The sequence below is a fragment of the Xenopus tropicalis genome, chromosome 6, assembly GCF_000004195.4.
Source record: "Xenopus tropicalis strain Nigerian chromosome 6, UCB_Xtro_10.0, whole genome shotgun sequence".
NCBI lineage: Eukaryota > Metazoa > Chordata > Amphibia > Anura > Pipidae > Xenopus > Xenopus tropicalis.
In genome coordinates, this window is record NC_030682.2 from 129,238,249 (window position 1) to 129,302,435 (window position 64,187).

General features: G+C 41.4%; 1 protein-coding gene across 2 annotated transcripts; it reads left to right on the plus strand.

Moving 5' to 3' along the window:
- Positions 1-18,526: 18,526 nt before the first annotated feature.
- Positions 18,527-58,463, plus strand: nipal2 (NIPA-like domain containing 2). 2 transcript variants are annotated; one of them, XM_012964541.3, is made up of 11 exons: positions 18,527-18,850; positions 30,529-30,597; positions 31,624-31,795; positions 34,792-34,851; positions 42,591-42,712; positions 50,068-50,164; positions 50,660-50,795; positions 51,386-51,474; positions 53,088-53,151; positions 54,364-54,458; positions 55,861-58,463. In XM_012964541.3, the coding sequence occupies exons 1-11, from the start codon at positions 18,758-18,760 to the stop codon at positions 55,926-55,928; spliced, it is 1,065 nt and encodes a 354-aa protein (XP_012819995.1). In that variant the 5' UTR covers positions 18,527-18,757; the 3' UTR covers positions 55,929-58,463.
- Positions 58,464-64,187: the final 5,724 nt, after the last annotated feature.

Genomic DNA, 64,187 nt, shown 5'->3' on the forward strand with positions numbered 1-64,187 from the left:
ATAGCGCCACACCTTGTACCCCTCACCCCAGAGCTCCATCACCAGATTTCTGCAGGGTCTCTCTGGGGGAGGCTTGGGGTATTTTGTTTTAAAGAAAAACTCCTGCCCTAGATACAGGCTCTTGGGTGCCTATATATAAAAAATACAGCCCTTCCTGCCCCCCCCCCCCCCATGACTATGGGGTCTGCTTCCTCTATATACACACGCTGCTGCATGTACCTATATCTGTCTACCAATAGTCCGAACCCTCGAGTCCTGTGCAAGATCTGTCTGCTGAGCAACCCACCACTGGCCAGTCATTACTTTGCCCTCCCACCCAGCATCATTGGCAGAGGGGGGCAAGGTGTCTGGCTGCATTGCTCAGGGCATCTGTCTGGCTTGGCCCAGGCTGGCACCCACAATGGGGTTATGCTGAAAATAAGGACCTTGCTAGTCTTGACCCTGTCATTGTGGCCCCGTACTGGTAGTGGCCCGTAGTGGTAGAGTGCCCAAATTGCTCAGGTAGCTGGCCTGACAATTTTGTTCAAATTTTGTTTCACATATAAAAATACATACGTAGTAATAAATCTGTTTCATTAAGGAGTAGTTACTGAGAGCTTTAGTGCCTTTATGTGCACAGTTACTATGTACTTGGTGTGAGCTAAACACAAGGTATAGGGACTATAGTAGATCATTTCCCATTCCTTGTACTTTCATGGTTTTGATAGTAGAGGGGCATGGAGTGTCCCGGGGGAAGGAGGCCAGTATAATATTAGCCCTGTGTTCCTAGTGTAATTACTCAGCAGGCTGCTTTATCTAAACCCACTGGAAGAATTTTACTTTAAACCTCTATGAAACATCCTCCTCTTCTGACTTGACTATTGCTTGCTATTTAACATTTGCAGATTCAGCGAATTCAGTGGAATTTACATTTCACTATAAAATTATGCTGAATGCATAGAAAATAGCATGACCTGCTTCTGATGGAACCACATTGCTCTGGATAAAAAGCAGAGCAGCCAATTGTCACAAAGGAGAGATAGTTATGTAGCTGGTACACACTGTACATTTCCCCATCATCGGTTTAACCCTGGATAAACTTAAGGAAATATAAACCCTCCAAACAAATTAATGTAAAATTGTTCAGCATGCTCTTTTAAACCCTTTTGCAATTTACGTTAAGTTTTTTTCTAGTTTTTACACTGTTAATGCAATGAAACTGATACAACAGCGCTACCTGCTGGTCAGTTCTGAAAATAGTCATTTTATTTTTGCGCCAATTCCGATAGTCATAGAGTCTATTGTACCCTTCTATCATGGTGGTAGAGACACCCAATCCTGCCGAAAAGGCAGAAGGAATTTTTTCATTTCGTTTGTTAGCATTTCAGCTGCTATGCCATATAATACAAAAGGGATGCACTGAGTTGGGCACCCTGTATCCCTCCCAATTTCCATTTCAACATCCAGAGTCAGTCTCTGCTTTGCAATTTACATTTTCTTTACTCAAATTTATTATAAATTTCTCTGAGAAATGAAAAAAACTGAATGAAAAAATCTGCTTAGAACCAATCGGATGAACACCAGATGACTGTTCATCTGCTCACTAACTTCATTTTCTAAGCAAATCTCAAGTACTTTGAATGATGGAGCTACTGCCTGTTTCAAAGGTGGCGGTAGCTCCGGGCATCCTCCGTGTCAATAGTCACAGAAATGCTCAATTTGGAATAAAAGGCAGGAGGAATGAGTGGCGCCGAGCACAACTATACGGAGGTGCAAGGATGCAGATGTACATGAGCCCTATAGAGAAGCCAATCATTTTGGCCAAATTCATGAGGCCACATTGTCCCCAAAAAGTCACTGGCTAATATGTGTCTAACATCTTGTACTAAATGAGATTTGAGTTACTTATATGGGGAACAAGAAAGACAGTTGCTCCTAGCTGCCCCTGTGTGTTCTTTGGCGCTTAGGGGGGCAGGGGCACTTGCTTCAGCATCAGTATCAGACTGACCCCCCAGGATACCAGGAAAACTCCCGGGGGGCCCAGGTGTCAGTGGGGCCTCTTGATTCTAACTATTTAGCCTATTTCATGGTCATTCCCTATTTCTGTATGGGAATAAGGAGGCTTGAATGATGGAAGAATATAGTATGTAGAGAAAAGAGACTAGGAGAATAAAGTTTGAAGGAGGAGAGGAGGAATTAGTTTTGATAGTGGGCCCATTGTCCAGGGATTTCTGCTGCCATCTCAGTCCGACACTGCTGAGCATCCTCAACCGAAAACCCACAATACAAAAAAGAATATTTTTGAGGTAACTCAACACTCGTTTAAAACTTCTCTTTATTCAATCCATTTAAAAATGATCAACTTCAGGATATACGTGTTTCAGGCACAGTTATGTGAGGCCCCTATAGAAAATCACTTAACCTGCCCGACCTCCCTGCCTATAGCTTACTGGGAAACAAACGTTCTTCCTGCGCGGTAGTATTTCTACGTGTTGAGAGGAAACGTCTGACCCTTCTGTACTGCTGTTATTTTTTTAAATATTTTTCTCAAATCAGAGGGAAATGGCTTTTATCCGATTGGCATTGCCATGGCCGCATTCTCAGTTCCAGCAGGTTTGCATTTTTCCACTTCCTTTAATTTGATCGTGGTTTAGATTTTCATTTTCGAACCGATGGATTTTCTATTGGATTTTTCTCTTGTGTTACTGATTTCTGAAACGTAGACTGTATTGTTTACTTGATCCCCTGACCTGTGTTTACTGCGATACAAATCTGAGAGCGAGCCAGCAGCATAAACAATGAGGCCTGCTTACTTTACATGTCAAACGAGGAACAGCAATGCGCGTCATGCGAACAATGGGGTCACGCTGGAAAGTAAATACTGGAAAGTCAATTGGATTTTGCTCTGTGGTTTCTGTGGGTGTGTGTATGTGGTTCTTTACATTTAAAGCACCAACACTTACACATCCTGCAGATTTATGCTTCATTACTTATAGAGGAACAAAGCTCGGCATCTAAGGCAAGTGAACTGGCCAACACTCCCCCATATTTGTCAGGAGTCTTTTGAATTTAAGCAGGACTGGGCTATGTGAGGCCCACCATGGCTGCAACCCCAGGGGACCCTGTAGACCCCCCTGACCCCAGCGTTAGCCCCTCTCCCTGCGCGCACCTTATACTTACTTTGGCTGTGATCAGGTAAGGAGCAGTCAGCAGGGGTGCAATGGAGGAGGGCAGGTTGGGATCGGGTCTGCGGGGCCGACGAGTTCTGGGGCCCACCAGGTTTTTTCCCAGTGTCCCACCAGTCCAGTCCAACCCTGGATTTAAGCCCCCTCCCCATCTTCCACAGCAACAGGTCTGTCACGTGCTTTCAGTAATCTTCCCCTAAACATAACTTACCTGCTCCATTGAGCATAGAGTTCTCACCTGAAGTACTCCACTACTGTCCAAAGAAGTGAAGCAGGGAGCATGGCAGGGGAGCAAAAGGGGTGGGGCAGGGGTGGGGCCAGAAGTGTGACAGAAGTGTTAAAGATACCCTCAAATCCAGGTTAGCATCTCTGGGCAGTAGTAGCTATTAGTGATGTGAGGGTTGAGTAAAACTTGGGCCTCACCGACCCTAACCTGCCCTCTCCCAGTCCGAACCCAACCCAGCTAGTACCCTCTATATATCGACCTGCACGGGAATACGCCTATAAATCCAGAAGCCAGAAACTGGCAGTGTAAGGTGGCGGGCAGGGAGAGTAGGCGGGAGAGCCAAGTTTGGCCTAAACCCACGGGCCCCGTGCACATCACTAGTAGCTATCTGTGTAATGGTGGCATATACCACAATTTTGTCAAGAAGGGTTAATGGTGAGCATACACAGACCAGGTAATATAGAAAGGCTGGCAGGGGCCAAGGTGATGAGCAGCTTAGTAGTGTGCTGCTGTGTATACCAGAAACAACTATATTGTGCCACTTTTTTTAAAAAAAGTGTCTCTGGACTTTTCACAAGACATTTTCATAAACACAGGAATTCTTGTTTTCCCTTAAATCCACCCCAAATCCTAGAGCAAAAAAACAGAAGTTTGATTTATTTTTAAAGTAAGGCAAAAGTCCAAACCCAGAGCATGTACGTCTTCTGAGGGGAGCTAATTGCAGGATGCAGACTGGCACCGGCGCTAGAAATGATTAAAAACAGCGGCACATGAAGTTAATTACACTGACGGCTATTTGAAAACCAGGTTGCTTGCTAATTTAACATGACAATACTTGTGCAATGGAAGTATATGGGGCTGAACGCTCCAAATCCAATTTCTCCATCGAAATACCAGTGGAACGTGCCACACAGTCTTTTTATTGCACAGCTGCACACTCCATTATTTATAGGGACATTTGCACAAAAACATATAGGGCTGGTACAAGGCTAAGGCAGAAAATGAATTTGTTACCAGATTCACAACGGCACTTGGAAAGAATTAGCTGAAAGAGTTCAGATTTCTGAACTATTTGAACTTCCAGATATAAATATAAATGTATTGTCCTTACACAGACATACCTGATTCCACAGTTTGAAAGGAAGCCATATTACTCTGACAAACCCAAAGCACAGGCATGGGCGTCCACAGAAGGGGGCAAGAGGGGGCACTTGCACCCCCCTGGAAAAGTAGCAAAAAAAACCTTACTTTCTGCACTGTCTCCTCAAGCCCGTTTTTGCTGTGCTCCGATTGGATCTTTCTTCTTGTGGATTCTCCAATCAGAGCACAGCTTCCTTGACAGACAGTAAAATTGACCAATCAGAGCACAGATGCACACAGGGATCGGGAGATTTTGCAAACTGGAAACAAATGAAGACTGAAAAGAAGAATCTGCAGCTGTAACTTTACCTGAGAACCAACTCTCAACTTTTGCTGCAGATTTCATCCCACAGGCACTATACACAGGTACTATACACAGGTACTATACACAGGCACTATACACAGGTACTATACACAGGTACTATACACAGGCACTATACCCAGGTACTATACACAGGCACTATACCCAGGCACTATACCCAGGCACTATACCCAGGCACTATACCCAGGTACTATACACAGGCACTATACCCAGGTACTATACCCAGGTACTATACCCAGGTACTATACCCAGGCACTATACCCAGGTACTATACCCAGGTACTATACACAGGCACTATACCCAGGCACTATACCCAGGTACTATACCCAGGCACTATACCCAGGCACTATACCCAGGTACTATACCCAGGTACTATACACAGGCACTATACCCAGGTACTATACCCAGGCACTATACCCAGGTACTATACACAGGTACTATACCCAGGCACTATACACAGGCACTATACCCAGGTACTATACCCAGGCACTATACCCAGGCACTATACACAGGTACTATACCCAGGCACTATACACAGGCACTATACCCAGGTACTATACCCAGGCACTATACCCAGGTACTATACCCAGGCACTATACCCAGGCACTATACCCAGGTACTATACCCAGGCACTATACCCAGGTACTATACCCAGGCACTATACCCAGGCACTATACCCAGGCACTATACCCAGGCACTATACCCAGGTACTATACCCAGGTACTATACACAGGCACTATACCCAGGCACTATACCCAGGCACTATACCCAGGTACTATACCCAGGTACTATACCCAGGCACTATACCCAGGCACTATACCCAGGTACTATACCCAGGTACTATACACAGGCACTATACCCAGGTACTATACCCAGGCACTATACCCAGGTACTATACACAGGTACTATACCCAGGCACTATACACAGGCACTATACCCAGGTACTATACCCAGGCACTATACCCAGGCACTATACACAGGTACTATACCCAGGCACTATACCCAGGCACTATACACAGGCACTATACCCAGGTACTATACCCAGGCACTATACCCAGGCACTATACCCAGGCACTATACCCAGGTACTATACCCAGGTACTATACCCAGGCACTATACGCAGGCACTATACGCAGGCACTATACCCAGGCACTATACCCAGGCACTATACCCAGGCACTATACGCAGGCACTATACGCAGGTACTATACCCAGGCACTATACACAGGCACTATACACAGGTACTATACCCAGGTACTATACCCAGGCACTATACGCAGGCACTATAAACAGGTATTATACCCAGGTACTATACACAGGCACTATACCCAGGTACTATACCCAGGTACTATACACAGGCACTATAAACAGGTACTATACCCAGGTACTATACACAGGCACTATACACAGGTACTATACCCAGGTACTATACACAGGCACTATACACAGGTACTATACCCAGGTACTATACACAGGCCTCTGTTCTGCCTCTATACAGATTTCAAATGGGGGCCAAAAATATTGCTCTGTGAGGCTACAATTTTATTATTATTATAATTTTGTATTACTTATTTTTCCAAGTAGGCCCCTTAACTATTCATATTCCCATCTCTTGTTTAAACCACTACCTGGTTGCTAGGGTAAATAAGACCCTAGCAACCAGATAGCTGCTGAAATACCAAATGGAGAGCTGCTGAACAAAAAGCTAAATAACTGAAAAACCATTAAAAATAAAAGTGAATTTGAATGCGAACTAGCCCTGATCACAAACACAAATGTTTGCAGATCCCCTCACAGAAATGCGCGTATAAATACTTTAACATACTAAACATTTTAGGGTAAAAACAAAAAAGCCCCCCCCGCACTTTTGTACAGTATCCCTGGGAGTCAGTGGGAACGGCAAGAGGTAGTTGGGAGGTTAACTTTTTACGCCAGCAGCGAATCCACTAAGTGTCACATTAGCTGTAGGTCAGTCTGTGTATGGGCCATCTTTAGCCTCCCCTAGTATCATCCTGCAAAAAATATATATATATTTATATATATATATATATATATATATATATATATATATATATTTGTCTGTTGCAGGATGATACTAGCTTACTTGCCCCCCCTTGGAAAATTTTCTGCGGACGCCCATGAGCACAGGGTCTTCAAGTCCCAGAATCCATCACTTTACAATGAAGCAAAGTGAGGAAGGCGTTGCCTTTATGAAAAGACTGAAATACTGGGAGCCTTACTCTTTGCTTTGACTCTTTGGGGCACATTTACTAATCCACAAACGGACCAAAAGCGTCCGAACACGTTTTTTCGTAATGATCAGTATTTTTGTGACTTTTTTGTCGCCGTCGCGACTTTTTCGTATGTCCCGCAATTTTTTCGTAACGTTACGACTTTATCGTATATTTTCGGTGACTTTTTCGTCGCCGTTGCGAAAAAATCAGATTGGTTTTTCCGCCGTTTACAATTGCTCAATACAAAAAAATTGCGACAGCGATGAAAAAGTCGCGCAAAATACGATAAAGACGTGGCGGCAACGAAAAAAATCGAGCAAAATACGAAAAAAAAACCCAGTGACGGTGCCGAAAAAAATGCAAAATTTTCGTTTCCAATCCGATTTTTTCCCATTCGGGATTCGGATTCGTGGATTAGTAAATGTGCCCCTTTGTCTATCCTGAGGAATTTTAGTTGTTGGAATAGTAATGTGTGCAATATATCTTGATATGTTTCACTTCCATTATCTCTGAAACCAGATTACCAAATCTAATCATTTATAATGCAATAGAATAGAGTTCCTCAGAATGTATAGGAGATGTTATATTTCTTGCATTGTTTGGAATGTAAAAAACAATTTTCTTTTGTTTATCTGCTATGTAACCTGTGCCTTTTCCCCACATTGAATGGCTGCCCCCATGGCTACACAGCAGCCCCATGTGTCCTGCAACAATGCTGGAATTCTGGGGAAAACACTGTATTGTGGGTAAAAAAAACATGGTGATTGAGCTCAAAATTGCACTTAGCTGACATTGTGGATCTAATGGGGCATGAAAATCATACAGCCCTTGGGCTTCTAGCTGGACTGCCGGTGAGGCCAATGAGGATTGGCTTTTGGAATCTAAAACTTGCCCCCTTTGTTTCTGCTCTTACAAGTAACACCAACAAAAATAAAGAAAAAGGCAAGCTGGATTTAAAGAAAAATCTTTCTCAGAGAAGAAATAAAATCATAACATTATTATATCCATGCCATACTACATCCAACCCATCATACCAAGTGAGCAGATTGTTCTTCCTATGGGAATACCCTCCTGACACGGCAGTGTTTCCTCCCTGCAGAGCAGAACCCAGGAAATTCAGATTTATGCTGATACACAACGATGCGCGATTTGTTTGCATGCAATCAGCATAAATGGGATGGCTTGATTGGAAATGGAATATCCCACTGTGTTTGTGGAAATGAGATGATGACATCTGCTGTTGTTTATAAGACTTTTCAATAGTGGAACTTTTTTTTGCAGAACAGTTCACACCTGACATTTATCTTTCAATGCATCCCCTCTATATGGGGGATCTATATATGTTCCTCCACAGAAACCTAGGAAGCTCTGTACATTATTCGGCTATGGTCCGCTTGCAGTGCATTTATATATGTGCCAACATGTAATTCTTTGTGCTTTTGTTTGGCAACATGGCACCCTCTCTGACTTGCATACACCTGAAAAAGAAAAACACATCATTAATCTCTCACCAATCTGTGTACTTGCTTTGTCTTGGGTTTTAATTGTACTCGGTGAGCACTGTTCCAGCGTTTTGCTCGTCAGTTTGTACTTATTGGGCCTTTGGGGTCTGACAAGTAGATTAGAGATTTTGTACGATTGAGGGCTCTTTCACACTGAAGGTTTTATTGGAGTGATTGATGGCTCTGAATGAAGGCAAGATTTTTCTGCCACCAGAGCTGTGATTTTATGTAAGGAAATACAGAAACTCACTTATTTGTTCTGTTATAGACCAAAGTGCTAGCTATTTGTTTTTGTTACATTACAAAGGTCTCCAACTGCACAGAGAGACCCCACCATGTTACCAGCCGAGGTTCAAGGTGCTCAGACGCTGACAGAAGCCACCTTTTCTTTCATAAAGCAGTTGCTCCCATGTAGCAGGCCGGTGCAAAAAACCTATCCTCACATGGGGGCCACCATTTAGGGCTCCAATAACTACTTAGTGCTAATAAGTCAGTCTTTAAATTGGGGGGGGGGGGCAGTGGAGTTCATACATCCAAATGTTAATAAATGTGCTAATAAGTCATTTCATTCATTTTGTGACATGGCTGGATCTTCTAAAGCAGAATTCACTGGGCCAGCACAACAGTACCCACTCCCTCCCCCCCCCGATGGCAGCCCTGCTGACTGGCACACTGCAGGTCCTCTGCACTCACCCATTATCAATATATATAGGAAATGAAGATATTCCGTGCATTAAGGTACCGAGAAATGCCCTCCTCTTTAAGCAAAACAGGGCTTGTTTGTCCATATATTGCAATATATTTAAGCTGACCAACTACATCAAAGTCATCCCCAGTCTGGCCTGTCCTACACTCATAATGTATAATCAGCAGAATTTTTGTTTGTTTTTCTTTCTCCCCAGATTTCATGTGACAAATAGTTGGTGGGGTTGATGCCAGTTGCATTTGCAAGGGTAGATGTAGAGTGAAGGAGTTTGGTTTGAAGGTGCCCTATTTTCTGCAGGGTGATTCTGGGAAATGATACAGATAATCATAACTTAGAAAGTGAATATCTCATAAGACAAAACAAAAATCATTGATTTTATTTCAAATGTCTATTGTGGTCATAAATAGTCAACATGTTGGATATCAGAGATTTCCAACTTGTGATTGTTTGACTAAGCTGCCATTGCTGACTTCCTGTGGTGCAATTTCCCCTTTCATCATTCCTACTTCTCAGTGTAATCTGCCTATTAGGGAAGACCAAATCTTTTCAGTTTATATGGATTTGCAGCAAAATTTATGTTTCCATGAGAGGCAAAAATGTTGGCATTGGGTGCAAGAAAAAAATGCCCCTTGACATGACTGGAATTGGTGCAAGAAAAAAAACCACAAAAAATGCCCATTGACTCCAATGCATCTGGCACAAAAAAAATGCCCACTGACTCCAATGCATTTTGTCCAAGAAAAAAAACCCCATTGACTCCAATGCATTTGGTGCGAGAAAATAGTATCCATTGACTCCAATGCATTTGGCGCAAGAAAAAACATGAGAAACATGTCCATTGACTCAAGTGTATTTGGGGCAAAAAGGCCCCATGACTCAGATGCATTTGGTACAAGAAAACCCATCCATGACATCAGTGCATTTTACGCAGTGCCGGATTTCTTATCCGGGCGCTCCCAAGCTGCCCCCATTCATCGCCCTCGCCACAAATCCGGGCCTGATTTTACGCAAGAAAAAGAACACAAGAAAAAAATCTCATAGACGCCAATGCATTTTGCCAATTTGATTATTATTCCAGACAGCAAAATGGGGGTGTTTTGCTCATCTCAACTGCCTATTTACCACCTTTCCCCTTGGTGTAGTTTTCTAGATTTTATCCAGCTCCCTTGTTTGTCAACTCCCCTCATTGTGAACTGCCCTCAATCACCCCTCGCCATGCAATTATTTTCCTATTCATGGAAAAATACCCCCCCAATGTAATTATCTTATTCCAGGCCGGACTGACAATCTGTAGATTCTGGCAAATGCCAGAGGGGCTGCTGTAAGATTCCAAAGACAGTCACTATTTATTGGGCTGGTGGGGGGCTATTTGGTTCTCCACGTACTTATTCACCCCATCACCCCGTTTCTTCCATTCCGTTCTCCCTGCCTTAACATAGTCTTCCCTTTCCCTTTTCACTGTAAGTAGCACGTTCTCCTTCATCTTTTCCTTCCTACCCTCACTTCCCCTGGTAGATTTTGCAGCTATGCCCCTGATAGACCTTTCGTATCTTAACACATTTCCGCTATGACTGTAATGTTAACATGCTCTCACTGACATTATTTTTCTTAGTAATTTTCCAAAGTAGTTAATTTTCTGCCATTCACAGTGAAAACGCTCTGCGATCCCCATCTGATCATTACAGGCGGCTTTGATGCTTTACACAAACACCTTTATGCACTTTCATCTGGAATATCCTCTTTGTACGCTCATTTCCTGCAGGTCTCTGAGACAAGAGGTTATATCAGGCTCAGGGTATTAACTTCAATATCTGAGATAGTTTGCAGAAACTTGCAACGAGATCATAAATCATTCTGACTGGTTTGATATTGCCAGAACCAAAACGAAATCATTTTATAGGAATAAAGAATCTATTGCTGATAAATTGCTTGAAAAAAAATCCTCCTTTCTCTGTTTGCACTAATGAGATAATCACAGGGAAAATGTGAAACATATAACAAAGCCTGTTTTTGCAAGACATTAGTTAAAGCCAAAATGTTATACAACCAATGAAGCCAATGTTACTGAACATGCATTGTACACAATGTTATTTGTTTGCCTATTGTCACTACTGTTTGATTGGTCCCTACCATCAAGGCATCCATGAGACATTGTCCAATAAGAATCTGGGACTGCACGGACTGTGAGTCTGTACGACTGTCATGTGAATCTGGATGTCCACTGAATGCACTTTGATGTGAGTAACCAGTTCAAAATTGAAATAAATGTGTTGTTACAGCATCTGGGTGTGAAGTCCTGCATGGAAATGTAATGTGAGTTACAAAGGAACTATTTGTCTAAAGTGAGTCCCTTAAGGTGCCCATACACCCTAAAATCCGCTCGCTTTGCGATGTCGCCAAGCGAGTGGATCTTCTCCCGATATCCCCCACCTACGGGTAGGCGATATCGGGAGAATCCAGGCTAATTCGATTGTTTGGCCCTGGGGTCAAATGATCGAATTATTACGGTGAGTATAGGCAAAGTCGGTCCGAGGACCGCATCAATGAGCTGATGCGGTCCCCGATCCGACTAGATTTTTTAACCTGCCTGATCGATATCTGGCCAAATTCATGCCAGATATCAGTCGGGCAGGCCCGTCGGTAGTGCCCATACACGGCCGATTAGCTGCCGAATCAGTCTAAGGGACCGATATCGGCAGCTAGAATCGCGTGTGTATGGGGACCTTAAGGGTGATGGCACACTGGGAGATTAAATCCGGGCTGCTGCGGGCAACAAATCTCCTCTGAATGATTTCCCACCGGCAATACAGTGAATCGCAAGTGGGAAAAAAACGTGTATTTTCGTGATTCACTTTAATTTGTTTCGCCCTTTATTCAAGAACTTTTCTAATCATATTTATATACTTAACTCTGACTAATGTGGACTGTTTGGAATGCTGATGGTTTGTAGAAAGCAAGCGGGGGCTGCTAACACCCACTTTTCACAAAGACACTGCTGCGCACAATGGCATTCTTGACAAGGATTTGCTTCCTACATTGTGGCGATAGTTTTGGAAGACTCATTCCTCGTTTAACGTGATAATGCCCCATCAAAGGGAGATCCCTACAGAATTTTGCTGAGATGAGACCAGAAGAAAGTGTCTGACTGGCAAAGAGCCCTGACCTCAACCCAGCGGCACTGCTGCCATGGGGCGAGTTGAGAAACCGCAGAGCCCGGCAAGTTACAAGGGGCGGCAAAAAGCTGCTCCTCGTAACTTAAAGAGCCGAAATTCTTATTTTAAAGTAGGAATTTCAGCTCTTCTAGTGCAGAGAGCACTATTGCGCATTCTGCACCAGCTATGCGGCCCTCGCCCACCTGATGCTAAAAAAGCTAAACGCAGGGGGAGCGAGGGGGGCGGCAACAACTTGGCTGCCTCAGGCATCTAGGACCCCTAGATTCTTTCCCACTAGAGCTTATCCCAGGCTGCTGATCTCTATCTCCCCAACAAGCCGAAGGCAAGCATTAAGGTCCCCATACACGGGCTGATGCTAGCTGCCGATATCGGTCCCAGCTAATCGGCCCGTGTATGGGGACTACCGACGGGCCTGCCTAACTGATATCTGGCCTGAAATTGGCCAGATCTCGATCGGGCAGGTTAGAAAATCTAGTCGGATCGGGAACCGCATCGGCTCGTTGATGCGGTCCCCGGACCAACTTTGCCTATACCCGTCGTTATAATTCACTCGTTTGGCCCCAGGGTGGGGATATCGGGAGAAGATCCACTCGCTTGGTGATGTCGCGGATCTTAAGGTGTATGGGCACCTTTATATATGTGCGTTCAGGGGGTGTGGGGGCCGCTGGGATGGATTTTTCTTCCCCCCCCCGAAACACTGAATGCAGTTCACAAGTCAAACTGTGGTTTGAAATAAAGGGCAAGGAGCCTAAAAGACATAAGTGAGTGCTGTTGCAATTCCTTCATGTTCATGCTATAAGGTGACATAAAATCAAAACTTCAGGAAAGACCGTGGAGACTTAAAGAAGGAGGATGCCGGTGTTTGCTGGTGAGAATCCCTTTTATACATCCCACTGAGGGGCAACATTTGGTCAGGTTCCATCTTAGCTCAAAACAAGGTTACAAATAAAAACAGAATAAGAGTCAAACAAAAGAAGCGAATGGTTGTAAATGATTATAGGCCACATAACTACCCCTAGCCACAGAAATGAGGGCTGATCTTTATGTTAACTGGAGCCGAGTGCCATCTACCTTCAGGTTAACTTTTAGTATGTTATAGAATGGCCTATTCTTAGCAACTTTACAATTGGTCTTCATTTTTTATTTTTTATAGCGTTTGAATTACTTGCCTAGTTCTTCTGACTCCTTTCAGCTTTCAAATGGGGCTCACTGACCCCAGAAGCCACAAAACTATTGCTTTGTGAAGCTACAATTTGAGGCTTTCTATTTAGGCCCTCCTCTATTCATATTCCTGTCTTTCTTTCAAACCACTGCCTGGTTGCTAGGTTAAATTGGGCCATAGCAACCAGATAGCAACTGAAATTCCGAACTGGAAAGCTTTTGAACAAACAGCTAAATAATGCAAGAACTGCAAATAATAAAAAATGAAGACCAATTGCAAATTTTCTCAGAATAGTGCTCTGTACATCATACAAAAAGTTTATTTAAAGGTGAACAACCCCTTTAATCCTACCTATCCACAAGGTCTGAACCCTGCAGCTAGGCCTAATAATGCCACCTAAATGATATGGTACAGCCCCAGTCACTCATATATAGCTCTCATTGCAAAGAAATTGTTCCCAAACTCACAGTATGCCACCCGACAATCAGTGTTTCCAATTACCGTATAGTTGGCTGCAAGAGACTCACTACAGGGAAAGGTGTATTGATTGCCACATTTCTCATATAGTAGACCTGAGCCTTTAAGCTACTGTATGTGCAGTGACCTAGGAAATACCAGCCTGGGGCAATATGTTTGTGCTGGAATAGAAAACAGGCTGGAGAATTAAGTGCAGGGGAAGAGGGTAAATGTGGGTATTATTGGGATTACTGTTTCTTTAATGAATCCCCCGACCCCAACGTTACCTGGATACTCCAACATGCTACAAGTTGCACTGAATCTGGTCACACTGGGCCGGGGCAGCACAATACTAGTACAGGCTGAGTTACTGTTTACATCTATTCTGCATTCTACAGAAGAAAATTCTCTGCTCTCAGCCGTGAATGACTGACATATCCAGTGCTCAAGGAATACACATCGGGGCTCATTGATGAAGAATTATTCACACAGTGAACATTTTTGCCCTGGCCGTGTTTAAATTTATAAAGCTGGCCAAGATTGGTGCATTTAATGTGCAAACATAAATGCAATTTTTTTATTCGCAGTGTGATTGTCCGTAAGAGTTTTTAATTATTGCAAACTGCAAAAATGTATGCGCACACTCTGCATAGGCTGCATTGATGCGGTCCTCACTCCGATGGCTCCTGTACCCGTTATTGTAATTTGAACTGGCCCTAGGGCCAAACAATCAAAGTAGTCCAATATTGCTCAATTTAGACCGGCATATTGGGTAAAAAATCTGCTTGTTGTCATTGCCCATAGAGTCGGCTGTACAGGGAGAGACACCAGGGCCCCCCTCTCCAACCATTTCCCTGATAAAACTGGGTGCAATATATTTTAAGAATGAGTTTACATAGATTCATTTCAGTCCCACCCAATGCAATGAATGAGAATAACAAACTAGTGCCTGTGTATTTAGGTGTAAGACTGTTTAAATAAATGACGGCACAATGGGAAGCTTCTAAACACTGTCTGATACAGTGAGATTTGCTCTGCTTTCTGCCAATCTCTAAGGTGCCATTGTGCAGTAATAAGATTGGAGGGGGGGTCTTATTATCATATCAAAGTTTTGCTGATTCTGGTTCACTAAAAGGAAATGTTATTTCTGCTCTAATTCTCCATTTGACTCCAGGCAGTTTGCAGAGCCTTTATGTTTGATTCAATTGCCTCAGCCAGCAAGCAGCTTCTGAGATCTGTTAGCAGTTCAATAGAGAGAAAGCGCGAGGAAAGGGCTGCTATTATCTGAAAGGGTTTCCTTGTTTAAGCCACAGTTTGACCTTTCTAGTGAATATTCGCACTCCCCCCCCCACAGGCAACCTACATTCATAGATATTTTAACACTTACTTCACTTACGCTCTATCTAGAGCAGACTGAATTCTTTATGAGAATATCCCTGTACTGGATTTCATAGTTCAATAAATACCATTGGGTTCCATTTGGCCCCACCAGGGTACATTTCATACTTTCAGACATGCCCTCATGTGGGAAGAGCAGAAAAGAAACTCGATTTCCAGGTCTTGGACCCTGCCTGTCAGACTGACTGGGCAAGTAATTGATTATCGAGTCAGTTGGTCAATCTAGTGTCTGGAACTGATCAGACTCCTAGTACTTACTGCTGAAACTCTGCCTCCTCAGCTGGACCCTACGGAACATTATATATGGTGATAATCACATTATTTTTAGTCCAGGGAGCAGGTTAATGATGCACAGACCAACTGCAGTTCCTCAGTGCATAGCCCTACTTACAGATCTGTCTTTTAAAAAGTTAGCACTGTATGTGTCATTGGTCCTTCCTTTTCACCTTATTCCTGTATTCGATACTATGGTGATACCATACGGCCATGTATGTTGGTTACACAAAACCTATATGTGGTGCTTGTTATTTATTTGCGCTTGCTTTGTTGCTCATTTTTGTACCGGCTTTTAATGCCTTTTACTTTGCTACAGGGCTTATTTGGCAGCCTGCAGTTGTGTTCCAGCCATAATGCACTTTGTTTGCCTATGGGCGTGTGGGTGCGGAACAATCCAAGTTGTGTGAGCCAGGAGCTGGCACCTGCGAGGACTTTCTCTCATGTTAGTGAAAGGTGTGAGCTGCTTACTTTGCTGAGCAGAATATATTATAAAATGTATATGACACAGAGGCTGAGGTCTATTCTAAAGTAGAGTTTTACTATGGCACAATGTGTTCTCCCTTCTCTGTCCCCTCCTCATTCCTTCACTTGCATGTTACTCAGTTGCCCAAGTTAGAAAGGGTCAGCAGGTGCAAGATCCAAAAGAGCCTTGGGTGGTGCTAGGTGCTAGTCAAAATCTCCTGCCCGGTTTTCCAAGTTAGAAAAACCGGGCAGGACTCCCTGAGATTGCCGGCCACCCCCTGCCCGGAGACTAAAGCCCACAGAGGTGGCAACCCTAGGTGGTGCAGGCAGTCAGTACTGGGCTCCCTGGCACCCATTGGCCTTGGTTGGATCTTACACCAGCAGCAAGTGCAGCGCAGTAACATCCCAGTCAGATAAATGAGCCATTTTGTGGGCCTTAGTGGTCTTGCACTTGTATTTGGTGTAGTTATAAAGTACCCCTCTGGTATTGGCATTACAGCGCACAGAGCAACAAACCTTTATCCCACCCACTGCCTGTGTTCTGCCCACCTATGTCGCCCCCCCCCTTCTGCAAAGTGTGGCTGGGAAGGAGGAATTTTTTAAATTATATTTTTAATTTGCTTGCAAACTATAGAAGAAGCAGACCTCACAGTCTCCCCCCCCCCCCCCTTGCTTCCTCTACAATTATGCCGTTATGCTAGTGTGTGTTTTTAAACTTAGGGGTGCACACCTAATTGGGGGAAAGGGAGCCCCATACAGTTCCAGCAGATGTGGGTAGGGGAATGCATTCATACAAGCTTAGTGCTACATTTTCCCATGAGATTCACTTGTTTGGGGAGATCTGTGCTGTTTGCACTGCCAGCTCTGTTTGCCTTTTGCTCTTTATGGAAAACTGAAAGCTTCACTCAGTGGATACCGTGCACATCTGACTTGTCCACTTCTGTTTGGCTCTATGCATTATGTATTTATGTAATATAGTGTGGCTGTCATGTGCCTGGAGCTGCCCTACCAGCATGAGAATGGGAAAATCTTTTTTTCACCAGTGAACTGGAAACACCAAGCCTTATCTACCAATGCATATCAGCTGGCCGGGACACCGCCTCAGTCTTCTCCCATTCACTTTGTTGCAGTGATCTCAGTGGTGTTACTATAGAGGAAGCAGACCCCACAGTCATGGGGGGGGCTTGACCTGGGGTCTGCTTCCTCTATATCTATAGAGAGACCCTTCCTTCCCACCACTCTCCTACTTGAGAGCAATTGTGCAGGTAAGGGGGGCACGCTAGTGGGCAGGGGAGGAACAGGAGGAGCAAATGGATAGTGCTTGTATTATACGCCGGGCCCCTCTGAAGATTTATTTGTGGGGGAAGCATGGCCTAGGTACACCACTGAGTGATCCTTTCTCCAGCCAAACTTCCAGTTCCCTCAATACCTCACACAGTTCTGTAATTCTAAATCTTTACAGAATTGTTAAGCTAGCTATACACACACCGATATAATTGTAAGAAACCTCAATACGTACGGTATTCGGTGCATGTATGGTGGATCGATGAGACAACTGATATCGCAAAAACTTCAGATATCAGTCGTCTTGACGATCAGGCAGGACAAAAGACTTTGATCTGGCACCGTTGAAGCCACCGAAGCAAACTCTGTGTTTAGGGCTAAATTGTCAGGTAGAATCCCTATCTTTTCTACCTCCATATCTGACGATTGAGCCCTGAACATCAATGGAGGGAACAAACAACCTTTTCGACCAATGGTCACAGGAAAGATCGTATTTGGTACATGTATGGCCACCTTTAATCACAGAACATACAACCTGTGTCCAATTATATCTGCATTCAGTGTTTAAATCTGCATTGGTGGGAACAGACCCCTTGGGAAGCAACTCTGATCTGCTGTTTATGCTGCGCAGGGTCAGTAAGTCAAAGTGACTTTTACCGCAATCTAATTTTGTCCTCATTTTGATATATATGTAAAATACAAATACTGGGCTGGCTAAACACCAGGCATTGCTGCATTCATTCCAGAACATTTATAAAGTTTTATAAATAGGCTCCATTGTTAAATTCTGTTGCTGCATGGACGCTATAACATCTCCCGTCTCCTTTATTATAATTGTAATTGTAGCCAATATTACTCTAAACAAAACAAATAGGTAAGGCAAGGAGTGGTAGTGCTCCAGCTGTTGCTTAACTACAACTCCCAGAATCCCCTCTGTATATTATGATAGAAAACTGAGTTTGCCCCTAGTGTTGCTAAAAGCCAGGGCCGGTTGTGACCATTAGGAGGGGTCAGATGACAAGTGTGCTAGAAAGGGTGTGTTGCACTGGGGATTAGGCATTACACACCCTCTGGGAGTAGGAAGTGATTGCACAGTGGGAGGGTTCCGTCTGCCACAGAAGCACTAACAGCTGCTCCTCATCTCCCCCAGCCAAGCTCTGCGCTCTGCCCTATGGAAACTCCTGCCAACTTTTCTATGAGATCTATACAAGACCACCCGTCCTCCCCTTGGTGAAGGGGCAAGCCAGCTCCCCATGGCTTTTATGTCTGACAACAGCACATTGGGACAGTTTGGTGAATATGGCAATAGCACAAGCATAGGCAACCTGTGGAAAAATGCTCAGCCGGTAAGTGACCAGCACTTTCTGTAGGTGCCATCCTAAAGAGGCAGTTTGGGTGCCTAATCCTGTAGCAGATTTTTTAATGTATACAGGTATGGGATCCATTATCCGGAAACCTGATATTCAGAAAGCTCCAAATTGAATGGATTGGTGCTTGGTATTGGTGCTTGGTATTTGATCCCAACTAAGATATAATTAATCCTTACTGGATGTAAAATCATATTGTGTTTAATGTTTTATTGATTTCTTAGTAAACTTAAGGTATGAAGATCCAAACTACGGAAAGACCCCTTATCCAGAATACCCTTGGTCCCGAGCATTCTGGATAACTATACCTGTATTTATAAATCGCCAACATGTTTTGCAGCGCTGTCCCAGGGAGGTTTGGGTTTTGCCCTGTATTTTGCTCATAGAAATGTTTGAATCCAATCATTCTGGGAAGAGATACTACAGGGGGTGCAGTGCACTGATCTGGCCAATCAGGGAAAGATGTGAGATTTAACAACTTCCCCACTTTTATTTATCAATAATATTGTGGTTTTAGGGGGTGTTCATTTTGATGTGCCAAATGCCCCTTTGGTAAGGAATTGCTCATAGGATTGATATTCTGATGCAACAACTACCGCTAAATAGCAATTATATCTCAGATTATTTAGGCAGGTTTTTCCTGTTGTGTTTGTTTTTACTTATTTGTGGCTCATTTGGAAACTTGTTTCAGAAATGTAGTTGTCTGAAAAAAAACTTTTCACAATGTATTTTATTTTTCTGCCTTCATACAATTGTGCTGGGGCTACAGAAATCCATTGGATGAGGACCGCATCCATGTGTCGATGCCCTTCTCATCGGGATTTTCAAAGCTGGTTGATTGATATAGGGCCAATACTGGTCGGACAGGCCCATCAGCTTTCCCCATTCATGGACATATAAGCTGGCAATTTAGTCTGCAGGGGTCACCTTAACACATTGACCACATAGGTTTAAGTGTAGAGGAAGCAGACCCGGGGGCACAGTGCGTCACTGACTAACAAGACGTTTCAGTATGTATCAATGAAAAATGTCTTGTTCATAAAATGTAGGTGTTTTGTTTTGGGGTCCAATTCTAGTTGCTTCTTGGCCACCTTTTGTAACCCCTTATCTTTTCCCACACCCAGGGGCAGACTAGCTTGCTAGGGTGCCAGAGATTCGCCAGGTGGGTCCCGGCCCTAGTGGGAACCACGGCAGGAACATTCCCGAAATAGGCTTATACTACATCTGTTTCATTTAGCACTTATGATGCTGAACGTGCCCATAACATCACAAAGTTACCAGGTCACACCCCATCGGTCTCTGTGTCGCTGCATAATATGCCCTATGGTTATGTGTGAGTTTCTTTCTCCTTTAGATCACAAGCATATATACATATGCTTTTGTTTCTGCCACAATGCAGTTTATTATTACTCTTGTCCCTGGGTGTACAAGGCATAACTGACCTTTGGCAGTGAATGAGTTAAGAAAGCACAAAATGTCTTTTGTCACCCAGGACTTGTGCTTATGGCTAAACTAAATTCTGTTATCTCTGGAAGCACAAAGACCTATTGTTGGTAAGACATGGCCAAGGCTTTGGTTGGCTTTATTGTTAACTTGCTCTCTATTTTACTCAGGGAATAAATGAAGCTCTTAATATCACCAGAAGGGAAAAAGCTGAAAGTGGAAGTTTGGTTTGTTCTTGGAAGAGGAATAGAATATTTTATTGGTTTAACAAACACACCTAGCAACTTAGCTCTGCAAGTGGCACATATCATGTAGTTTCCAAAGTTGTCTCCCTTCCAGTGGCGTGCTTGGGTTTCTATGGGCCCTTTTTAACTATATATGGGGTAATACAATATGCAATGGTTGCTACAGAGGAAGCAGGCCCTGCGGTCAAATGGAACCCAGGAGTGTGGTGAGCCCAGTAGGACTCTAATAAGTGAGCAATTTTAATATATCTTAATAGAGTCGATCAACATACCAATGTCTGGCGGCCCTATATGGAATTTGCTGTGGGGCCCAGTAACATCTAGCAACAGATATGGTAACCTATAGGAACCAGTCAGCATGTAGCATTCACTAGTTAATGGTTTCATGGCAAAATCAGGGCCATTTATTACATTACCCCATGATGCTTTGATGTTGGGCATCTCACACCTATAGCTCTATAGCTGTGGTACACAACTAATCCCAAAGGGAATGCTAACAGCTGACCCTGCAACTGGTGAGGGGCCCAAAGGACCCTAACTGTGTAGTGTTGCTATAGGTTTATTAAATATAAATGATATCTTCCTGCATTTTTTAAGGCCCAAGCTCTAGTGTTCATTATCTGATGGCCATGATTTAGGGGAAGAGACACAGAGCTACTAGTAGCAGCTACTTGTCACAGCTACAAAATTAGATAATGCTGATAATTTGCTGCTAATTGTCTCTGTGTGTTTTAGCAGAGGCAATTCTCAGTATTGTTCATGGTATTTTCTGGCGTTTAGTAGCTGCTACTGCCACATGGAGCTGTTTCGCCACCCACCTGCCTATTATTGGCCAAAGTATATTTATACATATGTTATTGTGCAGTGGGAGTTAGGCTACCCACAGAGTGTTTGAGTCGCCCACAACAGATCTCTGCTATCGCAGGCGACTAACTGCTCTGAAATGGCTTTCCACTGGCAACAATAATCTCTGGTGGAAAACCCTTAGCATCTCTTTTCATCATCAGTTTTCCGAAGTCGCGCGAATTTGCCTGCAGACTGAACTACTTTGTGGGTTGTGGGATATGTCACTATACAAGGTTATATCTAATGCACAAACCAGCACTGTAATTGACTCATAAAGTGTCTGTTTTGGCTTTAAACAGTATTGCGCCCGTGTCTGTTCCAGCACAGATTTAATTAGGATCTTGTTTCATGCTAATCTATTTATTTGGTAATTATTCATTCCCTGGGGGTGGGGGAGGTTTAAAGCATTAGGGAAATTGGTTAATAATGCAATCCTTTGGGACAGCATGGTGCAATATAGAGACACAGGATGTTATCCCAAATACTGGGTTAGAAACTACTCAAGGGGCCTTTAGTAAAGAGCGGGGGCTTCACACAAAACAAGGATCTCCTTGTGTGTATTGTTTCATTTTCTTCCAGTTCAGCCCTGAAAGCCAAACAGACCTATTGTTCTCACTGAGGTGGTTTATTTTACATGTGTTTCCCTCAGTCATTTACTTGACAAAAGGTCTGAGCTGGGGTTTAAACAGCTCTTTTATCTTTTCATTTTGCATGACATGCCATGTCCATATTTATATGTATATATATATATATGCATGCAGTGCTGTTTTGTTATAGGCAGACCCTCATTAGTCCCATAGAAACATTTGCATCAGTTTTTTTTAAATACTGTAGTTTCAAAACGTTGTAGCCTGATATTATTTAAAAAGACATTTTTGCCTTCATACATTCATTTTACTTTTTTTAGTGTATATTATATTATGTACAGGTATTGTTACTGTGTTATTATTACAGATAATAAGGAAATCAGTTTTAAATATCTGAATTAATTGATTAAAATGGAGTCTATAGGAGATGACTTTTCCGTAATTTGGAGCTTTCTGGATAACGGGTAATGAATAACGAATTCCATACCTGCATTGTATTCTACTATATTCAGTGGCAAGTTAAAGGTTATCCTTTGAAAGTTATGTGAATGTGAAGTTGCATTCTACATTTTTCATGTAAACTGCAAAGTCATTTAACTTAGAGGTGTTATCAGTGATGTCTTTAGGGGGTTGAGTGACATACTGGGGTGTCACAGAGGGACAGTTGTAGACCAGAAATGAGAAGGAATGGTGACTCTAGAGAATGATGAATTTGGAAAGTAGTAGTCAGCACCAAGCCTTGTGATTAGTTAGAAGTAGTGCGGGTTCTCCAATGGCCACTTTCCATCGGCATATCCTGGTACAGAGGAACAGCACCTCTAGTAGCCCAATGACCCGTAGTAAAATGTAGGGAAGCAGGGGCATGACAGGCGCGTTGGACAGACTTAGCCACTCCCAGTTGCAGGTGATTGGTTAGTTCGTAAGGGGTATAAAATGCTGGTAACTGTTCCCGCTTCTCACTCCATTTTAGTCAGCAGAGTGAAACGCCCACCCTCCCTCCCTATAGAGGTGGAGGTAGCGGAGTGTCGTTGGCGGGGTGATTAAGTTGGGGGAAAGCAATGGTTGGGTTAGGAGGGGAGTTTTATAGTTAAGTGGGGCTGGCATGCTTGGAACCTCAGGGGTAAGAAAGTGGATTAGGAGGTGATTTTTGTTGGGTAGTTGGTTCCGGGCCAGAAGGGCAGCTGGCAGCGCCAGTTGCGCTGCGCAGTTATTGGATTGTTACAGTGTTTGGCTATTTAAAAGTTGATTTGTTTGTTATACAAACATTTGTGTTATGTTTGAGATGTTGTTTCACATTTGTTATTTATGTTATGTTTTAAATTAAAACTTCACTTGTTGTTAATAAATTTTCTGCGGCCATTTTTATCCCAAGAATTGGTGTCTGTGTGTTTATTGGGGATGGTAAGTAAAGAGGTAAAAGGGGGTTGTTGGTTGGGAGAAGGGCGGGTCAAGTTCCAACGTTACTCATGTCATGTCTTTGTAGATTAAAATGCCTTTATTGCAAAGTTTTTTGGGGCAAACAAAAACAGTAGCAACGTTTCAGGTCACATAAGACCTTTTATAAAAGGTGAGGTGTTGATTGTATTAGCATTGTTGGAGCTTTGAGGTGTTATTAAACCTTCCGTGTGGCTGATACCAGTTAAGCTGGCCATACATGCACCGATAATATCGTACAAAACCTCGTTTCGCACAATATTCGGTGCGTGTATGGCAAGTCGGCGAGTCGATATCGGTCGACTCGCCGATCGGCCAGGTTCAAAGATTTTCATCGGGTGCCATAGAAGGCGCCTGAGCAAAATCTGCCGTCAGGGCTGAATCGGCAAAAGGAGGTAGAAATCCTATTGTTTCTACCTCCTTATCTGTCGTTTCAGCCCTGAACGTTAGTGGCGGATTTAATGATCTTTCGTGCGACCGATGGTGTGTGGCCACCTTTACACCTTTAGAGAGACTACAAGACCCTACAACTTCTTCCAGTCTTGCCAGTTATTTGAAGGAGAACTAAACCCTAAAAATGAATATGGCTAGAAATGCTATATTTTATATACTGAACCATTGCATTGATTAAGACACTTGAGATGCAGGTATGAGCGCATATAAGCAAATTAGCTAATTTCATCTTATTCTGCCATGTTGTGCAGAATACAATCAAGTTAGACTGATGGGCTTAGGTGCCGTTGGACCAAGGATTGCATCAATGAGCCGTTGTGGTCCCCGATCCGATGGAAAAGCAAACCTGCCAGATCAAGATCTGGCCAGTATTAGGCTAGATCTCAGTCAGGTAGGCTTATTGGGGATTCCCATACATAGGCAGATAAGCTGCCGAATACGTCTAAAGGACCCAAATCGGCAGATAAAATCTGCCCGTATATATGCCCACCTTTAGGGTAGTAACAGAAATGTATTGGTTTCCCTGCCAGCAGTTTGCACTTCTCATTCCCTTGTCAGTAGTCTGCAGATCATTTTAGTGTGTTTAATGAGACATGTTAAATCCAGCTTATTGCTTAATGTAATCACTTTATATCAGACTGACTTGGGAAGTATTTCCTTCATGGACAAAGGCACATACAGTGATTCTGGGGTATTTTGCTGTGACGACAAGTGACAAACACTGAATCTCTCCCAATTTATCTAAATGGCATTGGATTGGTATTGCAAATGCATTTCCATTTAGACCAATTAGGAGTGATGGTGAGTGATTGTTTCCAGCCTATCTGGGGCATAATTATAGGGCAAGCAGGCTACTGCTTGGGGGCCCAGAAAGTTCTGCACTGTACACTAGAAGATCCCTGCAGTTGGTAAGGTTGCCAGATAAGTAAATCATTGCGTGATTTGGCCACCCTTACACACCACCAAGGCCACAGCTGGCAATGAAAGTTGTCTGCTACAAGACGCTATAATTACTTGTTATGCTAGTAGTGCTAGATACCAACAGCATCCTCGTGAGTTTTGAGCCCTGCAGCCCTCCCTTAGGCTGAGAACAAGCAAAAACTGCACCTGCCAAACTGGTATTAAAATATTATCAGTACAAAATCACCAGACACACTGCCTCTTGCTATTTACAAAGGTTCCTCAGTATTAAATAGCCCAGAGCCTCATTGGGTCACTTCAGTGTAGGAAAGGCATGTGTAAGTAAAAAAAAAAAAAGGGTTGCTTTTTAATGCAAAGCCAAATATCACACTTACATGTTCATTTCCAGTTAGGATAGAATGCGGATGAAAGCATCATTCCAAATGGAATGTGAGTTACAAACAATGTGTCCAGCTGGCAATTATTACTGGCCTTGTCCCTTTTATACCAGCCATAGTGTGTACTGTAACTGGAAAGACAAAGGGGCCGAGTGTTTGAGAGGACAATGAATTCTGCCTGGGACAGCTCATAAGAAAGAGAGTATTAATGCCTTTGGAAGAGAGGGAATATGCCTTTCAGGAATGGAAAATGATGAACATTGTCTTTCCTTGGGGGAAACCTTGAAACGTCTGAATGTGCTATGCCTGCTAAATCCATATATATTTATTAGTTAGAAAGTTCTTTACCATAGAAATAGAGCTTCCTTCATGCACACAAATCTATGGAATTGGATGTATTATTATAATAATGCTAGGCACTAGTCCTTACTTTATGGTTATATCACAAAGGTCATATGTACAGAAAATCTGCCAATAGCCAAAACTGTTTGCTTAAATTAATATTCTAACACAAACCTTTGCAATGGAGAGTTTAATTGCATATCGTATTTGCATTACATAGTTATAGTTACTATAGTTTATATGCTGGGTAGCCATGGGGGGACAGCCATTCAAAATGAAAAAGGAGAAAAGGCACAGGTTACATAGCAGATCACAAATAAGCTCTGTGAAATACAATGGGAATCTACACAGCTTATCACAGTCTACCGGAGATTTCGGCCGATCGATGAAGGCCAGTTGGATTTATGCACAACCCAATGTTCCCAGTTTCCCATAGATCTGCTTGCTCATTAGTTGGGTTGCATGTTAACCTGTGTGTGGTCAGATAATCATTTTAACCCGTTTGTTTCCTTGGTATATTGCACAACAAATGGCTTTTTTGGAGTTCTTTTGGAGTGTGAAATATCTTAAGCATCCTTGCATCTGCAGAGACCCACTTGATCTGCTATCTTTCTGTCCAGGAAAATATTTCATAATAAATCATGGGATATGGTGGAACAGAAGCCAGGGGGAAATTGGAGACAAGAGCAAGGTCGCAAGCTGCTTTAAATCAAAACCCAGGCTCTGTCATCTGGAACTTTTTAATTAGATGATGATGTAGCCTTAACCTGCGTCGGTTTGGTTGCTGCCAATAGGGAATGTGCCAGAATGTGGCAACATTGCTTAAAGGCACAGTAACACCAAAAAAAGTAAATTGTAATTAAAATATAATGTACTGTTGCCCTGCACTGGTACAGCTGGTGCCTTTGCTTCATAAACTTTACTATAGTTTATCCAAACAAGCTGCTGTGTAGCCATCGGGCAGCCATTCAAAGAAAGGGCACAGGTTACATAGCAGATAATAGATAAACTCTGTCGCATACAATGGGTATCTGCACAGCTTATCTGTTATTAACTGGGTATAAACCAATTATAAACAATAGTAGTGTTTTTGAAGCAAACACAGCAGTTTTACCACTGCAGGGCATCAGTACAGTATATTTGCATTCTTTAAAAACACTTTTAGATGTTGGTGTTCCTTTAGGGCCATGACAGACGGGGAGATTAGTCGACTGCGACAAATCTCCCTTGTTGCGGGCGACTAATCTCCCCAATATGCCATCCCACCGGCTAGAATGTAAATTGCGATAGGATGGCTTACGTGGCACGGTGATTTGCCGAAATCGCTGAAGTTATTTTAAGAGGAAACTTTGTGATTTCGGTGCCGCATATGCCATCCCACCGGCGATTTGCATTCTAGCTGGTGGGATGGCATTTCGGGGAGATTAGTCGCCCGTGAAAAAGGAAATTAGGGTTCAGATTCAATCCACTATTTCCCCTTTTGTGGAGGATTAGACATATGGGCAAATCCAAATTATGAATTTGGAGAATGCCTAGTGTTTATATTTTCTATACACATTTAATTCTGATTCTCTGGATATATAGCATGCAAACCTAAGGCCAGCAATCTTGCTGTCCCCCAGATAATGCTGTCCAGCTATGGCTGATGGGAGAGCAGAAGTATGGCCATCTTTGGTGCCACAGTTTTTTCATTTGCTATAAAAAAAAAAACTCATTTCAGGTGTCTCTGTTTTGGTTTGTTACCTCCTTTGTTCACCTAAAGCGTGCTCTATTCCTTGCACTTTCCTGGCCTCTGGGGCCCCGCGGTCCCTTGTATTTAACTCACCACTGTAAAGCTGCAGTGAAGCCCAGACAGGACCTCTCACATAGACCAAATACACCTTATTGGGGGCAGAACAGCCCTATTGGGTTTATTTAATGGTTAAATGATTCCCTTTTCTCTGTAATAATAAAACAGTACCTGTACTTGATCCCAACTAAGATATAATTAATCCTTATTGGGGCAGAACAGCCCTATTGGGTTTATTTAATGGTTAAATGATTCCCTTTTCTCTGTAATAATAAAACAGTACCTGTAATTGATCCCAACTAAGATATAATTAATCCTTATTGGGGGCAGAACAGCCCTATTGGGTTTATTTAATGGTTAAATGATTCCCTTTTCTCTGTAATAATAAAACAGTACCTGTACTTGATCCCAACTAAGATATAATTACCCCTTATTGGGGCAGAACAGCCCTATTGGGTTTATTTAATGGTTAAATGATTCCCTTTTCTCTGTAATAATAAAACAGTACCTGTAATTGATCCCAACTAAGATACAATTACCTCTTATTGGGGGCAGAACAGCCCTATTGGGTTTATTTAATGGTTAAATGATTCCCTTTTCTCTGTAATAATAAAACAGTACCTGTAATTGATCCCAACTAAGATATAATTAATCCTTATTGGGGGCAGAACAGCCCTATTGGGTTTATTTAATGGTTAAATGATTCCCTTTTCTCTGTAATAATAAAACAGTACCTGTACTTGATCCCAACTAAGATATAATTACCCCTTATTGGGGCAGAACAGCCCTATTGGGTTTATTTAATGGTTAAATGATTCCCTTTTCTCTGTAATAATAAAACAGTACCTGTACTTGATCCCAACTAAGATATAATTACCCCTTATTGGGGCAGAACAGCCCTATTGGGTTTATTTAATGGTTAAATGATTCCCTTTTCTCTGTAATAATAAAACAGTACCTGTACTTGATCCCAACTAAGATATAATTACCCCTTATTGGGGCAGAACAGCCCTATTGGGTTTATTTAATGGTTAAATGATTCCCTTTTCTCTGTAATAATAAAACAGTACCTGTAATTGATCCCAACTAAGATATAATTAATCCTTATTGGATGCAAAACAATCCTATTGGGTTTAATTAATGGTTCATTGATTTTTTTAGTAGACTTAAGGTATGGAGATCCAAATTACGGAAAGGCCCCTTATCAGGATTACCCTTGGTCCTGAGCATTCTGGATAATGGTTCCTATACCTGTATTTATTAAATGCAGCTAAAAGCGTGTGAGTTCATGTAGAAGTCAACGGGATTTGTCATAAGCAAAGTCAAGCCATATTTTCAATTTGAGTTTTTTTAATTTGTAAAGTCAAAAATTCAAACACGGTTTCCATATTAATAAATGAGCAAACATTTGAGTTTTTTTTTTAAATGCGAGTTTATTCAAATTAGAAAAAAAAAACTCTAGAATTCACAAACTTGAAAATTGCTAAATAAGCCCATAATGTTCCTTGTTTCATGCCTCCTTTCAGATGTTATATCCTGGGACCTGCATGTGCTTAGTGATTTATGTTGGTCTGTCTTGTAAAACGGGAATATAAAATCTGTTTAGTTCAAGCATTACTTGCCTGCACCGTGAGGCTTTAATAACCCACAGTTAAGGCATTTTTCAGTCATGACATTCTTTATGTATCTTTGCTCTGGACTCCTGATAGGCCCGAGCTGTATGAATATCAAGCGCTTCTGGTGTTTATACCCAGGGGGCAGCGTAGCTTCTATACATTGTGTATTACATGCAGCTATTGTATTTTCATTTTCGGTATTTGTAATGTGTAAGAGTAGGGCCTCCTGCCCAAGTGTCTTGGGTTTATAGGAAGCAGGTTATTGTACGTTCCCGTATTTACGTCCCTTACTGAGGTCACACTATTTTAGTAGCTGTCATGGCATTTTATTTGATCACTGTATTTAATTTAATAAAAGTAGGGTTATTAAATGTGTGTTTCTCCATTCATTAGAGATTTACTCTAAGTCCAAAGTAAAACTGGTTCAGCTGCAATTTTAAGGTTAGCTCACAAGGCAGAAAGGGGATAGGAGTTAATGTCTTTAAAGGGATATACTTTTTATTTCTAAATGACACTGTTTACATAGCAAATAATTCACTCTACCATTTAATATTTTATTCTTGAACCAACAAATGTATTGTTTTTAGCTGTAATATTGGTGTGTAGGCGCCATCTCAGTGCATTGTGCCTGAGTCTGAGCTTTCAGCCAGCGCTACACATTAGAACTGCTTTCAGCTAACCTATTGTTTCTCCTACTCCCATGTAACTGGGGGAGTCCCAAGCCAGACTTGGATTTCTTACTATTGAGTGCTATTCTGATACCTACTGGGAGCTGCTGTCTTGCTCCCTTCCCATTGTTCTGCTGATTGGCTGCTGGGGGGAGGGGGTTAATATAACTCCAACTTGCAGCTCAGCAGTAAAGTGTGACTGAAGTTTATCAGAGCACAGGTCACATGGCTGTGGCACCCTGGGAAATGAAGAATATGGCTAGCCCCATGTGAAATTTCAAAATTAAATAAAAAAAAAAAAAACTGCTTTTTTTATAAGAGGTACAATGGCCCAAGGAAATAACTTAAAGATATAATTCACAGGGGGACACCTAACATATTGTTCAACACTTGGAGCAAAAGCAGTGGGCATTTAAAGGAGAAGGAAAGGCTAATAAAGAGTTAATCTGAAGCTGCAGGCATACCTTCAGTTGTCTCAATAGTGCCCTTAAGTCTCCCCATATTTCTCCTGTTCAGATGATCAGAAGCCAAACAGGAAGAAAAAACACTGAGCTGTGTAAAGAAAGTTCCCATAATGCCTCACTCCTGCACAGACACCCAGACCAAGTGAACATGCTCAGTTAGTTAGACTATGAGTCAGCTTCCTGCTGATTGGCTCAGATCCACATTCCTAAGGGGGGGAGTGAGTTCTTAGCATTCTTGAGGGAGGGGGGAGCAGGAAAAAGCAGAGAACAGAGAGCTGCATGTCTCTGGCACAGGAATTACAGACACAAGAAATCTTTTAACAGAGAAGTCAGTGCAGCGTTTCTGTGAGTGCTTTATACAGTGGCTGTATTTCTGATAAAGCTTACTTAGTTTTTACCTTTCTTTCTCCTTTAAGACTGATTTCTGTGCTATATATATTGTTCTAAACAAAACTTCTACCTTTTATTTCAGGCTGAAATCCTTGGCATTGTTTTGTCAATCTTTGGAAGTTTCTTAATAAGCATCTCTCTAAATCTCCAGGTAACTCATTTATATATCCTGTACATAAGCTTACTGGCTCACTATAAAGGTATTGGTAAATATTTAAAATGCAACTAAAAAATAACAGAGTGGCGCCCTTAGTTTCATGTTAAATGTTGGCTATTGGCCAGGCAGAGTTCAAACAGCAACATACAGTATAACCATACAGCTGCTAATGAATATATCCTAGAGCATGGATTATATGTTGCTTTAGCTATGCTGATATATACGTGTACAAGTACATGACCCATTATCCAGAAACCCTTCATGCAGCAAGCTCCCTATTATGGGAAGGCCTCCTACCATAGACTCTATTTTAATCAAATAATACAATTTTTTTAATAATATAAAGTATGGAGATCCAGATTACACAAAGTCCCCCTGGGATTACCCCAGGTTCTCATCATTCTGGATAACAGGTTTCATACAGCCTCTACAGCTGGACAGTTGAGTTGCATAAGTCCTAGACCTTACCTTGCCTATACCAGCTATATCAATCTATTAATCTAGACACTCACTTGGAACAAGTTCGGTCACTCTGAGCTACTTTTCAGTAGGCCTCAGCCCCTCTGATGGAGCTAGCCTCAGTAATACAAACTGAATAGTGTATTTGAGTTGCTTGAGAATGGCCAGGAGCTTGTTGGCTGGAGAACCCAAATGGCTTTATTTGCCATTGAACTGACCCAGGCAACTAACCACACACTAGACAGCATAGTACTATCATATTGACACTTAGTAAGACATGCACAGTTAATATAATATTCTAAGCAGATCAACATCACAAGCCTTTCACATTCTCACAAACTTAATTTCTAGATAAATGTAGCCATGAGTAATTTTTGCAGTTTTACAAAGAAATAAATATAACTCATGGGAAAGTTAGCTGGATCTGCAGACCATATAGCCAAAGCTGGCACTTTTGCCTAATATACAATATTCTAAGCTGGACCTAACCTTATTTTATTATGTGGTGGTGTATTAACTAATTGCTATTAACACTGATTGTTCCAAACAATCCTGTTTCAGAAATACACCCATGTCCGGCTCGCGTGTCGGCAAGACCCTTTGCCCTATTACAAAAGCAAGTTATGGTGGTTTGGAATGTTCCTCATGGGAGCCGGTGAGCTTGGAAACTTCGCAGCCTATGGCTTTGCCCCAGCTACGCTCATTGCCCCATTAGGATGTGTGGCTGTAATAGGTGAGTTGTGTCTTCTTTGTTTCTAATAATAATCCTCCTTTTAGGCTGTAACGGCAAACACACAGCTTATTGCATGGGACCACAAAATCTGTCAGCCTTGAAGTTATTTTTACTATGATTAATCTGTCTCTGAGGGGCCTTGAAACTTACTCTTAGCTGCACAAAACACAGATAAACAGGAGCAAACAGGGTGCTGCATAGGTGTTATGCCTTAAATATACCATTTCCCCTAGGAGCAATGCATATAACTTTCCCATGTCAGAGCTAAGGTCATACCAGGAGATTTGTCTGTGTCTTCGCCTTGACTCTTCCCTAGGAACTAGCAGTACCAAAAGGAAAGTAATACCAACAATTTAAATGATTTTGTATGTTATAAACGTTATTTGCTTTTAGCCTAAGCTGATAAAGTATATGTTTGCCTCAGAGCTGGCTGAGATGGCCATACACTTTCTCGTGAGGTAACGTCGGGTGACTTAAGAAAGCCAAAGAAACACATACGTAGTGGCGTTTCACTTATGGGGAACTAGCCACCTGAGACGGCCAAATTGATGCTGCCCCCATGACAACCCTCCATGGTTTTTTTTTTTTGACAACTTTTTCACATCAGAGGGTGGTAAGTTCAATAGCCCTCTCTGCATTAGAAGAACATCTGGCTTTTTGCCGCCCTTGGTAGGTTGCTGCCAGCTGAGGCGAGTATCTCAACTTGCCTTATGATTTCCTCAGAGGGCCTTCAGACTGCCCAACTACATACACTATCTATCCTTTCACTCTTAAGCTGGCCATACAGGTGGCGATCCACACACCATTCAGGGCTGAATCGGCAGGTAAGGAGGTAGAAACAATAGGATTTCTACCTCCTTCTGCCGATTCAGCGCTGAAGGGAGATTTTGGTCAGACACCTTCTATGGCAGCCGATCAAAATTTTCAAACTGGTCCGATTGGCGAGTCGGCCGATATCAGCAGCTTCCTGCGATATCGGTCGACTCGCCGACATACCATACATGCACCGAATATCGTACGAAACGAGGTTTCGTACTATATTATTGGTGCGTGTATGGCCACCTTTAGAGTGACTATAAAATATCTGATTTATCTTACTGGATCCTGTAGCTACCTCTGAAAGAGGGGAAGTCCCAGGAGGAAAAGACTTCATGGTTTGTGAGTCATCCTCTTTTATATTGCAGAACACCACCACCTAGTGGTTACTGCTGAATTGCAGAGGAAACTCTCTTTAACCTGGAAAGAATTATAGTATACACACAATTAGGACACCCCTTAGGGGTCCATATCCCACCAGACCAACACAGGAGGTAAAGTGGGCCCAACTCATTAGATCAATTGCCATTAAAACGTGGTATGAGACACTAGGTGTGGGGTTGTTTCAATGGAAGATTTTGGTTGAGAAAAGCAGCAATAAGAAATGAATGACAGGCCCCTTGGCAGGACTGGGGCACTTATCAGCAAGCTGAAATAAGTATACACCAAGTGTGCCATGAGCCTAAAGGAAAAAAAAGAATGGCCCATTACTGCTTTAAATAGAAAAAAATAGGAAAATACTTATTTTATTTAAAGTTAAAACAACTGCCCCTTTCCCATAAGTCCCGTGCTGGCGAAGCCATTGCTGATAGAAAGTCACACTTTGTGTTTCTGTTAAGCCACATAAAAAAGATGAGTATCAGCAAAAGGCCTTAATATGCAGCGAGCCTCATGTAGGGCTGTGTGTTGTGCCATTGCTATGGCAGCCAGTCTTTTAGCCGCAATAAATATGATAAAGGTGCGATTGTGCAGATAAGAGACACTTATTTATCTGTTCTGCTTTTCCTTATCTTTCAGTGCATATTCTGTCTTCTCTCCTCACTGCCAGGCACTTTAGCCATGATGAGCTGTTGCTTGGTTACCAGTTTGCTTAAAAAAAAGATTTGTATATACATGAACTGTGGAAAATCATTAATTTCCAGGAAGCCTATATAGTCCACTAACAGCCTGACTGCAAGCAGTGTGATGGATATGTGTAAACTCGTTTAAATTCATTGGGAACTCTAGGGAATGTTCTACTGGGTATCCAGGGGGGAGTCACGTGGGCAATGCTCATAATAGTTGATATGGGGTTTCCTTATATGTGTTTATGTTCGTTAGGCTTGCTCAATTATGTTATTGTGTTGGGTTTGGAGAGAGGAAGAGAAGAGAAGGAGTTGGTACCAGTTTTGCTTGGCAAATGGTAGAGCGAGGGACAACGGTCTTCTGAGGGCAAGTTAGACTTAAGGTCCCCATACACGGGCAGATTGTACCTGGCAATATCGGTCCCTTGGGCAAAAACGAGGGGCCTGGCCGACCAAGATCTGGCCAATTTCAGGCCAGATATTGATCGGCCAGGTTAGAAAATTCAGTTGGATCGTTAACTACACGCTCCCCGTAGGGAGTGGATATCGGGTGCAGATCCACTCGTTTGGTGATCTCGCCAAGCAAGCGGATCTCAGCGTGTATGGGGACCATACACGTCCAGGCTCTGGCGATCTGATAAGAGCTCCTGTCACCTCCTTGGCATTTTCCAGAATGGCTGGGAAAATAGAGACCCTTCCCTCTAAATATGATTTGAAGCAGAAAGAATCTAAAACTGGCCATACACAAATAGATCTGCTCATTAGATGAGGTCACACTCAGATCTTTACCTGACGTGTCCACCTATATGCTGGGCTTAAGGATAACATTAGTAGAGGACCACATCCGGTAACCACATCATTGTGCCAAAGCAGTCATTGCCTGACAGAAGTTTATAAACTGCCATATTTTGGTCCGCCAACCCATTGGCTAGTCCCAATACACAGGCCAAGAACTGATGGGATGCCATTTTGGAAAGTTACAAAATACAGGACTATTGGCATTTATACATTTAGTATAGAGTATATAGTAGAAAGGAAATGGATAATACATTGTCACAAGATGCAGAATGTTTATGTTGTATAGACGCTACTTGATGCTGCTTTATTTTTTCATAGGAAGTGCTGCTATATCTGTTGTGTTCCTGAAAGAAACCCTGAGGCCGTCTGATATAGTAGGTAAGCAAAGAACATTTAAAAATGCCTTTTACTGTTATAATCTTTTTTTATATTTTTTACATGGGCATAAAAGGGACATCTTTATTTAGCAGTCTTATTCCTGTGTAGGGCTTTTGGGCTCCAATCAAGAAGATTTATTACATAAAGTTTAACTGATGAACAATTAGTCTTGATAAAAGCAATGATTAATGTGATATAGTGCTAACCATGAATGGCACACAGGGAGATTCCCAGCAATTTTTTTGCTTGTGTAATGAATAGCTTGGTGGGAAGCAATTTGGTGGGAATTGCCCCTTTTATGGCTTTAACAGTAATCACCTGGATTACGCTGCTTGGCTTTTTTCAGCCTGCTGCAGGTACAACTATGAATGAAACAATTTGATTGGTTGCCATGGGTTACTGCCCATAGGGAAATTTGCCCACTGTTTATAAATAACCCCACTGTCTTAGGGCAACGTATGTTAAACCTGTTATCCTGTACCTGAACCAGGATGCCCAAAATGTATGCAATTTCCATATGTCAGATAAAGACCCCAGCCTTCCTTCATGGCCAGGGCTCCCCTTTTCTCTGACTCTGGACCTGATCCCAACAGCATCCAAAGAGTACCCTAGGTTTGCTGCAGTACCAAGGGAATACCCCCAGCAGCAATCATCCCTGCAAGTTTAATGCGTTGCTGGTAGCAGTCAGGTTTTATAGCAGCAAGAATGTAGTAAAAATATAAAATTAGGTTTGAACCTAAAAGAACCCCTGTGTTTCCGCCAGGCGCTTGGTTTCTGATTATTTATTTACTAAGTTCCCACGCTGATGTAGATTAGTAGAGTCATCCTTAAGCAGAATTCAGATGGCATACACATGTTTGGAGGAATGCAAACCCCCCACTTTTGCTTTATTTTCCATTACTTAGTCCAGAAATGACTTAGCATTTACTTGGAAGCAAAGCAACTTCTTTATTCCTTTCAAATCAAATGGAGCACAATGAAGGAGATGCTTGCCATATGTGTGTCTATATACATATGGAGTTTAATTGGACTGTGTACATAGTGTATCCTTATTGACAGGTCTGTCTGTAATGCTGAGATGACATTGCTTGCAGTGCGGGAATAGGATGAGAAATACCATTATAAATTAAAAAGTTGTCAAACATACATTTAGTTCCCTCCTAGGGGCAATGGGGTCATTCATATGACTGCCTACTGTATTTCATTCACATTTGACATTTAAGGGACATTAACACTTGTTTTCAGTTAAGTGTGTAAGGAGGTGCAAAATCATGTTGCCAGGGGAATGAGGAATGTGTATGATTAATATGTGTGACTGTGAATGTGTTATTATAAAAGTGTAATTGGTTCCTTTGGCCACTAGGTAGAAGGAGAGTAACTTTGGTATAATTAAAATAGTTATATGTAATTTAGATCACTGGCCACCATTGGACAATGCAGTCAGGAAGGTATAAAAGGAGCAGCCACTCCCAGGTTCAGGGTCTTTGACAAGTGGTGGTGGTCACCATCTACCTATGGGAGGTGGGTCAGGGACCTGGGGCAGTAGGAGAGGAAAAGTTAGAATAGGCCAGAGGGGTATAATAGTGAGCACTAGGTGTACAAGGCAGTCAGGGTAGATAGAATGGGCAGCCTCCACCCAACCAGGAGAAAGGGGGACTACATTCCAATGGGCACCTCTTTACTCTTGGGAGGCAATGGAATATAAATACAACCCCTTTCAAGAGGCTTTTGCTGTTGAAGTTCATCTTGCAACATCCTCATACTGTGAAATGCTATTTATCTTTCTGTGGCTTGTCTGCCACTTACGCCATCTGCTCTGAGGAGAAGGATTTATCCCTCTTGTTTCTCTGCTATGCTGGCAGAAGGCAAGAACTTGGAGGCATTCTTAGAGATGCTTTCAAATGTTATAATGTCTTTAAAAGTATTTAACTGCACATTATTTAAACCATATATTGTGATCACCAATCCAGTTTATTATATATGTTAAGTTTTAACAATTTAGACAAAGCACTAAATTCTTTCTAGTTTGTTTTTTTTGCACATTATTTAAATGCATATATTTATAAGGTTGTGATTTTGTTGGGCATAATTGTGTAGTAATGCCCTTTTGCAGGGCTTTCCTTTATCTTCATAAAGATGTCGCTAAGTCTCCTCTTAAAAGTGTGCTGTCCCTGCTAGTGATTTCAACACACAAGAGTCTTAACATTTTAATGTAAAAAGAGTTGGGGAGCAACACAAGCATGAAAAATGTATCTGGAGGTACCAAATAAAGGCTGTTATTGGCTATTTGGTAGCCCCTATGTGGACTGGCAGCCTACAGCAGGCTCTGTTTGGCAGTGCATCTACTTTTCATGCCCCCAAGTCAGGAATTAATAAATTAATAATAATAAGCACCTGCTTTGAGGCCTCTGGGAGCAACATCCAAGTGGTTGGGGAGCAACATGTTGTACCTGAGCCACTGGTTGGGGATCACTGGTCTAGTTTATCTCCCAGGATGGCCTGGAGACCTAGAGCAGGGAGTGCTCCCTGTTGGGGTATCTTCTAAAAGAAGAGAGCGGAAGGGGTATCTTAAAACATATTGATAAGAAGAAATGTTTCTGAGCAATGGTTTCCTGACCCATGGGTCTACAGAGCTGTTTCAAATGCTCGCTGATGTGGGCCTCATCTGAAGGGTATGATCCAATCTTTGGTATAGGGACTAGCATGTGGGTGGCCAAATTGGGCCTAGATATACTAGTTTGATGACCTTCCCAAACTAGCAGATCTGGCTGTGTATGGCCACCTTTAGTGTATGACGGGCTATTACAAGCACAATTACCCAAAACATGGCATTAAAGTGTCCAAAATAGTTCCATGTGCCATTACCTTTCACTCTAAACTGTGAATTTGACTCAGATTTTCCCATAGACCTCCAATCATTTCAGGCTCCAACAGAAGGAGAAGCCAAATTATTTTGTAGAACAGTTTATTTACACGTCTTCAGAATATTCCGTGTGAATGATGCAACTTCTAATGAAACATCTGTTTTGCTGTTTTCCATTCCAGCGAATGTTATCGTTAATAAGCCGTTTCTGTATGGTACATACATTATTACAAGCTCTGCTTGGATGTGAGGTAACTGGGGTAATCACTGCTGATGTGAACACAGCCATGTCACCTCCCACAGGTTCTATCTTGGTCCCCCCACCTGGGCACCTCTGGAAATAGCCCAATTTCCCACTCCCTATAGTATACACCTGAAGTACTGTTAATCCCCTCCCCCAGTTGAGAAGTCTGAAAACTCATATTCTCCTACATTTTGGGTATCAAAAGAAACAATGTATATGTGTGTAGCACACCCGCCAGTGTTGGCTATAAGAGTCCTTGAGCGTGTGTGCTATTTGAGCTGTGTTGGTTTGTGTAGGCCTCAACTTGGCAAACTCCCTGCAACTCCCGAGACCTTGCTGCCCCTTGGGTGAGTGCTTACCCGGTTGCTGGTCATCCAACTGGGGAGGAACTGACCAGGAGACTCGAGACTGTGGATTAACCAAACTTTATTTATTCCAAACGGCATTCAGTGGTATTATATGCTGATTCAGTTATCTCTCCCCAATATCCAAATAGAGATGTAGCGAACTGTTCGCCAGAGAACTAATTCGCACGAAAATCGGGTGTTCGCAAGTTCGCGACCTTTTAGCGATGTTCGCAATTTTGGGTTCGCCTTAGCTGGAGCCAAATTTTGACCTCTCACCCCAGAGCCAGCAGATACATGGCAGCCAATCAGGCAGCTCTCCCTCCTGGACCACCCCCGGACCACTCCCTTCCATATATAAACCGAAGCCCAGCAGCCATTTTACATTCTGCCTGTGTGTGCTTGATGAGTTAGCATAGGGAGAGAGCTGTGCAGGGGTTTGAGGGACAGTTTAGGTAGCTTTGCTGACTAGTAATCTACTTTCTACTGCTCTGTATGTAGCTGCTGGGGACAGCTGTCCTTCTGATCTCATCTGCTGTAATCCAATAGTCCTTGTAAGGACTGCTTTTATTTTCTGATTACTGATTACAACAACGTATTTTTCAGAGAAATTTTTGCCCTTGATCCCCCTCCTGCATGCCACTGTCCAGGTCGTGGCACCCTTTAAACAACTTTAAAATCAGTTTTCTGGCCATAAATGGCTTTTCTAGGTTTCAAAGTTCGCCTTCTGATTGAAGTCTATGGGGTTCGCAAAGTTCGCAAAAGTTCGCACTTTTTGGCAGAAGTTTGCAAACGGGTTCGCGAACTTTTTTTGTGAGGTTCGCTACATCCCTATATCCAAACCAGGAGCTTCTCTCTATCTAGATAATCTCCCCCTTTGGGAATATGCTGTGCCCTGAGCTAGCCACTGAATTTCCCTTGACTTCGGCCAGTAATGCCAGAAGGTGATAACCTTACTGATCTCCTCGGAGGGGCTTCAAGCTGCCCAACTAAATACCACTATCTATCCTAGAGTGACTATAAAACATCTAAATAACTTATTTAACGGGCTCCTGTAGCTACCTCTTAGGTTTGTGGTTTGTGAGTCATCCCCTTTTATATTGTAGAACACCACCACCTACCTAGTGGTTACTGAACTACAAGGGAGACTCTCTTTTAACCTGGAAAGAATAATTATAGTACACACACAATTAGGACCACCCTTAGGTGTCCAAATCCCAACAACGGCCACCAACTGGTATGCCTGTCTAAAGGGGGAACCCAGGCAAAGGGGCCCAAATCTTGGGGTCCCTGCATGTGTAAATCATATATTTTGTTAAAGGGAAACTATACCTCCAGAATAAATACATAACAACAGATAGTTTATCTAATAAAGAATCTGGAAAACTGGAAAATATATTGCCCCTTTACAACTTTTCCCTTAAGCCACCGTTTAGTGATGGGCTGTGTGCTCCCTCAGAGATCAGCTGACAGGAAATAATGCAGCTCTAACGTAACAGGAAGTAGTGTGGGAGTTAAAGGCAGAACTCTGTCCATTAATTGGCTGATGGGGCCTAGCATGTATGTGTGCCTTGGCTTGTTTGTGTGCACTGTGAATCCTATGATCCCAGGGGGACGGTCCTTAGTATTTAAAATGGCAATTTTCTATTAAGCATGAATCAACTGCACATAGTACAAAAACAAGTATATTTTTTTATGAAAATGGTTTATTTAGCTGAAGCAGGGTTTTACATATGAGCTGTTTTGTGCAATATATATTTATAGAGACCTAAACTGTTTGGGGTTATGGTTTTGCTTTAAACAAACACTTTGTTTGGCTTTTAATCCGTCTGTTCAAAGGAAAATAATATCAGCGTACTTGCTGATGGAACCATTTCAGTGGCACTGACTGAGTATGTTAATGCTGCTTATCAGACAGATTATTCCATGTATGGAAGTAATTAGCTCATGTTAAAAGGAAAAAATATGATATAATCTTGTCAATTCTTATAAGTCTTGTTTCTCCTCTGGGATGGGTGTTAACAGAGACAGAGCGAATTCCAGATGAGTTTTCTCATAGAATATTGCTTGGCTGCCTGTGAGTTTGTGTATCATGCTGTTTCAGCAATTAAATCTTAATCTCACACTGGGCTCTTAGAAATACTATAAATACTGATCCTGCCAATGTTTTCTATACTCAAATGACAAAGTATTTTTGCATAGAAATATTCTTCATTTTGGGAGAAAATCTCTAATAATTTGCTGACTTGTTGCCTAAATATTTTCAAAATAATTTATGTGCAAAATGTGAAGGGCAATATTCATAATTACTGCTGTCACATACTAACGTTTTCTCCCATGACTGGAACAAAGGGTCAGTTATTTAGCAATAGTCCCATAACCCATAGCAACCAATCGCCAGTTAGTTTTGTCCGATCTCGTGTGATTAGGATAATCAGTAATACACTTGGGGTTCATCATAGTACATTAGCGAGAATAAAACCAAAGGAATTTCAATGGGTAGCAGCTGGCACGTGATCCATTTGTATATACAGAAGGGGCGGAGCATACACAGCGAGATTTGACTTGACTTTGCAGGGTTGGCCAGTGTAGGGCCATCTCAAGTCATAGTTTGTGGGTTTTCCTTTCAGAACTAAATATTGTATAAATTCTATTCTGCTCAGAAAAGATCTTTTAGGGCTCTGGCACACGGGGAGATTAGTCGCCCGCGCCAAAACTCCCTGTTCGCGGGCGACTAATCTCCCCGAGTTGCCATCACCTGCCATCCCACCGGCGAAAGTGTAAGTCGCCGGTGGGATGGCACACGCGGCGGCGTGATCTCGGCAAATCGCCGAAGTTGATCCAAAGTGCAGGATTCCTGCACTTTGGATCAACTGCTTCAGTTACTCTTCGGCCATTATTTTCTTCAGACTGTGGATATACTTCTGTGGGACTTTGGAACTGCCTTTTTGCTATTTTACTTTCTTAGAAGAATTTGTTGCTGTGTGATGTCATTGGACTTTACAAAAATAAAGTGCTGGGATGCTACAAGGTTTCTCTCCAGTGTTGAGCATACAGTTGTTAGGTCATTTTCATGATACTTGGTCATCCAGTCATGCCTGGTTATGCCCAGTTCACCCCAAACACCACCTACTTTCAGCAAAGCCCTGTCCCTTTTTGGGTTTGCAATTTGGTACTGTCCTGGGACCTTTGGTGCCGATTTGCTCAGTATTTGCTCCATATATGCAAAGATCTCCCTGGGTGAGGGAACAAAGGGTATAATTAATGTGGGAGGTAGGTGAGAGGCAAATGGACAAGGGCAACAGCAAATGGAACAGAAAGTAGCCCAATGTAAGAGCACCAAAATGGCAATAATTATACATAAATGTGAAATAGATAAACCAGAAAGCGTTACTATAATAGGCAGAAGAAGCTAAGGCAACCCTAAATTAAAGAAAAAAAAAAGTCCCCCATTTCCTTTTGGTGCACTATATTTGTACATTGAAACCATCTCTGTTTACAGAGATGCAGCTGATTCTTTATCAGGCCCATGGGGCAGATTTTTCAAAATGTGAGTCTAGAGCTTAATACAAAAAAACTCACCCACGTTCTATTTATTCCAATGGGATTTTTAGAAGTTTATTTATCAATGGGTGAAAGTTAGAACTCCCCATTTGATAAATATGCTTCTAAAAATCCCATAGGAATAAATAGAACGTGGGTGAGTTTTTTTGTATTAAGCTCTAGACTCACATTTTAAAAAATCTGCCCCCATGACTGCCTATTACCACTAGCAAACGTGCAAGATGGCCGCCACTGAGGAAATTAGCCACATTTAAAGTGTCTGTGACATATTCTTTTTGATTTGACTGGGCCTAGGAAACTTGGTGCATTATCCACTCCTGCTGCAATGTCTTATTATTGTGTATATCAATTTTCAATTATAGCCATAAAAAATCCCCCCCAGACCTGCTGTCAGTGCAGAATGACCGGTGATTTGCACATGGCGAGGTTCTTCCTCTTTGACACAATGATGTAGGTTTCATCTTGTCGCTGTTCCGCTGTGTTGTGTGAGGTAATTTAATATTGGGAAAACTTGCCGAGATTTATGTGCTGGCAGAACTAAGCCTTGCTCTTTTATTGCATCTCATATAGTGTTTCTGGGCTGTAATAGATAATGCTTATCAATTTCACAGCAGCCTCGCAGAAGCCTGGGATCTCTGGACCTTCCAAACTTCTATTACATAGAAATAAAACTCAGCCCTCAGTGTTATTCACTTTTAATGAAGTGGGGTTTTTTTATTAACAGGTGGAACCTTGGCAATTGCAGGGACCTACCTCTTAGTCACTTTTTCTCCAAATGTATCCGAAGAGATAACAGCCGTAAAAGTGCAGCGATATGCTGTGAGCTGGCCCTTTCTACTTTATTTGGTAAGTGATTAATATATTTAATTATATGTAAATAGTGATAGTAAATACATACAGACATATAGAACATTGCCCCATTTCAAATGCCTGTGGATAGAGTGATTTAAAGCTAATATATTTCATCTGAAAGCGAGAGTAACAGACTATTAAGGCTTCTTTACATTTTATTTGTGCTGATAAAGGCTGATAAAGCTAAGATGTTAGTTGGTAAAATGTATTTTTATTAAAGGCTAGGGTCATGAAGACTAGACAAGACCCTATCTGACATAGCTTGATTCTGTGGCAACTACGGGGCTAGGCAGGGTCGGACTGGGGGGTGAAGGGCCCACTGGGGCTCCCGCCCCAGGGGCCTTGCAGGTGCCCCCGCCGGCCGCGTCCCTTAACCTCCCACCCCCCGCAGGGGCACCCCTAACCCCCCTCGCAGGGCCCCCAGCCGACGTCCTCCCCTGAGCGCGTACATTTAACACGTCAGGGGAGCAGCGGCCGCACAGGGGGAGCGCCGGCAAGGGTCGGGTGTGGGCCGCCGGGGCCCCATGCCCCAAGGAAAAGCTCAAAACTGGGACGTAGAGTTGTGTGTGTGAGTCTAGTGAGTGTGTGTAGGCTCTTGCAGGTCTTTTTTGGACCCCAAGTGATGAGTACAAGAAGATATGGGGCAAAATATGCCTTTAAATGAACAGTATACCCCCTCTTCATCACTGGTGCAGTGAATAGGACATACTTTTTGTCTGTTATTTCTTGCTCTGAATAAGGCAAAATTTAAAAAAAGAAACTAAAGCCACATTCTACTTCCTGATCCCAAAGAGCAAAGTCAAACAAACCAGCAGCCCACAGCGAAGCCTGCGTATAAATGAGTTGCTCTTTATCTTAAAAGATAACAGATAGTGAGGAGCCAATCTGTCCTCTTTAATTTTGCTGAAAAATTTGTGAAACTGCTGAAAAATTCGCAAAATTGCAAAAATTATATATATAAAAATGCACAACTTTTTTGACGTGATAGGCTGTAGCTGGGTGTAAGGAGAGGTTTATTTATATGGAGGTTTCCCAGTAGACTGCTGGTTTGTTTGACTTTGCTCTTTGGGATCAGGAAGTAGAATGTGGCTTTAGTTTCATATTTAATATTTATCAAATAAAGAAAAATAAAAGTATGTTCAGCACAAACCCTATTCATTGAAAAGGGATTTATTGACTCTTTAAGACTTGGGCTCTACCAAACACAGTAGAAGGGGTGGAGCTTTTTTGATGCTGAACACAGCTGAGCTGATATGATCCAGTTGTTGTTCCTCACCTAAAACATTTTTCATGCACGGGACAAAAATAATAAGTTAAATCAAATTTATCATTTTTTGGTCTTAGTGGTGCCTTAATATACTGTTGTATCTGTTCTACAATTGCCTTTTCCTTAAGCATCCCCAAGTGCAGCCTAATTAGTATTCAGGGGTATGACAGCTGACTGGCATCAATTAGTTCCATTCCCATCCTTCTCGGTTTCCTCGAGCATTCTCTTCTGATTCTGCTGCTGTCACAGGCCTTATTTGATTTACCCTAGCAGTAAGCTTATTGCACGGTCTCTGTTTTATTTCAATGTCGTTGTACAAATGAAGTACAAACACACACACGTGCATTCACAAACACTCGCAGAACCAAAATGGCATCAGAAGTGGCAAAATTGGCCAATACTGATTTAAATGAAGGATTTTAGGGGATGATTCTGCTTCGCTGGGTTTATAAATATCCTTTCTTTATTGCTGCAGTCTGTCATTTTTAATATAATGATGTATAATGAATTCCAGGAGCATAGGCTCAAATGTCTTTCCAGTGCTATGAAATGCTAGTGAAAAACAGTTTAAAAACACACATTTCTATAATTGAAGAACCACCCTGGAAAGGAACGTTTTACATTTACTACTCAGGGGCACAAACTAAGTGCTCAAATGGATGCAGTACAGGTATGGGATCCCTTATCTGGAAACCCATTATCCAGAAAGCTCTGAATTACCCAAAGCCTATTGGGTTTATTTAATGGTTAAATGATTCCCTTTTCTCTGTAATAATAAAACAGTACCTGTACTTGATCCCAACTAAGATATAATTACCCCTTATTGGGGGCAGAACAGCCCTATTGGGTTTATTTATTGGTTAAATGATTCCCTTTTCTCTGTAATAATAAAACAGTACCTGTACTTGATCCCAACTAAGATATAATTACCCCTTATTGGGGGCAGAACAGCCCTATTGGGTTTATTTAATGGTTAAATGATCCCTTTTCTCTGTAATAATAAAACAGTACCTTGTACTTGATCCCAACTAATATATAATTACCCCTTATTGGGGGCAGAACAGCCCTATTGGGTTTATTTAATGGTTAAATGATTCCCTTTTCTCTGTAATAATAAAACAGTACCTGTACTTGATCCCAACTAAGATATAATTACCCCTTATTGGGGGCAGAACAGCCCTATTGGGTTTATTTAATGGTTAAATGATTCCCTTTTCTCTGTAATAATAAAACAGTACCTGTACTTGATCCCAACTAAGAAATAATTACCCCTTATTGGGGCAGAACAGCCCTATTGGGTTTATTTAATGGTTAAATGATTCCCTTTTCTCTGTAATAATAAAACAGTACCTGTACTTGATCCCAACTAAGAAATAATTACCCCTTATTGGGGGCAGAACAGCCCTATTGGGTTTATTTAATGGTTAAATGATTCCCTTTTCTCTGTAATAATAAAACAGTACCTGTACTTGATCCCAACTAAGAAATAATTAATCCTTATTGGGGGCAGAACAGCCCTATTGGGTTTAATTACTGTTTTATTGATTTATTAGTAGACTTAAGGTATGGAGATCCAAATTACGGAAAGACCCCTTATCCGGAATACCCTTGGTCCCAAGCATTCTGGATAACAGGTCCTATACCTGTACAAGTAAATATTTGCCCCAAAGTCCAGGGCTGTCAAGGCTTGTTTTCAACCTTCCCATCTTATCTGAGAAGAGACAATGTTCTGTAGTCTTGCTTGTTCCTGCATGGAAATGTAACCATCACTTACAAATAAGTAAGATGTTTAGATCTAAAAGTTTAAAGGAACAGTGGCTCCAATGTCAAAACTATTTTGAACATCATGATCTACCAAAAATTACATTTTATACAAAAAAACATTTAAAAATACATTAATGAGAAATTGAAATGTATAAATTATCTTAAGCTCATGGTTCCCCAGCTGATTTACATGGTAAAACATACTCTGACTGCCTGCCGAAGTGTGTTTAATGTGTTTAAGGTGCCATTTATAGTAATTAGAAATAGATAAATACAAGCCCGGAACATACATTTTTCTGTTTGGGATCTACTGCTGCAGCTTAAAAAAGATCATAACCAAGGATCATACACCCAAACAAACATACATCGTGTTTAAACCAAAGTCAGTCCCTTTCAGAGGTGGTACTATACTAACATAATGTAAATTCAGAATACTAACGTTCACATACAAGGCCCTTAACTATCATGATCTTTAGATCTCTGCTCTGACTTTCAACTCTCTTCTCCTCACATCACTTCCTCCCATCCCCAACTGCAACAATTCTCTTGAACTTCTACCTGTCTCAGGTATTTCCTACCAAGACTGACGAAACTCTTTCCTTCACTCTAAAGCTTTAAACACTCCCCAAGACCCCCATGTTTAAAGAAACCTATGTAATGCAACCTGATTGCTGAAGATAATTGGTCTTGTAAGCTCTTTTGAGCAGATCCCACCACCCAAACCACACGGTTGATTATTGGTTTAGCACACATATACTGAGAAAAGTTACTAGTCAGGACCTCATGGGGCCTTCTATGGCCCTGCACACCCACAGAAGATGCAGGCTCTGCTCTTCTTTATCTAATGCCACTGTTTGAGCTGAGGACTTAAAGGTATTAGCAACTTTGGTGAAAAGAGACAAGTCTTCAAAATGGAATTGCTATTCAGTTTGCTCTGGGGTGCTTCATGAGACAACCTTTGTTGCAGACCCCTAGCCTCATAGGCAGTTGCTATTGTTTGTATCTTGCCAGCAAGGGCAATTCTTGTTAGAAGTTAAAGGCAGTTAGTTTTATATGTATCTCATCTGACCTGGTTTGCATTGCTCCACAAAGCCATGTCACATCTTGTCTAGCTACTTTTTAAACAGTTTTGGTAGATTATGAAAAACATCTTCTTTCCAAAGGTTAGGGGGCCACTAAAATGATGATGTTGTGGGGCCAAGTCATTTGTAGTCACGCCACTGACTGACCTGGAACACAGGCCAACGTCTGAAGGGAAAAAACCCACGTGAGTGGGATTCTCAAGATGAGTTGCAGATCCACAGTTTCAGAAACCAGCTAGAAGCTTTGTTTTTTGGCTACATAGGTGTAGTTCAACCATTTTATACTAATTAAGCCTAATGTATTTTTGGCAATACCTTCACTTTCAGCACTTTTCCAGACCCCTCTTTCTACGTTATCAGAAGGCTAATGTGCATTCTGCGTTGAGGCAACAATCCAAAGTTCTGTCTGTTCTAAATCATTATCCATGCGCCCAGCAGATCCAGGAGTTTCTCATCATCCTTAACTTAAACAGATGTTTTAATTTTCTTTTCTTTCTGAAAGAATCCATGCCATCCAAAATCCTATTTGGATACCACCCCACCATTAGAAGTTCATTAGATTATGCTTCTTACTGCAGATTTATAATATATAAGACCGTTTTGACCTCCTTGGTATGATAATTTCATGTAATGAATCATTGCCCCTCTGTTCTACATCTCGTTCACTAAGAACCCTTTTGTTATTGTCTGAAAATAATAAAAAAAAATAGAATAATACTGTGAAGTAGATACAATTATCGTATTGGCAGTCTCTTGCCTTATTCTTGCGTGGATTCTGCCTTGAAAGTAAGCTGTAAATCTGCTAATAATTCTGTATGTTTTGGGGAAAATAAGTGGTAAATCAGAGAAGAATGTACCCCTATGCCTACAGATCACAGTGCTCTGCCAACAAGGGGATTAATGGGAGGGTCCGCGGAAGAGCGCAGATCCCTTTCACGCTATGTCCTACACACAACTGTACCTATTTAGCAGGCACTGTGACTATTCTTTTCAAATTAAATTACATTTTTAGAAATCATTGAAACCAGAAAAAGGAGGAATTAGCAAGAAAAAGCACAAGATTTACCAGAAAGTGGAAAGCAAAAACAGAACACATAAATCGTTGCATCTTTTTGCAATATTGTGTTGCACCGCAAAGAAGGATTTTTGTTAATATTGCATCTTTTTGTAATATTAAGTTACACCACAAGGAGGTTTTACGTAAACACTTACATTTTCCAAGACCTTTAGATGACCGAAAAGAGCTGTGTTTGGGGTACAAGTGACATGTCATTTGCAGATTGCTCCATGGGGCCTAAACTCATTTTTTTTAAATTTTAGTTTGTTGTTACCAGGAAAGCAGTCACCCAAGTAGAATCATCCTTAGACCACTTTTTTACCCATAAGCCACTATTAAATGTAAAAAGAGTGGGGAGCAACACAAGCATGAAAAAGTTCCTGGGGGTTAGCAAATCTGGCCAGTGATTGGCTATTTGGTAGCCCCTATGTGGACTGGCAGTCTACTGTTTGGCAGTACACAGAATTTTTATGCAACAAAAAAATAAGCTCCTGGTATGAGGCCACTGGGAGCAACTTGTTGCTCGCGAGGTACTGGTTGGGGATCATTGCTTTAGAGCAATAGGATTACGGCACTTATTTATAAAGGTATTGAGAAACAATGGTGCAATGTATTATTTATGACTGTGACTCATGCATAAGGATAACAACTTCTACCTGCCTTTGGCGTAAAATGCTTTACAGTGTATTTTTAGAAAAAGCTTACTGCCTACATGAACTGAATAGGGTATGGGCCACCCTGGAATGAGGAATGCCATCTAAAAAGATGTTAGGGCATAACTCAGTACATGGTAATTCTCTGTGCTTGATGCTGATCTGGAAGGAACCTGAGCCCTTAAGCAGGTGTTTTGATTGTGCTCCTACTGAACAACTATACCATGACTCAAGAGTGATTAGTTGGTTTGCTAATGGCCAGGTCTAGACTTTTCCTTAAAGCAGTGATTCCCAACCAGTGGCTCGGGTACAACATGTTGCTCTCCAACCCCTTGGATGTTGCTTTCAGTGGCCTCAAAGCAGGTGCTTATTTTTGAATTCCTGGTTTGGAGGAAAGTTTTTTGTTGCATAAAAACCAGTTGTACTGCCAAACAGAACCTACTGTAGGCTGCCAATCCATATAGGAGCTACCGAATAGCCAATTGCAGCCCTTATATGGTACCCCCAGGTACATTTTTCATGCTTGTGTTGCTCCCCAATTCTTTTTACATTTGAATTAGGCTCACAGGTAAAAAACGGTTGGGGATCCCTGCCTTAAAGTAACATGCCTAGCTCTGCTAATGGTTTCCCTTTCACTATCCAAAAAATAAAAGGTTTTCATTGTTAAAAATGATAGGGTTGTATACTGTGTAAGGTTGCTTCCTGGGAAGTTCTTTCTGTATACTTTTAAGTATATTGCATCTTCATTGTCTGGAAATAAGACACAGAAATTCATCTACACTAGGTAGGATAGCCACAAAGCTCCAGGTCAATGGGGGAGCTTTACTGGTTGCATTTATCAGTCTTGGTATTTTGTTTAGTCCTAACTATGTAGAAAAGCGAGGAATATAATGCAAATCTTGGGTGTAGATGTCGGTCTCCAACTACTGTATGTAGGAAAGAGATGCGTAGATGTTGGTCTCCAATGAGCTTTGTGTTCACCTGTTTGTGGTTAGCAGCAGGTATCTCAGTGGGCACTTCCATTAGATAAAAGTATGTACAGATATGGGATCCCTTATCCGGAAACCCATTATCCAGAAAGCTCCAAATTACGGAAAGCCCATCCCCCATAGACTCAATTTTAATCAAATAATTCCGAATTTTAAAACTGATTTCCTTTTTCTCTGTAATAATAAAACAGTACCTTGTACTTTATCCCAACTAACATATAAATAATCCTTACTGGATGCAAAACAATCCTATTGGGTTTAATTAATGTTTTTATTGATTCGTTAGTAGACTTAAGGTATGGAGATTCAAATTACAGAAAGACCCCTTATCTGGAATACCCTTGGTCCCGAGCATTCTGAATAACGGGTCTTATACCTGTATTTAGTCTCCCACCTACTGAGGTTATGTACCTGACAATCTACTGAAGTCCTTGTTTGTGTCCAAATGTGAATATTTATCTGTGCAATGAAACCATTCATTTCTTCATTAGTGCTCAGTGATGTGTAGAATTATTCTTTCTCTTTTTCCTTTTGCAGATTATAGAAATAATAACCTTCTGCGTCTTGCTGTATTTCCTCAAACAAAAGGGACTGAACCATATTGTGGTTTTGCTGCTGCTGGTGTCACTGCTGGGTGAGCACATTTGCTATAAGATACAGTGTGGACTTTGGAGACATTTTTAAAACTTTTTTCTGAAAGCTCAGACTCAGGCACAATGCACTGAGATGGCGCCTACACACCAATATTACAGCTACAAATACATTTGTTGGTTCAAGAATAAGATTTTAAATGGTGGAATTATTTGCTATGTAAACAGTGTAATACAGTAATAAAAACTATACCATACAAATCATTAAAGAATCCTTTAGAACTGACTGAGAAACAACAGCTGACTCTTCTCTGCTCACCAACTTTATTTTTCTGCTGACTGTTACTGGTCAGCTGAACTAAACACTAGGTGGCACTGTTTTTTTTAAATTGTTTATATATTATTCATCAGAAGTGTTTCTTTTTTAAATCATTTTACAACCATTTCCTTCCCACTTAAAAGTTCTGTATTATTGTCTGTCACTATGTCATCATTTTAAAGACAATTTAATAATCTCCTTCATCTCTTTATTATTTTAGCTTCATTGGCAGTGATTTCTGTTAAAGCTGTGTCCGGGATGCTGGTGCTGACCTTTAAGGGTTCAATGCAACTGACCTATCCTATATTCTACGTCATGTTTGTGGTAATGGTAGCGTCCTGTATCTTTCAGGTCAAGTAAGTAGCGCGGCCTTTCTACTAATAAATGTGATCTCTTGTCTTACAAACACTACATGTGGAATTAGCTGTGGATTCCCATAGATATACTTATTATATTGTATGATGGCTGGAACATGTGTGCACAGTTCTTTATACACTCGGTTAAGACTAGATATAAAAACATCAAGCAAAACCTGTAGGGTAAGTAAAACTATTACTGCATGGCACCATTGGTCACTCATAACGCTGCCTGTCCTCACATAGTGATAGCTAGATGGATTGACAGATTTTATATTTGAAACCAATCTTTCATTCAATCCACTCCCTGGTTGCTAAGGTAATTTGGACACTAGCAACCACATAGCTGCTGAAACTCCAAACTAGAGAGCTGCTCAACAAAAATTCAAATTAAAAAACTACAGACAATAAATAATAAAGACCAATTGCAAATTGCCATGGAATATCATTCTCAACATCGTACTAAAAGTTAACTCAAAGGTGAACAACCCCTTTAATCACATATCCCTTCTGATACATATCTCTGGGGTACCTTACAGCCAGCTCTAATGCTCCCTTGTGTAACTCACATTGTGTCTCTATCTCCCTAGGTTCCTAAATCAAGCCATGCAGCTATATAATGCAACGGAAGTGGTGCCGATTAACTTTGTATTTTTCACAACCAGCGCCATACTTGCAGGTATTGCAGAGAAACCGTTCATTGCTCAGTGGGCAGCGACCGGGTTTGGCTCTTCTTTTATAAATGCATTGATTGTGATTTTGATGTCTGGAGCTGATTTAATTGGTTGGTTTTGCTTATAGGGATTGTGTAAGCTTCACCAGTAGTTACTTGGGTTTGCTTCAGTGATCTGTAAGGGGTATCACTGTATGAGCCCCTGGTTAGGGTGGCCATTGTTGATAATAATGTGTGCAGAGAGAGTCAATATCCTGGAGGGAAAACAAATCATTTATGCCTGTGTCATCCCACAGATCGCATTTACCCCGCCCTACCGTATTATTTTCCTTTTACTTTATGCAGAAATGTCTTCCCCTCCCGCTGTTCAAACAAAACATTAGGGCACAGTCATTCCTTTTTCGTATTATTTAAATAACAACGAAATTGATCACTTGCAGTTACTTGAAATTCTGCAAAAAGTCTTTAATGTTAACTAAACTTTGCCTTCAGTTAATGGAGAAGGAAAGGTAAAAACTAAGAAAGGTCTATGTAAATACAGCCATAAGCGCTCACAGAGTCCTCTATCAAAAGAAACAGGATTTCTTGTCTCCTTCTTGTCTCTGTAATTCCTGTGCCAGAGTCTGCGCAGCTCTCTCCTCTCTCCTGCTCCCCCTCCCACAAGAATGCTAAAAACTCCCTCCCCCCTCTAGGAATGTGTGATCTGAGCTATAACAGCTAGAGCTGCAGCAGAAAGCTACTTTAAATGGCAGCTGTCTTAAGCAAACAGGGAAAGCTTCTAGGGCTCTTTACTCAGGTATGGTATTCTTTCTGCAGAATAAATAGTGTTCTAGGTGGCACTAATGTGGTGAATCTATTGGCAGTAAAATGCCAAAATCACTTTCCTTCTTCTCTAAAGGACCTCTATGCCTAAAAGGGTCCTGACGAGTATTTTTCTTGAGTCTTCAGTTTATGGCCCTGGACAGTTTACCACACACCCCCTTTGTGTAACCTCTTTTCAGAGCATTTTAATAGGATAGAAAGGTTTTGGTAGGTGATAAGAAAGGCTGTGGCTGGTTAGTCTGACAAATAATGGTAGCTCTTCAGTTAATAAGGTTCTACCACTTCTGTGGGATAGCTTATCCGAACAGTTGGCATATGAGTATTTTTAGGTGCACATTGCATGACCATTATCCCTAAAATGTTCTTGCTGTGCTCCACAGATCATATTTTAGCAGTGTTCTGGAGCAGCCTATTGGCCAAAAACATTCAGTACTTTCCATGGATCTAGTACAGTGTAGCCATTGTTCCATTTGTTTCCAGTAAATGTTCTCCTGTTGTCACATTCACTCTCTCTAAAAACCCAGGAAGTGGTTGTAATACTTACCTTTAAGGTACATAATCCAGACAAAAGCTTCTAAAAACCTAGGCACATGATCATTTTGCATTCTAGTCAGCGAGGGTAGTGAGCTGCATCCGATTGGTTTGCACCCAGACTTGTTTCATTCATTTTTACTTATCTAAACTATTAGCTTTTTTCTAGTCAGTGATAGAATAAGAGTGCTGCCTGTGTTTAAAAACTAACACAAAAGGAACAAAATTGTGGCATTTCTAATGTTTTCCTTTTTTACTTGTTACAGGAGTAATATTTTACCAAGAATTTGATGGTGCTTCTATATTAAATATTTTGATGTTTATCTTTGGGTGAGTCTTATTATCTAGTCTAATGTTCTTAAACCCCATCAGTCCCCTTCTCTTCCATCCATCCTGTCCACTTATCCCTCATTTTGTCAAAATGCTTTGCTATATCTGCCATTGGTTTTTGTTGTACAAGTTGTAAGAGGGGTCAAAAATGCTGATACTGTTGCTATTTATACTGAAAATGCTCTTGTATGATGGCACAAGTATTAGAGCTGTTTCTCATATATGTGCCAACATGAAACTAATGGTAGAATGAGTCTATCATCCACAACCAAGGTGGGCAGATTGGAGAAAGGTCCACTCATTTGGCAACTACTGTATATGGCACCATGTGTTTACTTAGATATATTTTGCCTCCTTAATCGTATTCATAAGATATTACAAACTGTTTTCAGGGAGAATTAAAATCTGCTTTGTCTCTGAGCCACTACAACAGGGATCCCCAACCTTTCTTACTGGTGAGCCACAGTCAAATGTAAAAAGGCTTGGAGAGCAACACAAGCATCATAAAAGTTCATGGAGGTGCCAAATAAGGGCTAAGATTGGCTATTAGGCAGCCTCTATGCACACTATCAGCTTACAGGGGCTTTATTTGGTAGGAAATCTTGTTTTTATTCAACCAAAACTTGCCCCCAAGTCAGGAATTCAAAAATAACTACCTGGTTTGGGGGCACTGAGAGCAACATCCAAGGGGTTGGGGAGCAACATGTTGCCCCTGAGCCACTGGTTGGGGATCACTGCGCTACAACAATGGCTCTCAACCTTCCCAATGCCGCAACCCTTAAATACAGTTCCTCATGTTGTGTTGACCCCCAACCATAAAGGAACGGTGTCTCGATTTCTAAGAACATCGAAAATATGTGTTTTCCGATGGTCTTGGGCGGCCCCTGTGAAAGGGACGTTAGACCCCCAAAGGGGTCCGACCCACAGGTTGAGAACCGATGCGCTATAAAGTGAAAGCAAAAGAAGTTTAAACAGTTATTTTAGGAGTCCTGCAGGTTCTACAGACTAAATACATGGTATATACATACATGTGTATGGTACGTTAATGTAACTGAGCCCTCTGCCAAATTATCTGTAATATTAGCACAACCCACTCCCTAATGCTTTTATTTACATCATGTATACAGTATAGCTATGGCCAATGTGTAGCCATTTAGCCACCTCATTATTAACTTCATTCAGTCACCTTACTCTGTACATTTATTTCTGTAGGTGTTTTTTGTCCTTTTTCGGGGTGGTCTTGATATCCAAAAACCAAGAAAAGCGCGATCCTCCAGAGCCCTTCATTAACATTGGAGAGATCCCTGGTACGTATCACATAGTGGGTAGGTACATGGGGAATATCTGAGCATTCTTTACAAAAAGAGTATCTGTACTCAAATCTGGACATCATAATTTTTTTGCCTTATAAAAGAAAACACAATTCTAAGCAACTTTCCAATATGAATTTATTTAAAATTGTTAGGGCTTTAAAAGGTATTTGTAAATGTAATTGCCTTTGAAAGCAGCATTTACTGAACTCCTGGTTTTTACTTTTTAAACAATGTTGTAAAGGTCAGTCTCCTCCAGCGAGTCAGGTCTGTCAGCCTGCTGCCATGTGTTACATTGTTTATATGTCGGAGCCACCGGGGCAGAGAATAGAAAATGGCAGACAAACACTGCTTTTAATAGCAGGTATATATACAAATAAGTGAAAAACCATTGCAAATATATAATGAATATATATTGCAAAGTTGCTTAGAATTATGTTTTCTTTTATTAGGCAAAAAATTATGTTTTGGGTTGACTTGTCCTTTAATACAGACTGCTGTTATGGTGAAATAATGCCCCAGAGTTATAGTTATGAGCCAGTAAAGCTCCTGCCAGCCATTAGTCATGCACTGACTTGTGCCATTCTCACCATTGCCTCTCATTGAATATATTAGAAGGCAATCTTATACATATGTTCTACTGGGAAATGCAGATCAGTTCTACATGTGACATTAGCCACAGTTACAGCTCCTATATATAAAGAGGGGTAACTATAATTTCACTGAGGGTTCTACAAAGAATATTTATTCATTACATTCATGTGTTACTGCATGATGGAACCTCTGTGGATCTTTTGAGTATCCATCTTATCCCTTGGCTTATCTCTCCTCATCCCCTGCATTTCCTTTCTTCTTCTCTTTTGGTGACATTAGTAAGTGCCAATTCAGCCCACATGACTACACAGTCGCAACACAGAATTCTTCAGTGCAGGTCAGGGTAGCGCCTGGATAGATATTACCTTGTTGGTAGTACAATTAATGGCCAGACAGGGAGAAGACGTTAGAAAGGGACATGCACATTGCACTACTTGCCCCCTAGAAGGCTGGACTGAATGCAGTGGCCATTAACACTTGAGCACGCAGGTGTTTTCTGGTGTCCCACTGGGCCAGTCTGACCCTGTACAAGTGCATATAATCTAGGGCAGTGCATTTGAATGTCTCCGCTTAATGGGCTAATTATTCATTAGACCCACATTATAACTTAATGATGATGTGTCATGGCTACCCAAGTATGGCAAATCTGTATGTGCTCAAGAAAACTTGAACAATGAGTGAAGGCCAGCATAGTATTCTTCTGCAATGTATAAAATGTGTCTAGTGGGTTAGCAAAATGGTGATTGTGTATTAGCGGATAGAATGAGGTAAAATAAATAATAATATTTTCTCTCTTTCCCTGCAGGGAAGGAAACAGTTGCTGCAATCCAGCCAGAATCAAGCTGCATGTCATATGGGACCATGTCGAATTAGTTAATCATCAGCAGCCAAAGCCAAGATGAAAGAAAATGAAATTGGGCCATGGAGGAGATAGGATTTATTTATCGCCTCTGATTTTTCAGCTCTGTATCGTGCCTGCATTCAAATCACTTTATGTTCCATTCTCTTTTTTTTTATGCGTGTGACCAAAAAATAATGTTGTGTTTTCTGAAGGGCCTTTGATGTCATTCAGGCCTTTTGAATGCGGCTGAACTGCTCCCTGTTTGATCAATGACAAATCCTAAGCAGTTCCTACCTGCTGTTTATATTAATGTATGATATTTATTTTTGTTACATGGATTTTCAATGAAGAGGGATGGTTTGTATGTGTTTAGTCCATATTGGTCTACAGAGGAATCCTTTTGTAACATTTCTACCCTGTGAACTGTGATACTGGGTAGCAAATGGTCCTTAATGGTGAGATATTATCTCCAGTATGAACAGGTTCACCCAATAGACATCAGATTTGTAGTTGCACAAACGGTTTGGTTACAGGAGGCCTAAGGCAGGACCGGAAACTCACCCACTGCTCCTGGGAATTGTGAGGCACGCAGTGCAGAATTGGATGCTTTCCCTTTGTTTCAGAACATATAGAGACTCTAGTGTTCCTCAGCACTGAATTTGTATAATTTGTATAAGGGTGCCCAGGAGATGACAAAAGCCACCTATGCATAAATACACACTGGCTTAAGATTTGGGCACCTTGACTGGCTCAGAAACCCAATGAGCTGTGTATAGGTCCAAGTCTATGGCCTATTTAATTCATATGTTATAGGGTTTTAATCAGATATTAGTTGGGTAGGCTGGAAATTGTCTTAGTGATGGATACAGTCAACACCCAATGGGTCTTTACTGGTTCAAACCATATGAGCAGATAGATAGGCAAAGGGCCAAATGATTGGATCTGCCCCATTTGGCCCAACGCTAATTAGGCAAAAACTTTGGTTTGGCAACCCTCTGCTATCTCATTTACAGTCTATTATTGCCACTGCCATGTATACACAACAGAAAGTGATGCATGTGGTTTAATTACCATGTTCTACTCCATATGGTTGCAGTTATTCCCAGAATTAAGGTCACAGGCTTTTTTTTTTGTTTTTTGGGTCAGCCAGTTCATTTTCTTTCTATTGGGTGCTAGTGGGGGTTATTGGAAAAACAAACCTAACTGGGGAGAATTTTCATCCTCGGCTATGTTAGTTTGCAAACAACAACCCCAAGGCAAATATATAGACGGGTTGTGATAGTTTTGACTATCTAACGTTTCCTCTAATTTATTTTGGTCCGAATGTCCAAAAATTACCTTTAGAGCACACTTTTAAAAACTACATGCCCCTAGAAGCCGTTAGGTCAGTATAAGTACAACATGATGTATCTGCACGCCACATTCTTTGCGCACAGCACCGTTTCTGGTGACTTTGAGAAATGGGCATTAAAGGGACAGTGAAGTGTACGGTGTAGCATTTCCTGGGAAATATTTTCATAACCCAATAGAACTAATAGAGGTTTATCACATAGCAAAACTATTGTGTTACACAGCGCAACATTTTTAGAAGCGGAAGGGACAGAGCCTTTCATTTAGAATAGGTTCACATTTGTTTTCAAAAACGTGTAAAAATAAAAAAGATAACATATGTACCATTCTCTCTTAAAAAATAAAAGAAATGCCCAGCTCCATTTTTGGCAAATCCTAAATACTTTTATCAGCACCGGCTTTCTGCTCTGGCACATTAAAGCAAAGGAAAAGTGCAACTTCTTCTTGTATCTGCATCAAGTCAAATGCAATATCTTGGGAAAATGTTTACATATTAAAAGACTGGGTTGTTTTTTTACAGTAAGGGGGAACACATTTTAAAAACAGGGGCAGGCCAAGCCGACCGGGCGCCCTAGGCAACCCGGTCGGCCAACTCCGCCCACTTCCCTGCCCCCCTGAACGGCACATGCGCGCCAAAGCACAGGAGGCGACGCAGGGGGGGGCGGGGCAATTAGATCGGTCATTGCCTCCGCCGCTAATGACAAGTGGCGGAGGCAATAACAAAGTAGCACTAGGGGTAGGCAGGAGAGGCTCCTGCCTGGCACCCCTCAATCGTTGCGCCCTAGGCAGCTGCCCTCTTCTGCCTACCCCTAGTTCCGGCCCTGTTTAAAAATATATATTTTTTAAATATTTCAACTTTAGGACACCATTGTAACTTAAAAATATAGGTACCTGCTGTGCCATGATCTGTTTACATTCGCTGTTGAAGTCCGAACATTGAAATCCTACAGAGAACATAGAGTACATAAATATGTAGCCCTCTTGGGCTTTACCTGGGGGGGGTCAGGAAGTTATTTAGGCGCATTCTTCCTCACATTTATACCCCCCTTTTTTATGACCTTTATGTCTGAAACAGTTCATTAGGACTCTATGCCCATGGAGGAGGAAAAGTGGGAATGATTTCTTCTCATCCCTCACTGATTCAATTCGGGGGAGAAAATGTAAAAACAAGTTGTGCTTTGTTTGCACTGTTAAATAAAAATAACATGTCAATTGTATTTTCTGTTCTTTAAAGGAGACATATCCTATAAAAATTATGAATGTACCAGTGTATTATGCTCCTCTAGATATAGAAGGATTGTGCTTAAAAAAAGTTGTGTTTAGACTGATTTGATCTGTTCCACTTCCTGCTGGCTGAATTCTCTTGATATGCAGGGGGGGTGGCGGCTCTCAGTACTCTGCACTGTAGGATAGGAACCAGTCAGCAGCTAAGCTGACCTGATAGGGAACTGAAGCCTGTCTGTGCTTGTGTGAGTGCAAGGCTGTGATTGGCTATCCCCCTCCTACTGTGCTTCTGGCAGGGACCGTTAGGACACGCCCACCCTTCATTTCAGACTCGGAAAGAGAACTGATAGGATCTATAGGGAGCTCCAATAGGGAAAGGGAAAGCCCAAGGGGAAACTAGCACCATATATTATTCATAATTGCCTACAAAATTAGGGTTTTTCCCCATTTATTCAATGTGTCTTTAAAATAATAGAACACATTTGATATTGTGGGAGGGGAAAACAGAATGGTTGTATTAAGTAGTGAATGGCACATTGGGGGGATAGCAGAGGTAATAAGGTAAGAAAATCTATGGCATATTGGGAGATAGGAGAATTAAGACATGTAATGTAATATTGAGAGCCAGGTATAGAGGCTGCAATTCCTACAGTCTTACAGGCACTGGTCTTCACTGACACAATAAGGCCATTGGGTTTTCTGCCATAGCAGCTTTTGAGGTCCCTCCCCACCTGGGACACCATACAGATGTCTCGGCATCAGAACACTGGTCACAGCCTAGTGCGGGCAGCAGATAGCAGCATATGAATAACAGGCTAAAGGTGAGACTATGGTGTAGTTTTAAGGTTCTACAAAGATCAGAGCAGGCAACAATGATGCTAGTCCAATGGCAGCCACCAGCACAATTTTCTAGTTATAATGGATAGAAGAGGGTGTTTGTTCTTTGGGTAATATCCTGATATATTTTAAAAAAATCTTTGTCTTCAAGAGGCAATAAGATTCAGGTCTGGAAATCAGAAAAGTATACAGATTTCCTTGACCAAATTGACAAAAATATGTAGATTTACTAGAGGATAAGAAGAGACAAGTAATACATACATTTATAGTGGATTTATTGAGAATGAAGCCATTTGCGTAATATCTTGACCTGTTATCTTGCAGATCATTTGTCTCTTCCAGCAGACAGATGGTTATCCTAATAGTTTTGTTACTGTATGAGCTGAGTATTGTGAATTTTCCCCCTAAATTCTAGTTTTAAATGAAAATTTTATCTACACTAAAAATATTCTGTCTGCTTTGGCATTACTCTAACTAAAGATAAGCTCCTCTTCATTGATATTCTTATTGAATTCAGAACCAATAACAGTCTCATCGCAGAGTTTACCTTTTTCACATTCTGACCAGTGAGCGTTAAGCAATTGTATGAGTGTATCATGTATTGTAGGGGTGTAGAGAGTACTCAATTGCACATTGGAAAAGAATGGGTTATTGGCAAATAAATGGGTTATTAATATAGGACTGGGGTCTCTTCACTTTTGGCATTTAGTTAAAACCTGGCTCAGCTGTCATCAGGACCCAAAGGGCCCCTTAATAGTCCACCACCCATTTGGGCCCCTAGCTCTGACAACTAAGTAGAATGGGTTCCCAATTTAATAAAAACGTGTGACCAATTTTATGCTTTGCCACACCCCAATCCACCCCAGCTATGCACTAATTTGCCATAATCTATCCAAACCTCGCCTTCTCCCCTATGAGCACTTCCCCCTTTACAACCCACAGACTGGACCTTTGCAAAAAATGGCAGCCCAGGGTTGCAGGGGACAGCCAGCACATGGAAATAAAAACTTGAGAACACATTTGCTAAATACCAAATGGTCAAAAGTATCCGGATACCCTTTCCAATTATTGCATTGGTTATTTAAGACACATCATTGTGGCAGCAATTTTTTGCCCTATATCATTTCTGTGAAATGATATCGGCAAGCACAAACTAAAGCCGGCCATACACACACTGATATTATCGCACAAACCTTGTTTCGTACAATATTCGGTGCATGTATGGCGTCTCAAATAGGCGAATAATATCGCAGAATGCTGTGGATATCGGTCGACTCATCGAACGGCCGGGTTAAAAGATTTTGATCGGGCGCCATTGAAGGTGCCTGAGCAAAATCTACATTTAGGGCTGAATGGGCAGGTAGAAACCCTATTGTTATCAGTGGAGGGTGGGAATGATCTTTGTGCGACCAATGGTCACAGGAAAGATCAGAATTGCTACGTGTATGGCCACCTTAAGGCCCATATAGAATTGGCTTGAGATAAGTGGAAAACATAACTGACCTGCACAATGCACTGACCTCAACCCAATTTAATACAATTGGGATGAACTACAACGCTGAATCAAGCCAGAGCCAGTTGCCTAACATCAGTGCACAAACTTGTATAAATGAATAGAAGCAAATCCCACAAACAAGGACCCAACTAGTGTAATGACTTCCTAAAAGAGTAGAAAGTGTTTTAGCAGCAGAGGACAAACTTTATATTACAGCCATTGATTTGGCAATAATAGGCAGGTATATCTGTAGTAATAAGTCAAATCAACTGGACTTGTGCTTGATTTGATTTATTACTTCAGATATACCATGATCTGGTTGAATGAGAATCTTCACAAACAATAGGCAGGTATCCAAATACTTTAGGCCACATAGGGTACTACATCACCATTGCCCCTCCTGTGTCACTTGTAATAATCTTGCTATAAATCGAGTTCTAAGTCTGCAGAGAAGCCTTTTATGGATATAAGAATGCTACTGTTTTAATTTGTCAGTAGGTTTGTATAGATATTGCTCTTTATGTAAAAAGACAAAGTTATGTAATTTGCCCCAGGTCTAGTAACCCATTGCAACCAATCAGATGTTTGTGCCTGAAAGCAATACGTCTGCAAAGCTGATGTAGGTTCTTGTGATGTTGTAAAGTTTAAACAGTAGGGTCTGATGATGAGGGTGGATGGTGAGTGATATATAGAGAAGATGTGATTTGTAACATTAAATGGGGAAGGAAATATAAGCTAAGGAGAAAGATAGGTTAGAGCAGGAGAGTATCCATCAGTCAAAGTGGAGAAAGCGGCTCATTTTGATATGTGACTAAAGAAACTGGGTTATCTGTGAAAAATAGAAGATTGCAACAGAGATGGAAATGTAAAGATCTTGAAGGCCAGAAAACAACTGCATTTATCATGATCTTCAAATTTTGCAGTTCTGGGCAGCAAATCTCTATAGCAAAGGCCTACAGGAGGAGAAGTGTTTATGACTGAAGCTAGAAAGTTGACAGAAGAGGGGAGATGCAAGTTTTTGCTGTAGATACAATGAGGCCGATACACTAAAGGTCGATAAAACGAGCGCTATTTATAGTTTTTGTGACTTAACGCTTGATTCACTAAAGGGACAGGCGTCATAATTAAGACGTGATGTTCTTTGTGTTATTTAACTCGCAAAGTTGCTATATGTCGCCAGTTGCTATATTAGCGCACGATATTACGCACGTAACCATTACTTTTCAGAAAATGCCCATTTCCCTGCAAACTGGCGGCTGCATCACTCTGGGGCCAACACAGACTTGAATAAATCCCACTGCAAAGTCCATATTGTGTTGCCAAAAGCTCACGAACCACAATTTTCTTAAAGTACCGCCTGCCCCAAGTAGGTGTTAATATTTGCACAGACTGATGCGATATTTTGCACATTTAACGCTTCATATGTGTTTGTGAATCATGCGTTAGTATTATTTCTATTCGCTAATTAACGCAATGCGAGGTAAATAACGCATTGCAATAGTGCGTTTTTTTGCGCATGCGATATGCGTCTTAACGCATGCGAAGTGACTGATGAATCGGGACTTAATTATCGCATGCTTTTTAATGCAAAAAAGCATGCGATATGCGTAATCGGCCCCAATTTGTTTTTACAAAATAATTTGCATTTACAAAAAAGCAGCACAGTATAAATCCAACCTACTATGGGTTGGATAATATATTTATGGTAGCAGATTCTCTTGGAGCTAAAGTCCTTTAACGGGGAAAAGGGTTTCATGGAGATAGCCATTATATTATGTAGTATGGATGTGAGCAATATGGAAGCTTCCAGGGCAGGTCTGGACTGGGATACAAAATAAGCCCTGGCTTTTCAAGTACACAAAAGCCCAAACAGCCCAATAAATAGTGACTGACTATGGCATCTTACAGCAGCCCCTCTGGCATTTGCCTGAATCCACAGATTGTTCTCCATTCACTGACTGAAGAAAGTCTGAAGAAAGATCTACCCTCTGATTTATTAAGAAGCAAATTATATACATCCCTACCGCTATTAATAAAGTTTTTATTAGCTTTTGCAACTGGTACCTGACACTAAACCTTGTTGCTTGGTCTCTTTTCTCCTAATATTCCAAGGTCCTTTTGCTTAGGTGGTTTCTAAATCAAATATCTTAAGTCGTAATGTATAACTTTATAATTATCTGTATAGCATTGCATCTGCCATTTACTTGCCCAACTTTCATTCTGTAAGAGGAACACACATGGGGTTCATGGGACAGCAATATAATATTGGTAATCAATTTAATCCTGTTTGGTACATTTTGCAACTTTTAGTTAATGAATGGTATACTGCATTGATTTTTGTAAAAAGGTCTGTTTCATTTGCCTTCCAGGGGCCCTTATATTATGTATAGTGCTTTTCATGTGCATTTATTAATTAGAGACCAGATGTTACTATTAGTGTGTTGCACAGGGCTCTGAGTAATTAATGTGTTACTGAAATGTTTATTGGCATTGATATCATTAAACCCCTGAAAAAGTGCTAAGACTAGGCATGAAACACGTCGGCTTATGTTCCTATCCTAGCTGTATTCTCTGGAGTGTATCCAAGACCGGGCAGTCTGTGATCTGGATGAAACGCCTGCCAACCTTAAGTCATAGCAAAGACATATGCACTATGAACATATGGGCAAAATATTTAGGTTTGTTTGAGAATCCAGTTATACAGCCCTTGGGCAAATAATGGGTTTTAGCTGGGATCTTGTGCTACTGGGGTTTGAATGCTCTGTTATAAAGCTAAATCAAAATTCAGTTATAACATATGAAATAAGTAGGTAAAACCAGTTTATTCAATTTACTTGTCAAGAGTAGTCTCAGCAAGAACCCTCTCAGACAGGATTATAAAGGTATGGCACAATGGTTACCGTTACTGCCTTACAACATGGGAGTCCAAGGCTTGATTCCAACCAGGCCATTATGCTGCCCTTGTGTCTGTGTGTATTTTCAGCAGGTGGGTGCTTCTGCTTCCCCCTACAGTCTAGAAGGATCTATACAGGATTACCCACTCCTTATAAAACTGACCCCAGGCCCAGACTGGCAATCTGTGGATTGTGGCAAATGCCAGAGGGGCTGCTGTAAGATGCCATAGACAGTCACTATTTATTGGGCTGGTGGGGGCTGTTTGGGCCTCTGTGTACTTGCAAAGCCAGGGCCTATTTTGAATGCCAGTTCGAGCTTCTGACCCCAGTGTCTGTGCATTTGTAATATCCACTTGGAATGATATGACTGATTGAAAACACTATAAAACACAATGTAACGTGACTGCTACATAAAGGATAATAATAAAGATGCCCACCAAGAAACATCATGGAACAGAAAAAAACATCTTATGGGGAAATGCAGATCATCT

Excerpts from the sequence above, each read along its gene's own strand:
- nipal2 (XM_012964541.3), top strand. The coding sequence starts at position 18,758 with ATGGCTTTTATGTCTGACAACAGCACATTGGGACAGTTTGGTGAATAT. Across the intron at positions 30,598-31,623 it reads GCATCTCTCTAAATCTCCAG|AAATACACCCATGTCCGGCT; the intron begins GTAACTCATTTA and ends ATCCTGTTTCAG. Across the intron at positions 42,713-50,067 it reads GGCCCTTTCTACTTTATTTG|ATTATAGAAATAATAACCTT; the intron begins GTAAGTGATTAA and ends TTCCTTTTGCAG.